This window comes from Acipenser ruthenus, unplaced genomic scaffold, assembly GCF_902713425.1.
Source record: "Acipenser ruthenus unplaced genomic scaffold, fAciRut3.2 maternal haplotype, whole genome shotgun sequence".
Taxonomy (NCBI): Eukaryota; Metazoa; Chordata; class Actinopteri; order Acipenseriformes; family Acipenseridae; genus Acipenser; species Acipenser ruthenus.
Genome location: NW_026708219.1, coordinates 30,304 through 93,476, shown reverse-complemented (window position 1 = coordinate 93,476; position 63,173 = coordinate 30,304). Strand labels below are relative to the sequence as shown.

General features: G+C 39.1%; 1 protein-coding gene across 1 annotated transcript; it reads left to right on the top strand.

Annotated features, from left to right (window-relative positions):
* Window positions 1–3,507: 3,507 nt before the first annotated feature.
* On the top strand, window positions 3,508–21,290 carry LOC131730055 (double-stranded RNA-specific editase 1-like; the record flags this gene model as incomplete). The annotated part of the gene is made up of 4 exons (XM_059020349.1): window positions 3,508–3,676; window positions 8,783–8,964; window positions 16,003–16,181; window positions 20,964–21,290. Coding segments are annotated over 4 exons (707 nt in total), but the record flags the coding sequence as incomplete, so codon positions are not given.
* Window positions 21,291–63,173: the final 41,883 nt, after the last annotated feature.

Below are 63,173 nucleotides of genomic sequence, written 5' to 3'. Positions count from 1 at the left end.
CTTTGTAAAGTACCCAGGAGTTGATGGCTGCTAGGTCCAATACATTGTAAAACACCTGAACAGACCACCGTCGGGAGTCAGCTTTCACGGAATACTTCCGTGCCATCTGATCCAAAACATCAACTCCATATTTTGTTGCGTTACAAAACTCCACGGTCTCTGGTATTTATTCTCACTCGTCCTGATTTTTACATTTTAAAACCAAAAACCGGCAAAATGACTGCCGCGGGGCTTCTAGTGTTAACAGGTGAATGCCAGTGCTTAATTTGAGCCGGAACAGGATCCGGCACCTCTCAGATTTGACTTTTTTCGTACCGGCACCTAATTTGCCCGTATCCGGTACCTCTCGCGGCATGATTTATTATTTTTTCCACTGTTTGCACTGTAAACATTCTAATAAAAGCGATCAGAGTTAAAGTTGCCTCTGCCTCCTCGTTATTTCTCCCGCCCCCCGTAAAAGCGCATCCTATCCAGCCACACCGATTCCAGACCTGCTCTCTTATTTGTACATAGAGGTTATGGGGCGGGCCGGCGAGGTAAGTAACTGATCATGAAACAGTGGTGGTCAGCTAGTGAGAGGTCCCTACGTAATCACGTCACGTAGCCTAGGCTAGTCATCGTTGCTGAATTTGAAACGTGTCGTGGGAATGGAAAGCCAAATCAAAAATGAGGGGGCTCCTGATGGCGATGCCATAGCTAGCAGCGCTGTCTGCGCTGCTAATCCCGCCAATTCAGCATCACCACCGACACGTCCTCCACTAGCTAGTAGGCCTACTAGTGAGTCAGACTCGGCGGGAGAGGGGGACGGGGTCAGGGAGGGCAGTGCATCCACCGACGAAGTGCCCGGAGCAGGTGCAGTTTGGACGGAGGCTCAGTTCAAGAAAAAGCAAATGTATAACCCCTGGCTTGTCATGCAAAATTCAAAGCTGGGCTATACAACATGCAAAAAGGTAGGGAGCTTGGGTCCGGAAAAGACTGGAGGGATGAAAGTAGCAAAAGAGTGGGTGGAATGTAGAGTAATGTCCTCTGCCTCCGACGTAAAAAAACAACAAAGAGCCCTCAGAAAAAAGGTTTTTGAACATGCCCGAACCAAGGCCCATTTAGCGGCAGCAAGCATTGTAGCCAAGGCTAAAGATGACACCTTAACACAGGTTATAGTTACATTGTCTGGCTACATTGTGTTTTGTCACTTTTTTTCTCATGTGTTCCGGGACCTCAGAGTCCCCTGGAACACCCCCCCTCTCGCACTCACTATGTGTTCTGGGACCTCCCGATTTACAAATTAAGCACTGGTGAATACATTGTTTTTAATAATATAAACAACAATGTCAGTCCAGAAGGACACATGTTGATGTGATGCACAGTAAACGTAATTTATTATTAATATTTACCCCATCAAATACTATAGTACAGTGCACTCCATTTATAAAAATCACTGATATAACAATCAACTGCATATAGTGATCAAAACCACTGGGACAAAATCATTCCTATACTAACCAATATAAAATACTCTGCTTATAAGAATCAAGCAATCCGCTTATAAGAATCATTTTGGGACAAACTGACTACGTGTAATACCGTACTTGATCAAGTGCAATGACGTGTACAGCCAATAAAGCTGTTTTTGAATTTGAATTTGATCACATCTCACGTGATTAGTCATGTACGCAGCGTGGACAGTGCAATGATGCAGGAAACACTGCATTGTTTGTAATCAAACGTGACTGCACCACTGCATTGTGCAGGTATATTTTTTGTGTTTTCTGTTAGTGAAAATGTATTTCAGTAAAGTGAATACACATTCATTGAATACATACTGAGTACAGCAGTGTTATTATGTGTATTATGTTATATATGCATGTAGAGGGAGTGGGATTGCGGTGCGCCGCGGTGAGAGGGGGGAGGGGGAGGGGGAGGGGGAGGGGGGGGGTTGCAGAGCTTTGCATCTCTGCTTAATGAAAAACTGTGAGATTTGCATTGCAACAGAAAATAAGTAAGCCGCAGATGCTTAAATGCAGTGGTAGTCTTGACAATAAAATACCGTACTGTAATGTCATTTTAAGTCAAAGGCCATTACACGTAACACCGCACGACAGTTAAACTAGGCATCCTCATGAGAAGATCACGTCTCAAGTATACTGTAGTGAAATAGGATTCTGCAGCCTTGAGTACAGGTATACATAATCGTGATCATATAACAAGCTACTTATCCACAAGGACTTTTTTTGATGTATTGTCCTCAGTGATTGAGTATCATTGACATCTGTATACTGTATTTAAACTGCTGATGGCATGCTTTTGCTAATTGTAATGCAACAGGGTGGCCGAGGACAGTGTAAATGATCAGGCTGGAGTCTTGATTTACAGTTTTAAGCCGGTGTTGGTTTTATTTTTCTTACACTGCAGTGGCGAAACAACAGCTAATAAAACAAACAAAATAAACCTAGCTCTCAGTTGGAGGACTAAGTAAACAATACTGTGTGTGGAACAAACACTAGATCTCGTACTCTTACCTTTTTATCGAGGTGCCATTACCTTTAACAAGCAGACATTTAACCAATTGACCATTATCCTTAATTTGTTAAGGGAAAGTAGCTGTGGATTTTTCATGGGCGTACATACATGCGGGAACTGGTGACATCTAGTGGTCAACCCATTACACTGCAGGGAACAAGCTCTTATTCTCATGCTAACATTTTTATAAACGGAGTGCACTGTATAGACCAGGGGTGCCCAATCCTGGTCCTGGAGGGCCGGTGTCCCTCCTGGTTTTTGTTCCAACTGTACACTAAATTGCTTAATTGGACCAATTAAGCTTCTAATAAGTGCTTGATTAGTCCAATTAAGTAATTTAGGGGGCAGTTGGAACAAAAGCCAGGAGGACACCGGCCCTCCAGGACCAGGATTGGGCACCACCGGTATAGACAATGTATTCTTTTTTAACCTCAGTGGTGTGAAGTAATGTGTCATTCTCAGGACTGGTTGGAATTTTCACAGGATTCACAATGTGTCTGCTAATTGATTTGAATTGAAAGGTAAATACTGTTTATTAGGTGTTATGTACAAACATTATCTTTCAAGACCTCAATGAGGGGAGTGGAGTCTCTTTAGTCTATTTCTCTCTGTTGGGTCCTATGTTGTCAATGACTGCTGTCATATTGAAATCAACCACAACAAGTGAATACACCCGAGTAACTGCAGATTTTCCTACCTTGTTAGAAATGCACAGTCTGTGCTAAGGTGCTGTTACCTGAAAATATTATTCAAAGCTATTCTTACTCTGCAAAGACAGCAGTATGAAAACCCAACACTGTACCCTGCTTAAAACGATAACCCCATGGACAGTATCTATGGCTTAGGAGTTAGGAATCATACATTACAATGTAATGGTAGTCAATTGAATATCTGCAGAAAGATGCACTACAACAGAGTGTGCTGTACATAAGGCATCAAAAAGATATCTAAGAATATATTTTTAAAAAAATGTTTTTAATGAAATTACAGACCAAGGAGACAGGCACCCGAACCGGAAAGCTCGAGGTCAACTTCGGACGAAGATTGAGTCTGGCGAGGGGACGATCCCAGTACGGTCCAGTAACACCATCCAGACATGGGACGGGGTACTGCAGGGAGAGAGACTGCTCACAATGTCCTGCAGTGACAAGATTGCCAGGTCAGTTGCCTCTGCTCTTTGCCACACTCACCGCTCCTCACTGTAGTCTTTGAGTTCCCTTACCGGTACGGGTTTCTGTTTCAACCCCAGTACTTAAAGAAACTATTTGAAGACATTGACAACGTTGAAAAAGACATTGACATGTGTGTCATTGAATTTATTACCTTTCTAGCAGTTGTGTTTTATAGTTATGGATGGCACATGCAACAACACTCACAGCTACTATATTTGTTGGTAATAATGAATGTACAGTGTGGTTTTTAAACTCACCTGGCAACAGCTATGGGGGGGAAAAAAGTATCTTTCCCTAATTGCCGGCCCAGATTTATCAAGGTCTTTACATAACAATGAAACCTTTTTTGTGAAAATAAAATAATGTTACATAACTAGTAACAAGCAACATAGATGCACCTTTGAATCCTTAAATTAACAGTGATCTGTCTCTATATATAAAGTTCTGCAGTTTATTTTATTTTATAATATATATATTTGAAACAATAGAAGACTTACTCCATATAAATAAGGATGACATAGACATTGGCGATATTACCCAATGTGACTTATGCCGGTAGTTCTAGAATCTTGTTGCAAACCCTGTCGAGTTTCATTGCACTGCAGTAAATGGTTTCCACAAAACAGCAGCACAGTTAAAAGAAAAAAAACAATAGAGGTGAGAACCACTGCCTTTTGCCATTGGCAGGTACTGTATAATAACTTTTGACAATCTTTTGATCCGACTTTTCAAAGTCTGCAAACAGCATCATCTTGATAGGGAGGCAAAATTAGAGGCAATGATACCAGACGTGTGACTGATTGTATTTCAGTTTAGGACAGTGAAATATGTTAATGACTTGATAAAGCAGAAGTTCTGTTGTAGCTTTTTGAACTGTCAAAGTTCCCGGAAAGCCTTAGTGCTTAGGCTAATTGTACTCTGCAATTTCTTCACGTTTAAAAGAATACAATAAAATTCTCTTTTCACTACTGGATTGTTGGCCATCTTTAGGATGAAGAACACACACTATGTGGTAGTGTCTTTGAAGTGGCTAGATCCCGCACCTATAACATATCATTGTATACTGAATTTGACAGCAACCATCAAAATGTCTTTCGAATTAGAACTTCACTCCAGTAGGTATGTGTGTACTGAATGTAACCCTTATAAACAAATACATATGTAATTGGCAGTGTTGTGTGATACACTGCCGTTATGAATTCTGCCCACTGTCGTTGAGACTGGATGATTAAAAGCTCATGCAGACGAGCCCGGCTCTTTTGCATAGTTGTTAAGACACTTGTATACAGTGTGCGAGGTCACCCAGTTCCATAATACTTCCTCCCTAATACCTACAAATATAATCCCATGTTTACGGCATTCTCCATAGTTTATTGTTTGATTGATTGTTATTTAACTTCATCCTTCAAGGATCTGTTGTTTCAGCCTTTTTTGTTTATCCTAATACGCTTTGGTTTTCTTTTTATCGGAAGCGATATGCTTTGTAGTTTTTAATGATATTCCTGTTTCACTTGTACCCGATAACCTGGAACCCTGAAGGTCTCTTATTTATTATTTACTGATGATTTACATTTCCCATCCCTGCCAGACATCTCTTCCACCACAGGCAAACTCCATACGGAGAGAATACTTTTCTTCTTTTTTTTTAAATGACTGATATGATGTATATTATGCATATTATTATTATTTATTATTATTATTATTATTATTATTATTATTTATTTATTTATTTATTTATTTATTTATTTATTTATTTCTTAGCTGAGGCCCTTATCCAGGGCGACTTACAATTGTTACAAGATATCACATTATTTTTACATACAATTACCTATTTATACAGTTGGGTTTTTACTGGAGCAATCTAGGTAAAACACCTTGCTCAAGGGTACAGCAGCAGTGTCCTCCACCTGGGATTGAACCCACGACCCTCCGGTCAAGAGTCCAGAGCCCTAACCACTACTCCACACTGCTGCCCGAGTTATTTTCTTCACGTTTAAAAAATGCCTAAAAAATCTTGTTCAAGATCAGCCTTTTTATACCCAGTGGGGTGTAAAAAGGGCAATTCAATTTGTGACTTCCTAAAGCTGAACATAAAATGTAGCTTTTAGCAGTTTAAGCCTTTACAAGAAAATACTGAGTCAACTGATTTGTCTTGACATCCTAAGGCGCTGCATTTAATTTAAAGTACAATCACTACAGTCTGTCCATTCTCCCCTGTGTCGAAGTGCTGCACTTTCTTAATTAGGACTGTTGATTGCCTGTTGTGGAAATCCAAAGCCTCCTCTGGCTGTGTTCAATATAAAAGGACATGTTGAAACAGGACAAGCTAATGGCGTAGTTAACAAACACAAATGTGGTTTCAAAATATGCACATAGTGTATATGAAACCAAAAAGACCAATGTTATCAAGGTGCGTAATTCCGTATTCTGTGGACAATATTTTCCCTCTTAATTGTTATTTATTTTATTATTTAAGCCAGTGCTGATGTTTGTGAATAAAATAACTATGCTGATGCCCTGGGAGTTCTAGAGACTGTAAAAGGGATGTTCTGTTAGTGTGGGTATCGGCTGAGACACGAGAGAGACAGAGGGTTGAAACACCACTCAGGTGTCCAGGTTTTAACACACACAGGCAGTTGCAGTGGTTGGTGGCCACCACTAGGGTACCAGCAATGGACATACATACAGGTATACATAATCACAAAAATACAAAACAAAACACAGTACAAAAACAACTAAAAAAGCAAAGCAAAGTTGAATTTACTTAAACTAAAGAGATGTTTTAAAAATAGAGGTGAAAAATGGATAACGTTACAGCCTTCTCATTTCCAGCCGGCGGCCGACTAAATTGCGGTCTACTTTGCCAGATGAGCCACCTAAAATAGTTATTTCAAAAAGAAAAGAAAAAAAAAATACTTATTTCAAATAGAAATGAAAAAAAAACTAGTTATTTCAAAAAGAAAAGAAAAAAAAACTAGTTTTTATAGTGTTCGTATGTTCCAGCGAATAGTATTCAAAATGTTTATTTGGTTACAGTAAAATAGCGGGTATTTCCACAATTCATTACGTATGTAAGTCGAGTAAAACATTCCTTCTCTGAGGGCATTTCGTTTCTGGGCTTATGTTTCCATGGACACCGTGAATGGACCAATCAGTTTCGAGCTTACAAGCGATGTTGGCGATGAAGGCTGAACTGTAGTACAATCATATACCTGAGTCAGTAACTGTAGAGCAGTGTTATGACATTGTATAACTTTTTTTTTTTTTTTAACAAACAACCTACGTTTTCTATGTAAGATCGTCTTTTTTACTCGGTGTACGAAATACAGTGAGTATATGTTATACCATTGTAAAATGTCTTATGCATTGACTTAGAAGATCGATCTGAAACCAAGAATATACAATTCATTCAGGAAATGATATTCACATTGCGCAATTATGACTGATTATTTTATTTTTAAGTGCTTTGTTTTGCTCATTCAGTCTTTATTAAAAGAAAAATATCACTTATGAGCCACAAGATGTACCGGTCAGATCTTTTGGTGCATAATCTCAGTTGCTGAAAAACTGTGGTCAAGTAATATTATTGACAGTTTAGACACAATGCAGATAAAAAGTACAAAAGTATTATTGATTTATTGATTTATTTATGCACTTGTGCATTCTCGGACTCGGTAGTTAATGAGAAACGGCCGTATGTATACTCTTGGAAGACTAAAATAAATGTAAGGACTGGTTGGTTCCATGAATATTTTTAGAAACTTAATGTGTCTTTTTTTGTAGCAAATGCAAAGGAAAAAATGGAATACATGAAAAGATAGAAAACAAAATACAGCTTATGGCTTACCTTTTCTGTATTAAAATGTACTACCAATTAATGCTGCTTCTTATCTTTAGTTTAGAAATTGCTTCACATTTTTTTCTTCCGTCTCACTTGGTATTATGGTATCTATATAATGTGACATTGTTTGTTTTTGTGCCTGAAATATAATTTCTCTGTTTCATTGGTGTCTGGTTCGGTCTTTCTTTCACCACATTTTTCTGTGTGTAATTATGCATAACCAAACAGTTTGCTTAAATATGTGGACTTTACTTACTTTGAAATTTACTGTGTGCTAAGACAAGTTTTTAAATTCTAATATAAATACATTATTTTGTAATTACTTTTAATAGACACAAGTAAATTTTACTTGCTCTTTAAGTCTCAATACCTAAAATAATAATAAAAATGAACAAAGTTATACACTTATTTAGAATTTCGGGTTTTAATTAAGGTACATATGTAGGCCCAGTATATACAGGATTTAGACCCCTATAAACCCTGCAATTCGTTTTCGGTGGGGGGCGTTGCCACTTGCACCCGCAGGATTTTTAGCCTCTAGAAAATGAAAAGACTGAGGTTAATGAAACAGTACAGCTTCAGTATGTCTGTGTTCATTAAACACGCATCATGTTTAAACATAGCATCAGTCTTGCTGCATTTTGACTGACCATGCAGTATTAACAGTAGATATCTCAGGTAACATTGTAGATGTAAAGTTCTGTGGTACCTAATCAATGTATTGATAAGCAGTTCAAACTCCAAGCCAAGTTACCAGGATACAGCAGTTTATCTGTAGTGTTCTATAACATCTAAAGAACATTCACATTGGAGTAAAGGGGGGACAGTAACAGTGTTAGTAGCGGAGTTCTAACCAGTTAAATACAATACATTATATTATGTATTAGTAGCTTTAACTCGAGAGCAACAACTGGCTGAATAAGTGAGGTCTGATGCTGGTCAGTGCCTGACTCTGAGTCAGCCATCCTTTTTATTCAGCTTTTCACTGCGACTGTTTTTGCATTGTTGAAAACTGCCAGTCTCAAAGGACCATAATGTGAAACTTTTATAATGGCATTTTTGTTGCATTGCCCCTGCTGTCCGTTAGGGATTGGACTGCAGAACCTTTTATTATGCCATTTAAACATTAACATTTTCATGTCTTGGGCTGGAGGGGAACTGGCTGACTCAGATGTAGAAGAGTCTGTATCTATTTGGCAAATCCTGGCGCAGTGCAACCGTTTGACTATTCATATCCTTGTGTATATTTCAGGTGGAATGTGGTTGGAATCCAGGGATCCTTAATGAACTACTTCACGGAGCCCATTTACTTCTCCAGTATCATCCTTGGTAGTTTATACCACGCGGACCACCTCTCCCGGGCCATGTACCAGAGAATAGCTGACATTGAGGACCTGCCCCAGTCATTCACACTCAATAAACCTCTACTGAGTGGTAAGCGGTCTAGTGGTAATTACATCTATGCATGATTCACCTACAGTCTGTGTTTTATATATTTATATATAAAGCAAGAGTTGATATATAAAGCAAGATAAATATATACAGTATATTGCTTAGGTATAGGTGTGCTCGTGCTTTATATTTAAGACTGATTTGCTGCCTTTGCTAATAATCACAGAACGCTCTGCTGTGGGGTCCTGAGCCGTACCTACAGTATGAAGTCAAACCACAGCTGCTTGATTTTTGCAATTCATGTCAGTCTGTGCAAATTGAGCTTTCTATTGGAAGCTTCTGGGCACATTTGTATTTGTTTTTTTACATGTTTTGTATCTTACCACCTCTTTATCCAGTCCAAGTGAGTTTAGTGGAGGTGCCCATACTGTTAGTTACACTTGTAGTATTTTAAGAACCCCTACGTCAGTTTTTATGAAACTTTGACTTTTTTTCATGAGTTTTGTACTCTTAATTGGTATGGTTAATGAAGGCTAGTATCATCTAGTATCTGGTAAAGGTCTATTTGGTATAGAAGTTTATAGAATATAAACAAAGTGTACAATTCATGTACAGAGAATGAATTAGATAAAAAAAATGCTTGGATTTCCAGTTGAATGTACAATATACATAAATATATACAGTACATTTCTGTATACTCAATGCGATTTGTCCTGCGATAAAATTGTACTTTTTCTGCGACACTAGCTTTCACACCAGTGGCATCAGGCACACGCAATGTGATAGACGACTCTCCTCCTCCATCATCAGCTGGAAAAAATCACACATATGATAGTCCTGTTGTACAGCTAATAAAAATGTAGAATACATAATAGCTTTTCAGAATACTTATTTCAGTAAAGGTAAATGAATCATACACACCAGCTGTACCCAGTTCCCTGGAAATGGACTCCCAGATGTTCTCCCTCATTGCCATGTCTTTTCTTCTGCCGAAGGTGCGCAAGGGAAGCCGTTCCTCATTGGTCAGTTCCCTAGCTGCCACGCTACAAAATTGCAAAAATAGACACCAAACAAATCAAAACACTCCAGTAACCACAATCCTCCTTGCACGAAACTGTGCTCTGGTGCAAGTGTGTGAATTGCAGGTGGTGCTTTGCTTTGCTGAGCTGTGCAGTGAGACGGTGAGTCAGGGTTAGTGCTGGCTCTGTGGCTGAAGCTCCATGCTCCATCCTATTCTTCTGCAACAACAAAAACAAACAAACAAATGCTGGCTCTGGCTGCGTAGTGAAAACTCAGCGTCCCCTTTGTACTATCCAACTCCGCCCTGCAAGCAGCCTGGTGCCAGGCTTTCTCCAGTCGCTGCCTGCCCCGTAGCCAATGGCAAGGGATTTGTTTCGTGTACGTTTCGCTATGCACTTCCGCCAAGATGGCCAACTTCCGGTTTCCACCCACCGTCGAGTCGACCAGTCTACGGGGAAGCATACCGTTCCCCTTACACAGCACCCTTTCTGGTCGGGAGGGAGATTTGCAGCTTAGACTCTTTCTTTGTCACAAGAATTAACAAATTTGGCTTCATAGAGTCAAATTAAACCTGCTGAATAATGTTACGTTAACATATTGAATTACATACCGCGTCACAAAAAACTGAAAAATTGAAAAATGTGATATTTAAAAATCTAATGTGAAGTACTGTACTACCATTATGGTTTCCGGTAGACTTTTGCAATACCATTTTGTAGTTTCTTTGATTACATGATGTTTAATAAAATATCTACATTTTGTTCATAAAGTTTTTATTTTATTTTATTATGTCTCAATCTTAAAATTCTAGGTGATGCAAAATGTTTAGCCATAGATCTAGGTCACCTCTAATTTTGTATGTACAGCATTGGCTGACGTGGTATGAGTTATCAGCCACAGTCCAGTTCTGCACCAGTGCACAACCCCTCTGTCCAGTCAACCCGGTAACTAAAGCCACTTCAGGATTTGCAGGAAGTAATTGGTCATAGTGGCAACTAAGTGGTTTCATTTAGTCTGCCTAGCACACAAGGTATCCACATCATTTTAAATGTCAGCTTGCATTGTCTCTTTGTCCTACAAAGCCTTCAGCAGTATCTCTTTTAAAAGGAAAATTGAACTAGCGAGATAATGGAGTGGCGATTAACCGTTTCCAGTTAAAGAATTTTAAAAAGGGATCACACAGTCCCTTAGAGTGAAATTGGAATTCAAAGTCATAATGATGGTTGTGTGGCTTGCAGCCTGCTGATGCCAGACTTTGATAAAGACTTCAACTGAGTGCAAGGGCTTTTACCTGAACCCACTGAGCCAGCGATTACCTGGCTGAATTTTGATGCAATCCTGAAGGAAGTTTTTAGCCATTGCTGTTTTTACTCCTCTTGCAAGGGAAACGTAAATAAGGCAGATTTACTGTGGAGCAAAGCAGCATGTGAAGATTAACATCAATCCCGAGCAGACACCTCATCTCACAGGCAGGACAAATAGAAGGAAATCTCCTGTACCTGATGGGAATTTGTAAGCAACTGTTTAACCACAGGGTTTGCAACACTGTTGAAAGACCATGTGAAATCTCTGGCAGTGCAATATGTTAAGGGGAATGCAAAGGTATGTCTTTAACATACACCCCCACCACTGCTTTATATTTAAAATGAGAGCCATCAGCAGGATGAAAAAGTTGATGACCATGGCATATAGCAATAGTATTACACAATAGTATTGAATAAGATGTTTAAAATGTTTAATCACAATTAGATAAGCGATTCTCCAGATTAATGCAAAAATGTAATTGTGTCATACAGACGGATGGATGAATGGACATAGACCCCCTGTGACAGGCTAGCTGCAGGGAGGACTTCAGGCCAGAAAGAAATACACAGACAGACGGTACTGGGCTTGAAACTGAGAAGCAATGGCTGCGCTCAGTGCGTTTAATAAACAAACAAAAGGTTTTAGACAGAAAACAGGACACGGCACTTGAGGCCAAAATAAATAGACAAACAAAACGGATTAACACAAAACAAACAGTGGACAAACAGACAAACAAACACGGTGAGTCTAAACATTTGTTGTTGTTGTTGTTGTTATTATTATCGTTTATTTTACCTCCTCTCCACACCCGTTCTCCACTCACCGAACACACAACCCCGAGTGAGTGAAACGTGCATCAATATATACTGTTGTGCCGGGATTCAATTGATAATTATTCACTTGAATCCCAGCACGTGAATTAATTATGTGCAACCCTGTGCTCACATATTAAATACTTTAAATGCACGTGAAGTGAAGTGCAATCCCCGTGCCTAAATACAATTATACATTTTAAATAACTCGTGCTGCACACACCCATTTATATCCCGTGCAGCCATCTCTATACACCAACATTAACACACCACACGCAACATAAAACACAAGAATACACACAGGGGCGGGACACATTGCCACATATACCCCCCCTAGTGTGCAGCACACATAGCCTCAATGGCCACCTCCCCCCTTAAAATCCCAAAAGTCCAGCACAAAGTCCCAAGCCAAGAACAGGGACTTTAAGGGGTTCATGGGTGGCAATGTTGCCAGTAGCCAGGCTGCTACTGGCAATGCTGTGAGCATAACTGCCGACAGCTCCCAGGCTGACCCCTTCAGCCGGGGCAGTCCTGGCTGCGGAAAAGCTGCGGGGGCAGGTGGTCCCCCGACCTCCACCCATCTTCAAAGCCAGCAGCTTCCCAGCTGACAGCGGAAGTGCAATCCCGTGCCTAAATACAATTATACATTTTAAATAACTCGTGCTGCACACACCCATTTATATCCCATGCAGCCATCTCTATACACCAACATTAACACACGCAACATACAACATATAACACACAAATGCACACAGGGGCGGGGCACATTGCCACACCCCCGTATCCCCAAAATCAGATATTCTCATTCATTTAAGATAATCATGTTACAACCAAGTTTCATGACAATTGAATAAGCGGTTTTCTAGATATATGCAACAATGTAAGACAATGTACCGACAGACAGACACTGTGTCTATCTCCAAAATCGGATATTCTCATAGGTACAACCTCTTCCACTTTATCCCCTTCGTAGGGAATAATAATACAGTGCTTTTCTTATGTTTTCCTTAGTTGGCTAATAGAGCTGAATGGTACTGTAGGTCTTAGTTGGTTTAAAATCAGAATCATAGCAGCCCCCCATACTACAGTATATTTGTTCTACAGAGTCTCTCTTACGAATATGTAAAATAATGCTATCCCTTACGTGGGATGCAAGCATGGGTGATGGAGATATAGTGGAGACGCCATTTAATCTGCCTGTCCAGATATACATACGGGTCCATTTCAATTGATTCAGACAGTAACGGATCTAAAACCAGCAACTAAGATAATTAGAATAAGTGAATCAAGGTTGTGAAAATCAAACATCTATTCAGTGCATTTCTTCTGGTAAAAATATATAGAACTCCAGAGAACACCCATTTCGTGATTTAAAGAATGGTGATATTTATGTTCAAATTTGTAAATCTATGTACAGAAATCCTGTTTAAATATCCTTGTTTCGCCTCTACATGTAATAACTAAGGCCCTGTGTAAATCGCGATTTCACAGACTGCGCGGCAATCATGAAATTAGCCCAATAACGCGATTTTATTCAATACTCCTCAGAAATTAAATAAATTTTTTCATAATTATTATTTGTATTTCATAGGATAAAAAAAAAAACACATTAATGAAATTGTACAGCTCTGCTGTGTGCCTGCGTGTACTGTTCACCATGCACATAGTGCTATGCAGTGATTATGTCATGTAGGGATGTCACGGTATCACATTTTGACGGTATGGTAACCATCATAAAATATACCACGGTTACGTCGTACCGCGGTATAATGTCATTTTTTTGTAATCCGTTTTTAAATGGCTATTTAAAGAAATACGCAAGTCAAGTCATTTTTTAACAAGAAAAATAACTTTCATTTAAAGTTTTAAAACAAATACAACACACTGGTACTACAGTTCTATCAGGCACTCCCTAACTGGAAGTAGTGTTCACTCCAGCCCACACAGGCTCAGCAAAATAATGCTGCTGTTTTATTTCAAATTACTGTGGAGAAACACCAAAATATTAACATTTTCTGGGCTCAGTCTGGAACAATAGGGGGTAAGGATGTGACCACTGCAACTGAATACCCTCTTCATCTTTATCAGTTTGGATGGCATCCTATTAGTTAAGACGTGTTTTCAACCAGGGGTATGCGTACCCCTGGGGGTACTTATAAGGGTCATAGGGGTAAGCAGGATGGCTCAGAAATGCACAAATGAAAGTGAAAGTAAGAGAAAATAATGATCTTGAATTTTTTTTTTTAACAGTATTATATATTCTCTAAACCACGATGTATACTTATTTAATCTTTGTTTAGCATCTCAAAGTGAATGGCTAATCAAAAAAACAAACAAAAAAAAAACCACAGAATCTATCATGTCCACATTTTCCAGCTGCACGCTGGAATTTTGATTGCGTGGATTTCCACTCTGATATATAGGTGAAGCAGGTGTCTGGTGATTATGCCTGGAGAGCTTTCTGTGCTGCTCATGATCTTTGCTGTTTTCAGCTTGTCGTATCAGTGAAGCACAGTTTTTCTGCATTTTTTAGAAGTATAAATGCTCTGGTAAACATAAATAGTCATCATACTTTGACGGTGTTTGTTTATTACCGCGGCTGCATTTTATTAACAGCAATAGCGGCTGGCTGAATATGTGTTCAGTGTTTGATACATTTCTTACTTGCAGTAGAAAAACAAAGGAAAACACAAAAGTCAGAAAGTGCAAAGCGACAAAGTTATACAGAGTCCCTTTGGTCCATTTTTAGTTAGTAATTAATTATAGTTTTATCTTGAGGTTAATGTTTTTGATATTGTAAACATTTTAAACAGCACACATGCTGAGGTGGGAAGTAACTAGTAATGTGATAAACATTTACAGTGCAGACTATTTTGTATTATTTATAATGACTTTTCCCAATAGAAAGCGAAAGATTCGTAAATACTGCCTTTTAATTCTTTGCATCCAAGTTAAGAATGAAGCCTACTGTCTGTCTCAGCAATTTGTCAGTCCCAGACTGTTGTGTAAAATGATGTATTAAATAAACAGGAGAAAAAATTTGTTTTTTTTTTGGATTGCATGTTAAAAGCAACAAACACATAGGAAAGAAGAAAAGCTAAAGTGGGTATGACACCGTTGCAAAGTTAAGCGGCATCTAGGGGACTTCTTTTTTTTTAAATGTGAATGAAATTGTATTCATTTTTGAATATATAAAACCAAAACCCTACAACATTATCAACTCAAGGAAACGGCAACATCTTTACAATACCGTTTAAAATAAAAAAAATAATACAAATGCTTGTAGCATATTAGACTTAGTTATATAGTAGTAAATAGACTTTTGATTATCTGCATTGGTGTGTGCTTACTGTGTTTCTCTTGACCGATACGAGAGATAATAGCTGCTGTTACTTCTTTGGTTTGGTAAATTAATAGCAAGGCAGTGATGAAAAGTTTCAGTGTCTTATTCCTGCTGATATTTTCGAGTATTTGTGTTTCATTTACTGACAATCACATTTGCTAGCGATCTTGTTTAGTAGGGCGGTTTATATTAAATATGATGTCACTTATTTAATAGCCTATTCAGATAATCTAATGCATGGCAGTTTTCAGAACTTGAGATGTCTGTGTTCATTAGTTAGTTCTAACTATGATGTCTAAAGCTATCTGTTTTACACAGTGATTTTACACTGAGCGCAGCCTAAACAGGGATAACATCCTGGAAGAGGAATAAAGAAGGGGGGAGGGTGAACAAAATGATCCTCTTTAATTTATAAAAATAGTTCTGTGCGAAATACGATATTTTACCTGTGACACTGCCGTGAATTAAAAAAAAATGCAATTTTCACAGGGCCTTAGTAATAACATTTCAATATAGTATAGGATCTAAATTGAGGGTTTTGTTTACATGAGTAGCATGTCTTTCTTTTTTACAGCTGTCATTTTCTTTATACCTTTTCAGGTATTAGCAACGCAGAAGCCCGACAACCAGGCAAGGCTCCCAATTTCAGTGTGAACTGGACAGTGGGAGACCAGGCCCTTGAGGTCATTAACGCCACTACAGGAAAGGATGACATGGGCCGTGCATCCCGTCTCTGCAAGCATGTTCTGTACAGCCGCTGGATACGCCTGCAGTCAAAGGTATGTGTGTGTGAGGAGTATGGTATACATGAGCCGTACAGAATGGATTTAAGTCTCAGCCATCTTTTGAAGAGTATGGTGTTGTCTGCATAATTACAGACGTCATTTGTTTTGGTAGGCAACAATTTTTTACTGAGGAAATCAGTGTATGTATGTATGTATGTATGTATGTATGTATGTATGTATTTATTTAATTATTTTCATATAGGTGATAAACCGTATTACTGTAGCTTTTTTTTTTTTCTTTTCAAGAACAAGTCGACACAGATACATAGGTTAAGCAAGTCTGAGTAACAAATACATAAATTAAAAAAAGAAGCTAAATTGAGGCAATGGTTTAAGTAACCTGTTCACCTGAGTTCCCAAGGTCCAGCATAGGATAGACTGGAGTGTCCTTTATAATTTTTTCTATTTGCTTCAAAATGTGGTGTTCTTCATTATATGCTTCAGATAAATTACAGGCCATTTTTTTCCAGCATTAGCATCTTCAAATATGAGCAAAGCCATTTGTCCCCACTTATGGGAGAAGGATATTGTAATTGGGGAGTGATCTGAATAAATCATATTCTGAATTTTAGATTCCCAGACATTTGATAAAATAGCTTGTGTAACCCAAAAAGCGTCAGTTCTAAAGTAACATTTATGAGGTCTGGAATACAATGTATAATCTCTTATTTTAGGGTTTATTAATCTCCAAACACCTGATATTCCTGCTCCTTTACACGTATCCGTTAAAGCATTTGAAATCCTTATGTCTGAGGGAGAAGGTTTATTTGTCTAAATTGAGGTTAGAAAAGTCCCCTCCCATCAGTACTGGAAGCTTTGTGTAACTGGCAAGTAGTTTGGTGATCTACAGTGGCTCTCAAAAGTATTCACCCCCCTTGGACTTTTCCACATTTTATTGTGGAATCAAAATGGATTTAATTAGGAGTTTTTGCCACTGATCAACACAAAAAAGTCCATAATGTCAAAGTGAAAAATAAAATCTACAAATTGTTCTAAATTAATTACAAATACAAAACAGAAGATAATTGATTGCATAAGTATTCACCCCCTTGAGTCAATATTTGGTAGATGCACCTTTGGCAGCAATTACAGCCATGAGTCTATTTGGATAAGTCTCTACCAGCTTTGCACATCTGGACACTGCAATTTTTGCCCATTCTTCTTTGCAAAATTGCTCAAGCTCTGTCAAGTTGGATGGGGACCTTTGGTGAACAGCAACTTTCAACTCTTTCCACATATTCTCAATTGGATTGAGGTCCGGCCTTTGACTGGGCCACTCCTGGACATTGACCTTTTTGTTTTTAAGCCACTCCAGTGTGGCTTTGGCTGTATGTTTGGGGTCATTGTCCTGCTGGAAGATGAATCTTCTCCCAAGCCCCAGGTCTCTTGCAGACTTCAGCAGGTTTTCCTCCAGGATTTCTCTGTACTGTGCTGCATCCATTTTGCCCACTATCTTCACAAGCTTTCCAGGCCCTGACGCAGAGAAGCATCCCCATAGCATGATGCTGCCACCACCATGCTTCACGGTGGGGATGGCGTTCTCAGGATAATGTTAGACTTGCGCCAAACATAGCGCTTAGCGTTGAGGCCAAAAAGCTCTATTTTTGTCTCATCAGACCACAGAATCTTCTTCCACTTGGTCCCAGAGTCTCCCACATGCCTTCTGGCAAACTCTAGCTGAGATTTGATGAGTTTTTTTCAACAATGGCTTTCTTTTTGCCACTCTCCCATAAAGGCCAGTTTTGTGAAGCACCCGGGCTATTGTTGCCGTATGCACAGTGTCTCCCAGCTCAGCCGTGGAAGACTGTAACTCCTTTAGAGGCCATAGGCCTCTTGGTGGCCTCCCTGACTAGTGCCCTTCTCGCCCGGATACTCCGTTTTTGAGGACGGCCTGTTCTAGACAGATTCACAGTTGTGCCATATTCTCTCCATTTCTTAATAATGGACTTTACTGTGCTCCAGGGGATATTCAATGCCTTGGAAATGTTCTTATATCCTACCCCTGATTGGTGCTTTTGAAGAACCTTATTCCGGACTTGCTTTGAATGTTCCTTCGTCTTCATGATGTAGTTTTTGTTAGGAAATGTACTAACCAACTGTGGGACCTCCCAGAGACAGGTGTATTTAACCTGAAATCATGTGAAACACCTTAATTGCACACAGGTGGACTCCATTCAACTAATTATGTGACTTCTAAAGACAATTGGTTACACCAGAGCTTATTTAGGTGTGTCATAGCAAAAGGGGTGAATACTTATGCAATCAATTATTTTCTGTTTTTATATTTGTAATTCATTTAGAACAATTTCTAGATTTTATTTTTCACTTTGACATTGTGGACTTTTTTTGTGTTGATCAGTGGCAAAAACTCCTAATTAAATTCATTTTGATTCCATGTTGTAACACAATAAAATGTGGAAAAGTCCAGGGAGGGATGAATACTTTTGAGAGCCACTGTAAGTGAAAGGGGCACTGGGTCATTATTTGGTGTGTATACATTCAACATTACGATCAGGTCATTATGTAGTATACCTTTTATCAATACATAGCAATCATCTTTGTCTTTGATAGTGTGCTGGACTGTAAAGGGAGTATTTTTATGTATAAGTATTGATACCCCTCTACTCCTTCTATTCTAACAGGAATAAAATATTTGTCCCACCCATTTTTGTTTTATTTCAAGGTTTCGCTTTCTGTTAGATGGGTCTTTTGTATCAATGGAATTTCTGATTTAAGCTGTGCCAAAATTCTTCTTTGTTTTATAGGACAATTAATCAATTTTACATTCCAGGAGGTAACAACCGTATTTTTCAATTGTATTGCTGTCATGCGTAAATATCTAGTAAAAGACAACATGAAAATAATTCAGTAACAGTACTGCATGCCTGCAATCCGCACCCATTGGTTTGGTACATACCAGTATGTGAGGTACGTTTCGTACAACATTGCCCCCTTGTGTTACAATACGGCTATTACATTTCTTTTATATTCACGAATATTTCAAACAAATAAACATTTCGCTGCTTCAGGAAAAGCTAAAACAGTTTTTAACTGCAAAATATTGACAAAAGTTAACAAAAATATACCCAACTGGGCATATTGGAACAATTCTGGTAACTCGACCCGTGAGTTAAGATCGGTATGCCCCAGCTATCAACATGAGCACCGGAACAGCAAATAGATTATATTTACCTCCTTAGATAAATTTGTGACACTCATTTAGAAAGGAATGTTTGATCATGTTAGAATCAGGGACAATACAGAAAACCTCTAGGCTAATGTCTCGTTGTGTGTTGTTTTTTTCCCCCCTTTCCCTCCTTCCTCAAAAGGCGGGAGCGTGGATATACAAACAACTTAAATGTAGTGCATGTAGCGGTTCACTGTACACATTGAAGTTGGAGATTGGGAAGCAGCTTCTGAAGATCCGTTTTAGCCTCTTGGGAGTTTTCAAAGATAAGCCTTTGCCCTTTAGCTTTGCTCGGTAAAGTAGAGCATAGGGGATCTTTTCTTACCTGAGATATGACTTGATGTTGTTAGATCTCATTCTCTTTCATTGCAATTCTGCAGAAAGATCAAGAAGAACTTTTTGTTGTAGGTGAGTTGCTCGTTTTTCCTCGCCGCATTTATGAGCTTCTGTTTGTCGCAATATCTCGGTAATTTCAGGATAATTCCTCAGGGTTGCTTGCCATCGGAAGTTTTTGGTCTTAAAGACCTATGCACGCGTTTGATTTCTTCTTTCGGCATGTTTAAAATATTTTTTTGCAATTCTAAGCACCATAATATTTCTACCTTCTGCGCCCTCAGGGATTCCAATTACACGGAAATTATTTCTTCTTGACCGATTTTCCAAATCATTGATTTTTTTCTTCTAGCCAGGTCACTCATTTCTCTGTTTAGTTTTGTGTTACTTCCAGTGGCGATAGCTCGTCTTCCACTGATCCAAGACCCTTTGTTCACATTCAGCTAATCTTGTGCCGACAGCGGCCATATCAGTTTGGATATTGGACATCGTTTCTTGGAGGGAGGGCAGGCTTTTGTCTAGAACTTTTTGGATTCTAGACACATCTTTTATCATTTTCTTACCCCCACCGGGGCATTGTTCACCTTAACTTTGCTCTCGTAGTACTTGACCGTTCCATGCTTTGTTGCGAGTTAGAACTATCCTCACTTAATGGTGCTGTGTCTTTCTTTGAGCCCTTTTCTTTGTCTCTTTTTGGTCCAGGAGCGGATTCTGCGGCTGTAGACATCGCAACAAATATCTTATGAGGTTTATATTAATATGTATTTATTTTTTTTCTGTTGATTGTTGGATGTTTTTATTAATTGTGACTCGTATTACTGTAGCTTTTATTAGGCAGGATTATAATACAATCCTAATAAAATCAGACGTTTAAATATAAATAAAAATGATGCTGCATAGTGAAGATAATAGCCTTAATACAAGTCATGAGGCTAAACCTGTGTATCTTCTGCTCTTTGCTGTTCTTTTTCTATTTTTTTTTTCTTGCTGTTTCTGGCAAGTTTTATTATGTTTATTTTTTAGCTGCGGTAATTCGTAAAATGACCTAGTGACTGGGGTACAGCATTACCCCAGGGTACCGTGTGAAGTCTCACATTATAGAGCTATATAGTGATTTGACATGCATGGCAGGGGGAATTTATGGAACTATTTTGTAAGCTATATTTACTTTTAAGATATTATAAATACAGGTATGCCTCTCTGCACAAAGGCTATGCAGTTACTAATTGTTCTGTTTGTTTTATTGTTTGTTTCAGCTTCTCTCAAGTCTACGGATCAAACTGGCCAAGCACAGCTCGTACTATGAAGTCAAGCAGGCTGCCACAGAATACCATTCAGCCAAGCAGGCAGTCATTAAGGCTTTTCATAAGGCTGGGCTGGGTGCCTGGGTGAAAAAGCCAATAGAACAGGACCAGTTCTCTCAGAGCCCATGAGGGGGTGTCGAGGATGGAGCCAAAACACAGTGAAACAAATTACCAGCTGCTGAGACTTCATGTGTTCAGCATATTTATTGTATTTCTCTAAGATTTTACCTGCATCTGAATTTTATTCCATTCCTCCTTTTTTATTTAATTTTATATATATATATATATATATATATTATGTATGTATATATATATGTGTGTGTATATATATATATATATATATATATATATATATATATATATATATATATATATATATATTATTACATGAAGTCTTGCTATTTTAAACTGGAAACATTTGTGTATGTGTGTTAATTTAAAAAAAAAAAAAATTGTAAAGAAACATTTTTTTATAAATGAGAAGTTTTAACAAATGTAATGAGCCAGCTATCTACAGGAGAAAGAAGACTTTGCCTACAGAGCATGTTTAAGCCGAATAGTCGTAGTGTGGGTTAATTTGAACTGTGTACGGAGCTAGGGTTTGTTTTTTGTTTTGTTTTTTTTAACTTTTTCTGGGAGAGTGTATGTCATTGAATCAAATTTAGCAAAGCTGTGTCAATTTATGCATTTTAGCAAGATGTTGTCTTTTTAGGGTTGTCAGGTCGTATCCACTTTTCTCATAGCGCCTCTGTAAGCTGGGTGTACGAAATAGTCTTTTTATAATTTTTTTATATTATGTTATGAACAAAAACTGGGGACTGTATTCTAGAGTACTGTGTGAATTTAGTTGACTCCCTCAATTTGAGTTCATTTGATCTGGACAGGGAATACATTACTTTAAATGAAAAGTAACAATCTTAATCTGGGCTGCTTCAGTTCATAAGAATGGCCTTAGCTTGCTTGAATGTAAATATTCTTAATCTGACAGGTAAACTGATAAATTGTGAGGCCATTTTTTCACTGTTGATTAGGGCTTTGTCTGGGAATCAAAGTTGTATTCTTTCTCATTTAAAACAAATCTGGACCACCACTGCTTTGCCACACTCCACATTTAATCAGCTTCAGTTTGATGATTTTTTGTATACTTTTAAAGAAGTGGAATGGCTTACTGGTTTTTATTTTATTACGATAGGTTTTACATTTTAGCATTTTTAAGAAATCTGTTTTTAGAAAACATTTATTTTAATTTTTTAACTCGATATCCGGTACCATACTAGGGTAAATAAATTCCTGTTTGCACACTTTGCATTCAGATAGTCTTGCACTTTCATGGGCATTTCACCTGAAGAGTGATGCAAACAGAAGTTATGCACAGAGGTTGCTCATTAGTTTTCAAGGATTACATTGAAAATACAATGTTTAGTCCTTGTTGCATTGAGACTGAAGGATTAGTGAGAACTGCAGCCCAGAATCAGAGCCAGCAAAATTAGCATTGCTGTCATCGTGTGTCCCTTCAGCTGTTCAATGTGTTTATTGTAGGGATCAACATACTAGTAGAGTTACTTTATCAGAATGACTCTTTCCATTAAAAAAAGAGAAAAATTGACTAGTGAGAGCTTTTTACCAAAATGTACTTTTTGTTCTTGTAGCTTGTGAAGAGAAATATGTTATTACCATGGCTGTGAATCTCTACCATGCTGCCCTGTGAGACCACATTGGCTTTGTTTTGTTTTGTTTCAAGATACGTGTTTGTAGCTATTGCTATGGTAACTGATTTTTTTTTTTTTTTAAACAAGTTTACACATTATCAAACAAGACAAATACCTGTTTTATTTCTAAGAACCCAATGTGCATCCAGTCCTTATGCTCTTGATGTTCTTATTTAATGTAATTTGAACATCCAACTTTGGCAATGCTAGTTTTCTTTTAATAACTATCAAATTACAGTAATTCATTAAGCAAATAAAGGAACAGTATCACAGATATCTAGTCTAAAAACTAAAAAATAGATGTACTGCACCGCCTGTCTTTTTCTTGTGGTATTATCTGTATACAGTTTAATCCTCACCACTCACCACCTCTCCCATTTTACACTGTATATCTATAGAGGTGCCCCTCAGTAGAACCTGTTTTGCTGGCACACAGTGATGGGACATTGACACAACCAGCTCTGTTGGTTTAGGCCACAGTATTGCTGTCTCTTAACACCTGTAAAACTAATAATACAAACACTTTCCAAAATAACAAGTTCTGCAATTTGTTGTGCTTGTTCTGGGGTAACCAAAGATACTGTAGATGTTTTTTATTCAAAAAAATATTTATTCTTCCAGCTTTGCATCCAGACATAGCCCTGTTAAGAGTACACAAGTATTTAAGTAACTGGTTTAATAATGTATATATTGCAAACCTATCTGATACTATTCTGTAAGAGACCAAAAAATCTACCTGTATTGCAATTGTTTGTAACAATGTCCAAAACACAATTTGAAGTCCACAGTGCAGAAAAACTGTTTTGTTTTTTCACTAAATGCGTGTATGTATTTCTGTTTAAGAAGTAACCCATTTTAATGTGTATTCCAATCTAAAGTTTCCATTATAACTTTCAGAGACAGCTACATTGGTATATGGCTTTTAATACACTTGTGTTGTTTGTTCACAAATATTCACCCTTTAAAAAGTCTGGAACCAAACTCTGAATAAGAAAGGGTTCATAGAAACCGTGGTAGAAAACCTCTCCTTGCTTAAGGAATTTGTAAACTTTTAAATCTGGAAATCATGTTTTGGTGATTGAGGTTGTGGCCCAGGTTGGTTCCCCTGGGCCATTGCACTGCTACATTCCATTCTGTCTTCTGTAGAATACAGCACATGAGCAACGTGCATGAGCTCCCACACTGAAGCTGTAGCCAGCCAAACCCAGCATGATAAACTGTTATGTGTAGAAAAAGGGAAATAGTTATTTAAAAAGAAGAAAAAGGGAAAATAAATCTGAAATTAGTTTATCTTTGTATGTGGATGTGTGTTTATTTTTTGCACTTTCATCAGTTAGTATGAATATGTGAAATATAGATAATATTAAACATTGTCAACTTGGTATATATTATCCTCCATAATTTCAACACACTGAAGTGTGAAGTACAACTATTAGAAATGTAAAACAACTGTTTTGGCTAGTGCCTTCTTCAGAGTACTCTACACAGAATGACAACTTTCCAAATATTCCCTTTAGTTTTATCACATAAATCCAGATTAAAATATTAATGATGAAACTGGCTCGCCTCCCTAGTGACCTGAGCTGGATTCAAGCTCTCTGAGATTAACTACTACAGTAGCCCCCAAACAATGTTTTTGATTTTTGCCACCTACAAAAAACTGAGGTCCTGGGGGCTCCCAAGTGGCTTATCTGGTAAAGGCACTCCGCATGGAGTGCAGGATGCGACCTAGAGCCAAGAGGTCGCCGGTTCGAGTCCAGGCTATTCCACTGCTGACTATGGACGGGAGCTCCCAAGGGGCAGCCAGGGTGTCCTCGGCTCACCGCGCACCAACGACCCCTGTAGACTGGCCGGGTACCTGCGGGCTTGCCTGTATGCTACGTTGACGCTGTAGCTCTGGGTTGGCTGCATGGTAGGCTTGCAGAGTGAAAAGAAGCTGACGGCACACGCGTCGGAGGACAGCATGTGATCATATTCTCCGCTCCTGAGTCAGCGCAGGGGTGGTAGCGATGAGCTGAGCCTAAAAATACAATTGGACATTTCAAATTGGGAGAAAAAACAGTGTAAAATCATTTGGCGACTACTATATTTTATACAAAAAAAACCAAAAAAAACTCAGGTCCCTCAAATTGCTGTAATGGTAATATCCGTAAAGGATTTGAATCTGTTTTCGACCCTTTGGAGTCACCTATTGGCTTTCTTTACTGCCCCAGACATCCAAGAAGAGGTGACCAGGAAACAAGACTCAAGGTAAGTTAAACTAGGCATATGTACTTACTCTGCCCTTCCTTTCATAAATTGCATAATACTACAACAACCAGAAACAGAACTACATGATAAAAAAACAGGTCATTTCGATTGTCAAATTAAAAACTTAGATTTACACAACAGACATGATTATGCCAACTTCACTTCCAGACAAACAAACACCCTGTGAAATCAGTCCAAGATAGAAGTGGAAAGAGTAACCATAGATAGCACCACCTACATTATTTTTACTCCTGCCTCCCCTTCTCTACTTCACAGACTAGTTCATTTATTTATGTATTTATTTATTTCCTATTCCACCCACTTTTGATCCAGAAAGCACCCACATGCCAATCTGTCACATAAACACTTTGGAGCAATGGGGCCTAGCTATCTGGGGAGTTGCTAAGGCACCATACAACAGTTTGTATTGAAAACACTAAAATTACGAAAGGACAAAATAATAAGATGCGGTAGACAACTGGTGTAAAGAATACCAGTTATGAGGCCAATAAGAAATGTGTTTTGTATCCTGATCGTTTTCTGATATTCCAATCCCATGATGTTTAAAGAGTACAACCAATGGTTCATATCTCACTTCATTCCACTGAGGAAAATCAATGTTCCATGTCCATAACATTTTAATAGAGCAAAAACATACCTGAAGGTGTGGGCCACTGCACTGCTACTGTACATGTCCTCTTTAGAAAACAGCACATCAGCAACCTGCATGAGCTCCCACACTGAAGCTGCACCTAGCCAAACCCAGCCTGATAAACTTACATGTACAGAAAGGGAAAACAACTAAAAAAAATTAAAAATCTAACATGAAATACTCTACTACTATTATGGCTTCTGGTAGACTTTTGCGGTATTATTTTGTAGTTTCTTTGGTTTACATGATGTTAAATAAAATATCTAAATTATGCTCATAGATTTTTTGGTTCATTACTTGTAGCGATCTATGGGAAATCCCACCGTGAACTGCCTTAAAGGGCTAAAGTCTTGAAAATCAATCATTTGGTTGCTGGGATCATGGGAAAGTTGTAATCCCATGGATTGCTTGCGTTTGCAAAAGTTGTGGAAAATTGAGTTCCTGAAACCAGTATAAAATATAACTACCATGAAGTGATGTTCTTTTATTACCAGGAATTAAACCAGCTTGACTATCCTGCATTCACTGTGAGATTAACTATGCTTAACATTTAGTACTTTAAAAACTGGTGGGAAAGAAAAGAAGTATGCAGTCCATCTTATGTATGACCTTTATGAAGAATCTACGAAAAAGTCAGTGTGATTATAATGTGCCGAGTTTGGTCAAACTCCAGGGTCATTCAGTTCCGATCAGATTATGTATCTTACATTTCAATTCTGTTTATAAAAGCTAAACAAGATAAGGTGTTGGTTGTTTTGTCTGGCAGGAGCCTGAGTTTAGTGCAATCCGTGCACAAGAAAATGCTTCCCGTTATTGGAAATTAGATTTCAGAAATAACGCATTGGTAATCTTGCAAAGGGCACGTCTTTGTGCACATTTTCCAGTTATATTTGTAGCTCTATTAGGTTTCCTCCTAATGGAAATTTACTTATCTCTCACATTGTCCATTGACATTTATTAAAGTACTAAATGGAAAAGGAAAATATTTTGGAAGGGGAGAAAATAAAGCAGTATAGGGGAGTATAGCAGTTGTGCTCTGTATTGTTCGGGGCTGGTCTCTTCTGCGCTATCTCAGCAGTCCACGTACAGATCTCCTCACAGTGTATTAAGAGGATATGACTTTGTGTCATATCAGCGCACAGCACCTGGACAGTGTGAAAAAGCAGCCATAATCTCTCAGAGGATTACCTGTCCTTCCTGCTATTGGAGAAAACCTGAAATAAGTTGTCAAGTAAGTGCTTCTGCCACAGACAATGTTCAGCTAACTTGTGCAGCTAACAGCTTTGACTGGAGACGGCAGGACCAGTAAAAGTAGGTTTTAGTTCTTTGCCAAATTGAGGCTTGAGGATGCTTTTGTCGAGCAGATTTAAGGTGAAGAGGGATTAGTGGAGGAAGTCTCTTCATGCTTACCTTTTTCAAGTTTTATCTGCAAATTGTGTTTACTGCGATTCTGTCCAGCACTAGAGAAGTAAAGTTTGAAATGCTGACCTGTAACTGCTAGGATTTGCAGAACACTTCGTCGTCAGATTGTAAAGATTTTGAAGCTGTAAAGTTCCTAAATTTCCCTGAAATTAGATTTATAATGCAGTAGGAGTTATTTATTTTTCTTTCCTCGTCAGTTTTGTAAACTTAGAGGTTATTTTCAAAACATGACAACTGGATTTTGAGTAAGGGGTCATCCAAAATGATCATCAAATATAGCAAGCATACACAGCATGCTTTTTTTCAAGACCAATCTGCACTAACTGGAGAGACATTAACCCTGTCTCTGCCACCACATAAAACAGCAAACATCTTCACTTTCTCTTCGTAAACTTTTAGGTTATAAGTGCTAAGCTTGCGAGAATAATACAAACTGCTTACATTACTCCATGGAGTGGTCAAAACCTGCTGCAGATCAAAAGTGACAACTTTTAATGATGGATTTTGTTGTGCATTTTCTTTATCTACTTTATGTTGTCTGTCTTGAGCTTAAAAGGACACCTGCATGTTGTTAACTTTGTTCTCCAGGGGCAGGTAGCTCACTGTCATCCAATGTTGAGCTCTTGTGTGTTAAGAGGCAATTGGCATGGTCGTGGGATTAGAGGATGCCCACTGACCATCAGTTCTCCTGGGCTGTTGCAACACAACTGGATATTCTAAATTGGGGAGAAAATCAGGGGTTGATTTGATTAACCCATACCCTGACGGGATAAACCACAGCTCAATTTTCAACACTGGGGAATCCATCGGAATTGAATCAACCACTTGCTGTAAAATGCTTTACAGAAAGACTACCCCAGGACAACTAATTAATTAGTTCCAGTGTCTTATACTGAAAAGAAGATACAAATGGACTAATATTAGTTTAGTTAAATGGTCTGTTGTTTTGAGTTATTTTTTCTAAACCTGTATACAGGTCTGCAGTGTTGTAAAAGTTAAACGAGGAAGAACATAGGATTTATACATGTAAATGTCATCACTTGCTTTTTGCTCATGCACCTTGACAATAAAGTGGGTGTGTCTAGAATACTGCTATAGACACCATCGAAAAATGAATTATTCTACAGAAAAAGATTTTAAAACTTTGGTGTTTTAATGTACCTACAGTCTCCTAGCGTGTGACAAAATGACTGACAAGTACTTATTTATTTAAATCAGGCCTCTGTTTTTTTCAGGAATTGTCTTATGAATTCTAACACATGCTTTGTGTTGGGGCTGGAAAAGAAAAACTGAGAGACTGTTACAGAAAAAAAAAAAACATTAATGAAGATTAGAACATTATTTTTCATGTGTAAATGTCAAGGACTTTAAAGAAGCAGAATTATTCAAAATGTTGCAGTAAGTTATACATAATTCGTAAGACTTCGGCCGCCTGTTGGGTACAACCTGAGCTCTGATCATTTCTTCATAGAAGAACAACAAAACTAGAGCTGGGATATGCAGCTAACAAACATGAGCAGCTGCTCTAGCACATTACTGGCAGCAGAGCTGTTCTTTCAGCAGCACAAACAAATGTATAGGACATCACACATTCTCCTGATAAAATCTCAAACTCACGTTATAAACCACTTTTTTTTTTTTTTTTAAGTAACATTTTCTCATGAAAATCCAATTGGCATTGTTAAAGCAAAAATGGCAACATTTGTTTTATATCAAAAGTGTTTATACGCACATCCATTAATCAAAAAGGTGCAGGGCACGAATTAGTCCAAAGATAGACTGCCCGCACACAAAACTACCGTTTATAGTAAAGCAGGGGTAGCGCTGAATAGTTGACTAGTCCAATAGAAAAGTGGCAGTCGAAACTGGTAGCTGACTAATCAAATATCACGTACTTGTGAAAAGGGTAGTTTCAGGTGGAGCATAGCATGAGCCATCATCAAATATACAGTTGTAGTCAAAAGTTTACATACCCCAATGCAAATTTATAATTTCTAGAAATTTCTTGAAAACAAAGAATTTTAGGGAAAATCTTTTGTAGCAAAATTTTTGCTTTTGTGGATGAGGAAAACAAGTTACAAGAAATAGATGTCTAATTCAAAAGTATTATGAATTAGACATTAGACATTAGAATTAGACATAAAAAGTAATATAACAGAAATTATATTTTATATAATTGTGTGTGTGTTGGAAAGGTAACCAGACAAACAAGTAGCTAATGCGCGGCGTAATTCAGAATGTGCGCGGCAAAACATTAATTCATTTCTCTTGTTAAATGTTTTTATCTTCATGGCAACACATGAAGCTCTCCTCACGATATTCAGAGTTGTTCTTTTCCTACTTAGTAAGCAGATATGGACATTTAAATGTCGCCTCCCCTAAATTACTATGAATTGAGTAATCTGCATTGGTATGGCCGATTTTTTTCCTAAATCAGAACTGCATAGCAACGCATTTCCTGAAAAGTATGGCAAACAGGTCATGAGGAAAACTGTCATGACTTGTGCATGTAAACGTGAAATTTGTTCACGCACAAGTTGGGGGAATAAGAGCAGTAAAAGACAAAAACTTGTCTGTTTTTTCAGGGAACACAAAAAACATACAATGTCAAAATACTAGCTGAAAGGACTGTTTTAAAATAAGTAGGTTCCAGGTACATGTAGTGTAGTTGGTTTTGTTGGTACAGTACTATATTTTCAACAGAAGAAGTATTTTAATTCAGAACAATATGATTCCACTTGCCAAAAGAGACGACACGTGGACTGTAATACAGTACACATTTTTAAATCTGGTATGTATTGTAGCAGTATGTAAAATTCCCCATTAATGACCGGACAGCAAAATGAAATCAAAATGTTACAATGTTACTGTAACGGGAGATCTGGACTGACTATTTGGCACATCCGTATTACTGCAGGTGGAGGGCAGCAATCTCGTGGGATCCGCCTGTCGGTCATGGCGATGACACGGAGAGGTGGGGAAGAGGGTGTGTGTGCTTTCCCTCTCTCCGAGTGGCTGAGGGGCGGGCCTTGGGAGACTGCTCGGCCCATAAGATCTGGCTTGGTTGTGCAATCGGGTGGCCGTGTTTGGGAACACACAGTGACACTGACAAAAAGACGTCAGTTTTAAAACAAAACGAGGCAAACCTGGCTGGGGAAAACAGCCAGCCTTACAATAATTTAAAGAGGAAATAAATAACAGAAATCATCACGTACCTGAGGGGATGTGCTTAGTTGTATGGGGAACTCCGGCCATCCCAGTGTATGAGGGTAACTGAGCGTAGGACAGAGGCTCGTTCTGACCGGCTTAGCGGCAGTGGGGGCACTGCGTAAGCAGCATTTTTGTTTGTAGTTTTATTACTGTGTTTTATTTTCCCTCTGCTGGATGGTAGGTGAACATTCTTAGAGAGTATAAAGGGGTTAGGCATAGGATGATTGCTGTCATTACCAGTAAGTCAATATGGGAAAAAGTAAACAGCTATCTGAAGACCTTAGGCAGAAAATTATTTATTGTCATAAAGATAGAGAAGGATACAAGAAGATTTCCAAGCATTTGTGAATCCCAATTTCAGCTATTGTTTCTATTAACAAGAAGTACAAGACTCATGGTACTGTCACAATGCTCCCTCGGTCTGGAAGAAAGAAGGTTCTTTCACCAAAAACAAGTAGAAGAATTGTGAGGAAGGTTAATAACAATCCGAGACTGACTGCGATATTCAGAGATATTCAAAGTGAATTGGCTGCAAGTGGGACTGGGGTTTCCATTTCAACCATAGGTCGAGTATTGTATGGTGAAGGAATCAATGGTTACAGTCCAAGGAAAAAGCCACTCTTAGGAAAACGTCACAAGGACAATCGCTTAAAGTTTGCAAAACGACTTTAGAATGATTGATATGAGTTCTGGTCAAAGGTTTTGTGGAGTGATGAAACAAAAATCGAGCTATTTGGTCACGCGGATAGTCGTTATGTATCTGGACCAAAAATTGTTACAGTATGAATCAAAATGGATCGTTTATTTACGCACAGTACAACCGGAGGGATTGAAAGAAGAACTTGCATTATTGTGTTTTCTATAGACTACTGTGCTGTTATATTTGTCTGAATTCCTGTAGACCCTAATAAGCTATTTTCTTTTCTTTTCCTTTTAACTTTGATATGGCCAAAACTGTGTAATTGATCTAATTTAAGCATGAGCTATGAATATTGATTATATATTGAAGATGACAACAATGCGCTGGAATGATGTAATTAACTAACTTTTTGAATATGACTTTATTGCGATGTAATTGTCCTGCTAGCTGTGAACATGCGGCCTATCCTTGTACTGCTTACTATTGTATTATTCCTGTTTATGCACATAATGCATCATATACAGTGCCATGCGAAAGTATTCGGCCCCCTTGAACTTTGCGACCTTTTGCCACATTTCAGGCTTCAAACATAAAGATATGAAACTGTAATTTTTTGTGAAGAATCAACAACAAGTGGGACACAATCATGAAGTGGAACGAAATTTATTGGATATTTCAAACTTTTTTAACAAATAAAAAACAGAAAAATTGGGCGTGCAAAATTATTCAGCCCCCTTAAGTTAATACTTTGTAGCGCCACCTTTTGCTGCGATTACAGCTGTAAGTCGCTTGGGGTATGTCTCTATCAGTTTTGCACATCGAGAGACTGAAATTTTTGCCCATTCCTCCTTGCAAAACAGCTCGAGCTCAGTGAGGTTGGATGGAGAGCATTTGTGAACAGCAGTTTTCAGTTCTTTCCACAGATTCTCGATTGGATTCAGGTCTGGACTTTGACTTGGCCATTCTAACACCTGGATATGTTTATTTGTGAACCATTCCATTGTAGATTTTGCTTTATGTTTTGGATCATTGTCTTGTTGGAAGACAAATCTCCGTCCCAGTCTCAGGTCTTTTGCAGACTCCATCAGGTTTTCTTCCAGAATGGTCCTGTATTTGGCTCCATCCATCTTCCCATCAATTTTAACCATCTTCCCTGTCCCTGCTGAAGAAAAGCAGGCCCAAACCATGATGCTGCCACCACCATGTTTGACAGTGGGGATGGTGTGTTCAGGGTGATGAGCTGTGCTGCTTTTACGCCAAACATAACGTTTTGCATTGTTGCCAAAAAGTTCGATTTTGGTTTCATCTGACCAGAGCACCTTCTTCCACATGTTTGGTGTGTCTCCCAGGTGGCTTGTGGCAAACTGTAAACAACACTTTTTATGGATATCTTTAAGAAATGGCTTTCTTCTTGCCACTCTTCCATAAAGGCCAGATTTGTGCAGTATACGACTGATTGTTGTCCTATGGACAGAGTCTCCCACCTCAGCTGTAGATCTCTGCAGTTCATCCAGAGTGATCATGGGCCTCTTGGCTGCATCTCTGATCAGTCTTCTCCTTGTATGAGCTGAAAGTTTAGAGGGACGGCCAGGTCTTGGTAGATTTGCAGTGGTCTGATACTCCTTCCATTTCAATATTATCGCTTGCACAGTGCTCCTTGGGATGTTTAAAGCTTGGGAAATCTTTTTGTATCCAAATCCGGCTTTAAACTTCTCCACAACAGTATCTCGGACCTGCCTGGTGTGTTCCTTGTTCTTCATGATGCTCTCTGCGCTTTAAACGGACCTCCGAGACTATCACAGTGCAGGTGCATTTATACGGAGACTTGATTACACACAGGTGAATTCTGTTTATCATCATTAGTCATTTAGGTCAACATTGGATCATTCAGAGATCCTCACTGAACTTCTGGAGAGAGTTTGCTGCACTGAAAGTAAAGGGGCTGAATAATTTTGCACGCCCAATTTTTCTGTTTTTTATTTGTTAAAAAAGTTTGAAATATCCAATAAATTTCGTTCCACTTCATGATTGTGTCCCACTTGTTGTTGATTCTTCACAAAAAATTACAGTTTCATATCTTTATGTTTGAAGCCTGAAATGTGGCAAAAGGTCGCAAAGTTCAAGGGGGCCGAATACTTTCGCATGGCACTGTATATGGTCCGTATATGTTGACATACTGTTTTTAATTGTTTGCAATTGCCTGTTTTGCACATGATTAGTATCACATCAATTTAGCTAATTGAAACAACTATTTATAAACGTGTTTGTTCTTTGTTTCTGGTAGCACTGATGATGGTCAATGTTTGACCGAAACGTTTGCACTTTGCACTTCTTGCACAGTATGCCCATTGTGTTCTAACCTGTCATTAATAAATACAGCTTGTTGTTTTGCATTGAATTTTGCGTTGGTACGCTTTTTTTTCCTCGGTGTGCGGATCTGTTCTGTGGTGTGTTACCAGTGCAGGTTTCAGACACAGTAAAGTACATTTCAGAAGCAAAGTCAAGTTATTCTTTATACAACATACAGAATTCTTTAGAGCTATAAAGCCTTCCCAGTTCTTGCTGCCACTTGGGAGAAGAACTCGACACATCATTTGAAATCTGCAGGAACCTTTAAAGCTCTAGCGAGACTGATTGAAGAATACTGTATCGTGGCAGCAGCATTGCTCTCATTAATGAATAAAGGTCTGGACAGTGGAACACTGGGAAGCTAGGTGAGAGCATTTGAGGCAGCCATCCTATTGAGGCTGTGTTACTGCCATGATCTATGGTGACCTTCCATCAAAGGTTTCACAAGGCCTGTGTATACATATTTTAAAATGCAGCCTCCTCAGTAGATCTGTCAATCTTCTCGCTTGCGTCTGTTCCCCATGTGGGTTCCTGGTTTAGCAATTCACTGCTACTTACGTTCAGCAGCCAACACAAAAAAATCATAATGGGTAAGGACATTAATTTGGTTTCAATTCCCAGTTCAACGCGGGAACCCCAGCTTTGTCCTTGTTCTAGTTTTATTCCATTACCGTCTCATGTCAGTGTCCTCTCCGATTCTTCTGGGCATTCCAGCAATCTGCCTGACGCTCCGTGGCATATCTAAGAGCTCCCCTCCTACTTCCCCCTCTTGACTTCCTATATCTTCAGATATTTTACAATTGCTCATATCACTCTTGCGAAAGGCTGTTTCAACCCCTTCGATCCCCTCATGGAAGTCATGTGCTTAACTGCTTTCTTTGGATTCTTCAGATGCTGTGAATATACAGTCCCATCTCTTTCCAGCTTCCCTTCTCGGCATCCGTTCCAACGACATCTCCTTAGTTCCAGATTCTCATTTCCTAATTATGCTCCACATCTCTAAGACAGATCAACTTCGTCAGGGTCAATTTATACAACTGTCGAATATTAATTCCCCCATTATGTCCCTACACTTCCATGTCCAGATACATCTACAGCAAGAAGCCTTTCCTCATGACAGATCCGCTGTTCATCAGCTCCTCCCTTTCATCAGCAGTAGTTACAAGACATTGGTTCTCAACTTATCTTGCCTCTCTCATCTCCAAAGCAGGCCTTTCTCCTCGGTTCTACACTCCTCACTCCTTTAGAATCAGAGCAGCCACTTAGGCAGCAAAATCCAACATCAATCAGCATCCAATTAAGAGCCTAGGGCGCTGGTCCTCCTCAGCAATAGAATCCTACATATGCACATCTTTTTCCGATATTGCCAGAGCTCACCAAAACATTATTAGCATGCCCGAAGTGGGGTCCACCAGAGGTCCCCCCCCCCCCCCCTAATGGGGGGGTGGGGGGGGGGTCCTCTTCACTGTGCGGCAGGTAAACACATAATTTCACTCTACCCATTTTGTTTGAAAATAAAAAAAAAAAATCGAATCCATCTTGATTTTCTTGTATGTCTTTTTGTGTGCCTATAGAAAGTCTACACCCCCTTGAACTTTTTTCACCTTTTGTTGTGTCAGTGCCTCAGAGTTTCATGCATTTAAATGAGGATGTTTTTCCACTTATCTACACACCATACTCCACACTGTTAAGGGGAAAAAGTTTTTATTGAGAAAAAAATTATATATTAAAAATACAAAACAGAATGATCATAATTGGATAAGTCTCCACCCCCCTGAGTTAATACTTGGTGGAAGCACCTTTGGCAGCAACTACAGCTGTGAGTCTGTTGGGATAGGTCTCTACCAACTTTGCACATCTAGATTTGGCAATATTTGACCATTCTTCTTTACAAAACTGTTCAAGCTCTGTCAAGTTCCTTGGGGAGCGTTGATGGACAGCAATCTTCAAGTCATGCCACAAATTTTCGATTGGATTTAGGTCGGGGCTCTGACTGGGCCACTCAAGGACATTTACCTTTTTGTTCCTTAGCCACTCCAGGGTAGCTTTGGCTGTGTGCTTTGGGTCGTTGTCAAAAAGGTGAACTTCTGTCCCAGTTTCAGCTTTCTTGCAGAGGGCAGCCGGTTTTCCTCAAGGACTTCTCTGTACTTTGCTCCATTCATTTTCCCTTCTATCCTGACAAGTGCCCGAGTCCCTGCCGATGAGAAACATCCCCATAACATGATGCTGCCACCACCATGCTTCACAGTAGGGATGGTGTTCTTTGGGTGATGCGCTGTGTTGGGTTTGCACCAAACATAACGCTTTGCATTTAGGCCAGAAAGTTCCATTTTAGTTTTGTCAGACCACAAAACTTTTTTGCCACATGGCTACAGAATCTCCTGAGTGTTGTTTTGCATACTTCAAACAGGATTCAAGGTAATGGCTTCCTTCTTGCCACCCTACCATCCAGGCCAGATTTGTGGAGTGCTTGGGATATTGTTGTCACATGCACACTTTGACCAGTCTTGGCCATAAAAGCCTGTAGCTCTTGCAAAGTTGCCATTGGCCTCTTGGCAGCCTCTCTTATCAGTCTCCTTCTTGCTCGGTCATCCAGTTTGGAGGGACGGCCTGATCTAGGCAGGGTCTTGGTGGTGCCATACACCTTCCACTTCTTAATAATCGTCTTGACCATGCTCCATGGGATATTCAAGGCCTTTGATATTTTTTTATACCCATCCACTGATCTGTGCCTTTCAACAACTTTGTCCCGGAGTTCTTTTGAAAGCGCCTTGGTGCTCATGGTTGAGTCTTTGCTTTGAAATGCACTACCCAGCAGAGGGAACCTACAGGAACTGCTGAATTTATCGTGAAATCATGTGAATCACTACAATTTAGCACAGGTGGAGGCCACTTAACTTGGTGTGTGATTTTGAAGGTGATTGGTTACACCTGAGCTAATTTAGGATTGCTATTACAAGGAGGGTGGACACTTATCCAACCAAGCTATTTCAGTTTTTATTTTTAATTAATTTTCTACAAATTTCTAGAATTTTTTTCACTTGGAAGTTGTGGGGTAGGATGTGTAGATAAATGAAAAAAATATATATTTTAATGCATTTTAATTCCAGGCTGTAAGGCAACAAAAGGTGACAATTTTGAAAGGGGGTGTAGACTTTCTATAGGCACTGTATGTTAGGCATGTGAACTATTGTTTGCCCCACGGATGTGCGATTCTGTGGAGAGCCGGAGGTCCAACCTTTGGGTAGAAAGTGAGGCTCACTTCCCCGACCTTTATGGCCACTGCCATCCACGCCTCCTCCGAGGAGGGGGGGGTTCACCGCGTGATTCAGAGGGGACCCCAGCCACACACTATCCTTTAGCAGCTCGTGCTCTTTATCTTCCTCAAATTGAGACTGGGCTCTATTTCCCTCCCTCTTGTCATTCCTTTTCCAGGTTCTTCAGCGCAAGAGCCTATTTCTCCTATACGACTGCCGCTCCACAGAGCTTGTCGTGGGCTCCGCCGAGCCATTCTGTTTTCTGGTTCCCCGAGGCTGTTGAATAGCCTGCCTTCGAGGTCGCTCCCTCTCCTCTGGCCAAGAAGGCTCGCGCCAGTTAGGAACCTCTTTCCTTTCCTATCCTATCCCCTGAGGGCACTCCTCAAACTACCTCTCCAAGAAACAACCTTTCACTCCAGCCCTGGCTCTCACCCCATGAATTGAAAAAAAAATCATGTGACACTGAGGTATTTCAACTAGATATCCACCTTCCTTGAATATAGTATTTGAGTTAAATGACCCATTGCATTCTCTCCAAGAGAAACTGACCATCACAGCTTGCTTATTGTTGGAAAAGTTCCAGTAGCCTTTGGTTGTGTTCGGTTTCTTTAATTTGTCACAGATTGTTTCTCACTCTAATCAGCCTTCATTAAGCAGGTAATGGGGCAAAGGAGGGAATAGATTTAATAATGTTCTTTAACAGATGGTGCTTAGACATAATATATTCAATCACCAAAACACAAGAGTAAAATGTTCACAGTAGGCATTCTGTTAGAAAATATACTATTAAGCCCTTTTATCCTGGATACACATGTAAGCTGGCAAGTTTGACTTTTTTTCTGCATATATAAACTTTCATATGAAGTAAACTGGGCTTAATTATTTAATTACAGTGTTATAACTGCACTGGACAATTATACATTTTATCAGTCAGAAGTGATGGCTTAAAAATGTTAACCCAAATATTCTTGGAATGCAAACAAAGGAAATAATCATATTACACTTTTGGGAAAAGTGGTAGAGATGCACATTTTTATTATTATTATTATTATTATTGCTGATAATGATGATAATAATAATATAGGTACTTTGGTACGCTTCAGTCGTTGGCTTGACAACAGGAACAAAGTTTGCCCGTTGCTCGAGTCGTCCTGATCAGTAAGTTGCAGCAGCTACCTGTGGCTACAGAATTTTAACTTAATCCTATATATATATATATATATAGGATTTATATATATATATATATATATATACACACACACACACACACACACACACACACACATGGAAAAGGTAACTTTTTAATGAATGATTATCATTCGGACAGGAGTATTAAAACCTACTGCTAGCCAATTCCCCTGACTTTAGTCACTTGGCAAAGATGTTAGATGATGTAAGCGGGAGAGATTATTTTGGTTCCAGTTTGGTTTTAGAACAGAAAACCAATTATATTCAAGGTTGTTGCTGATCAACTGAAATTACTGTTCAAGTAAAGGAGCCAGATTGCAGTATTGCATTCTTCAGTACGCTCCTTAACAACATTTGGTAAGACTGTTCTTTTTTTATTCTGAAAGTGCTGGATCATCATGGGAAGATGTACACTGACAGTGCAAGACTCTCAGAATTATATGATATTATATTATATATATAAAACTCTTGTTTAAATTAGTTAGTTTAATTATCTGGACCTCAAGTTTTTGTTAGACTGAATAAATGCTTTGAGTAATAACTCACAAACACAATAAATAACCAACTCACTTTAATCTTCACATCAGCTCAGCAACAGCCCCATCTCAACTCTAAACCAAAAAAAACAACAGGTCAGTAAGACAGCTATTTATTAAAGTGAATGTTTCACTAAAAAAGTAGTCAACTGCTCCCCACTGCTGGATGGATGTATAATTTGATTCTTACTATTCACAGGAGTTTGAAATGACTAGGTGAATGGCATGACCTTGGTACTGCTGGTGGCTTTCGCTGTACCTGCTGCTGTGCATCTCTGTGTCGTTGTCTGAGGGACAGGCTTCATTCACTGAGGGTGTGATGGTCCATTGAACAATGTCTGGACTGGGTTTGCCTGCTGCATACCCAGTTGATTAAATATCAAAACACTGAATTAAAAAAATGCATGAAAATAAAATAACATCGCTACATTTGTTTCTAATTGAGCTTTACTGTGGCTGTAATTAGTTGAATGGTGTTTTATCTTTCTGTTTTCTTATATTTACTGCTACTTTAATGCTGAGTTATTAATGTGCCCATATAATCTCAATAAATCCAAGTATCTTCAAAGGTCATTATAATTTCTTTTTTTTTTTAAACATTTCCCTTGCTTTTTTACTGTGTTTCAACACAGTGACATTTGTTATTTTTTCATGTGCAATAATGGAAAATGTACTATAATAAATGTATTTTTTACAAAAAAAAACACAAACAAAAACACACCATACAGCTGATTTCCCATAGAGGAAGTAGCATTTTAAGCAGTCTTTACAGCAATTACTCTTTTTTTTATATCTAGCCTGTATTACATATGTCAGACAACAACGTCAGTTCTTGAATTCATAGTCAAAGCACCTTCACACACAAAACACAATATTTGAGTAATTGCACTAACCAACAAACAAATGGTCACAAACATCTTACAAAGGTTAAGGGGACAGTTTAAAAAAAAAAGAAAAGAAAATAGGATTTTAAGCTACCTAAACGCTGTCCTTCAATGTCTATCTATAAAATATTAACACCAACATTTGGAAAACACTGCAAGGATTACATCAACTGTAACAAAAAAACCAAACCCTTTTTGAGCCTGTAACCTGACAACACTCACTAAGTTATGCGTGAAGCGATGCAACACATAATTACTTTTTTCTGTCTTTTTAAATATATTTCCTATGGTGGGTCCAATCAGCTGGAACTGCACTGTACATTTACAAAGAAAAGTAGCTGCTAATATGACATGTAACAGCTGCTGTGAACCTGCTGGTAACAGCATGCCGTTGGAACGTGACTGTGTAAACATTATTCAGCTCCACGTCAGCTGTTTCCTGTTTTCTCTCACGACAGGCTTTCACATCATTTTTGTTAAATAGGGTGCTTTTAAAGGTGACCTTAGAGTAACAGCAATTCTTCTGTACAGATCCACATTTAGACACACCCCCCCTCACCCTACTTTGCTCAGCTGTTTTATTATTACAAGTCTCATTGCCTTCACCTCTCCTCGAGGCAGCATTGTACTGGAAGTGCCCTTGGTGTTGGTACAAGGGAATACTCAATGCTCCAGCCTCATTCATCATCTTCAAATTTACTCTTGATAAACAGGCTAGCGGGAACCAAAGTCTTGGTAACTGAAATCTGCTAAATACAGCTGGGATCTGGGGGCCAAATATTTATCTTTTTGGTAGACTTTTGAAAAATGAGCAGCATGTTGGCAAAAAATACCGCAGGCATCCCAGGCTGCATTGATTTTTAACTCGATATTATCTATGTCAACTCGGCACATTAGCCCAATGGCAATGGCAAATAGCCATTCAATCAAAATATGACCATTTGTTTAATTGCATCTATTTATTCATATAGAGGTTATGTACTGAATTGTCTCACATTGGAATGTTCTGATGAAACTCATGAAAGTAGTTATGTTTTGTTTTGTTATGTCACATTTTTTTCATGCGATAGCGAGAATTATGCAGTTTTTTTGTTTTTTTTAACAGTGGAATTTCTCAATTCAGCAAGGAGAATCCACTATGAATGAATGACGAGGCACGCGGCGAGGTGGTGGCTGGGGAGGATGGAGGCTGAAACAGAGAGAAGTGACATGAAAGAATAACACACAGAGCTTTTATGCACTTGCTGATGACGTATTGGTTAGGGGCAGATTCTCCTTTGCAGAAAAGTAACCAAGTTTACAATTCAGCACGGAGAATCCTCTATGAATGAATGGCAATGAATGAATGATGATGATTGCAATTGCAGATGATTAATGAACTGTGGAGGGCGCTCAGGGCCTGAGTGGAAGATAAATTTGGCCGGAGGCCTCGTCTGTGGGTGCCCAACGGCTACCTGCGCGAGGCCGGCTGGAAAAACATGACCAGTTACATGCATCCCAGTGCCGCAGATAGGAAGTGGCTATGACCAGCTCCCCCCAAAAAGATGAGGCCACCAAACCATGAAAGGAGAATAATAATAAATAATGCACCCCACAATGGCGAGATAAATTTGGCCGGACACCTCGTCCGTGGGTGCCCGATGGCTACCTGCACGAGGCCGGCTGGAAAAACATGAACAGTTACATGCATCCCAGTGCCGCAGATAGAAAGTGGCTGTGACCAGCTCCCCCGAAAAGACGAGGCCGCCAAACCATGAATGAATAATGAAATTAATGAAAATCCGAGACACGATCCGTCCCCCAGAGCATGACTGCGCTGGGGGAGAGAGTCCATCCTCTCCAAACCGATCACTCACACTGCAGAACTAAATACGAACCGCTCAGCACTCAGGTAAGGAAAAAGCCCCTACACACATAATTTAAGATTTTTAGGGGGAAACCTCAGGAAATCCGTGGCTGAGGGTAACCCTTCCTCCAATCTCTAAGTAGCGACACGAAAGAATAACACATGGAGCTTTTATGCACTTGCTGATGACGTATTGGTTAGGGGCGGATTCTCCTTTGCAGAAAAGCAACAGAGTTTACAATTTTGGTATATAGTAATTTGTTTGTCATGTCCAAAACAAATTGAAGATTGTGAGTTACTGCAGACACACAGTGGCTAAAGAGGTAAGTGTATAGAAAAGGCTTGAATAATTTACCATGGCTTCTTAAAAATGACAACATGACAATTGTCACGTTAACATACTTTTCTGAGGTAAGGCCAACCCAAATTATCTCTAGCCACACTCTGAATTTAAAATGCAGTATATAATTATACAGTACCTTGTTTCCACTGCAAATCCGAACTGTGCCAGGGGCTCGTCCGGCAACAGAAGAGACTTGTATAGTTCCCACTGTAGGACCATGGCAGGGGCGGTGAGAGCAGTCAAAAACGTGACATCACTAGTGTCTCAACTGGTAAAAGCGCAGGTTCGTGTCCTGGCTGTGAACAAGTCCCAGGTCTTTGCTGAGGATTCCGGAGGAAGTGGTTAGGGAGACAAAACCGGCAGGGACTGTTTCTCCTCATTGCACTACAGTGAACCCTACCGGCCAGGAACCTAGCAATCTCAGTCAGACACCTGCAGGGTTGGCTTTTGTCCTCTGGAAACTGTTAGCTCGCTGACACCCACTCTCGAGGAGTGAAACTGGCTTGGTCATGGGATCACAGGATGCCCACTGAACCTTCAGTTCTCCTGAGCTGTGTGGGGAATTGTTACGGTGAGGGGAAAACATAAATTGAACATTCTAAATTGAGTAGAAAATTGGTGTTAAAATAATTGGACACACTAAATTTAAGAAAAAAAATACTGACGTCACACATATAGTAAATTGCAAACGCAATGCACAAGGAAGTGAAGCATGTTCTTATTGCATATAAATCTGTACTGTCCTAACAGACCTGTGAAGTAACATTGTTGTCTTTTCATCGTATTTTATGCAGCATAGTTGCAACTAATCAGATTTATGTTTGCACACTGTGAAACCCAAATACAACAGCACCATTCAGAAAGTAGGGGTTAACTCTCAGAGGAGTGTACAGTAAAATGCAGCTGTTGTTGGTATATATTTTTTATAAATGACTTGGTGCTGAAAATTACGTGTAGCTACACCATTCCATTTTTCATTTTGATTTCTAAAATACATTTCTCATGTGTTCTCGTGTGCTCCACCAGTCATTTTGCTTATCGGCAAATCTTCATTGTCATTCCCAGATTTGGAGGGTCAATACCTGCATGGTTACAGGGCTATTAAAAACTAAATCCTGTGGCACTTTCTGCGTAGGGCTAATTACTCCTCAAAATACAACATCAAAGCAGCCGCTCTGTCCTGCTATCTTTGAAATGATGGTTACCATGGAAGCAATTTAACTTTAAATATCTTTAATTAGGTTTGTTTTAATTAGTATTGCGTTTAAGTCAACCTTATTCTTCCTTGAAAACTGCTGCAGGGGAAGTAGTCACCCCTCAGAAATATTAATATTTCACAAAATATAATTATTCAAAATACTTACAATGTGTTTGTTACTAACTGCATAATATTAAAGACTAAATGATTGTGTGTTGCATTGTGTTGCAGGGCAACATTTTTTAAAAGAAGAAAATAACATCATTATAACACTAGCTAGAAATAACTTGGTTATAGATTATCTTTGGAATTGCTTTAAGTTCTTTTTATCAATGATTATGACTTTGCCTGGCATTACATTTAACTTCAGGGAAGCTGTTACATTTTGCATCAGCATAACATTTAGCACGATTCATATAAGTTCTGACATTGTATAGGGTACACTACATTTACAGTAAATGACTGCATATATTTACTTTGGAGTCTAGAAGGTGCAGCTAATTAATTCAATATCACTTGTTGAGACGTTTGAATCCAGCATGATCACAAATGAAATGATGGCTTAACCTCCAACTCGGCACAACTGGCAGTCTGCTTAAGAAAGAGCTGTCAGACAGAGCTGTGATGGGAAGCTGCCCTGGTTCCTGCTGGCACTGGGCCTGACTGTAGCCTTTGCCCTCACACTTCATCATTAGCACGAAATTTATGGGCAGCAATTTATTTTTTTAATTCTCTTTTATTACTGGCTTGTTTTATCTGGTCGACATCAAACAAGTTCTTTTTTTACGTTTCAATTAGTGCTACATTAACGGGATGATTTATATCACTACATTTTTCACAGTACAGTAGAGAGTAAATTATCCAAACTAATTGGGACCGATACTAGTTCACATAATCAATTTGTATGGATAATCAAACTGGTATTAATAACAATTACTGTACCTTTAATAATGTATAGTATAAAGTTAACACACAAGTACTTGGTACACAAGTACCTATTGATGATACATAGCTAGTAACCTATTCTATCACATTAAGCATACAAAATTACAAAGCTTTACAAAGCATGAAATTAATGCAATTCAGTAAAACTTTAACACCTACAGTTAAGGTAATGAAATACTGTAATTAAACGTACCATATACCAAACTTTGAAAATCATCAAAGAATACAATTAAGTACAACTTTGTCATATTACAGAATTTTAAGAATCATTAAACTCAAAATTCAGTAAAATGTTTCTATACTTTGATACTTGCTGTTAAGGCATTGTAATAACGTGCAATTGAAATGAATAAAATAAAAGTTCTAGCTGCTCAATAACATAGACAGGACCGCCAGTCCTTACTGATGAAATAGAAGAAAAAATCAAGAAGGAGATGACTGTTTTAATTTGCTTAACTGTAAAAGTTTAAAGCACACAATGGTCTCAATAATTCTGTAACTTTCATTGGCCTCAGTCTGCTGGTACTTTTTTTGGCAGCTAAATCTCGTAGCTATTTCATCAGCAGAAGCTGTGTGCGTAATACACCACACGTAATTCATCACGTGATTACAGATGCGTTCGGTTGATTAGACAGTACGGTTGATCAAAGACTGGATAATTAACTCTCTACTGTATTTAATTACTGACCTGGTCATATTTAATTATGTACTTATATTCTGTTTGGATCATTATTTACCAATGGCTACTTACTAACTATTCCAGCAATCATTTTCTTTTTCAGTACGAGCACTTAGGATTCTACAGACAAGCTCAGAAATCTCACAACTAGGTAAAAAGCAGATTTAGAGAAAAATGGTAGTGCCTCAATATTGGAACACAGAAATTGGTTGAAATGAGGAACCATAGGAGAAAATACCATGTTTCAGAAGCAGAAGCAGATGCAGGTGTGATCTTTACATGACAGGATCATGCATAAGCCCAATAGTATTGTAAAAAAAGATGAGCTTTACTGACAACAAACTCTGTTCAGGCTAAGCGCTAGTATTTGCACACAGAGTAAACCAACAATCGCAGCAGATGTTTAGTTATGTGTGTATTATATTATATTTTATTTTTTTGTGTTGGGGAAGTTCATTTTTAAAAGTAATCTGTTCCAGTTTCAAGTTAACTGAACACAATTGTAACACTTTGAAGAAATATAACTAAATTCCATTTTTCAACCTGCTAAATTAAGCCTGTTCTAAATTTGGGATGTGGCTAACCAAAAGGGTGGGGCTTGTTTGAGCTGGGCCGGTATAATCACCCGAGAAACCAGGGCAACTGCCCGGGCCCCGACACCAGAGGGGGGCCCACATACAGATAGAAATTGCAAATGAGTAAATGTACTATTTTTGTGTTAGCTAGCCTACTCAAGCAGCCTTTAGTGCTAGAAACGTTTGGTTTTTACTAAACTAAACTGTATGCATGCAGTGCAGTGAAACTTTTCAGATCTCCCCTTTTTTCCTGCTTGCGTCCTGTTCCCTTAATCCGCCTCTTCTCACTCCCTTTGGCTTCTGTCATGTCCAGTTCTTCATAAAGCCGAAAGCTGGTGGCTGATCTTGACATAAAATTATATAAATGTGCCAATTAAAGACATTCTGTAATTGCCACATTTACTTTCCAACAATCAAGACTTTCATATGACAAGCGTTTTGTCGAGCCTCATTATAATAACATCAATTTTTATCATACCACCTAAATGTCTATTATAATTACAGGATTTTAAATCATTAACAATGAAACCTGCCGAACCTCTGGAACTTCCAAATAAAAAGAAACAGAAATCCGGATGTCAAAAAACAGACGGAGAAGACTACAACAAAAGAAAATAAAAAAAAACTGCAATGAGCACACGGTCAAATTAGTTTGTGTTCTGTTAATTGTATACAAAGTGGGCTACAGTAAAAAAAATGCTCTAAAATCATTTAGTTTTAATTAATAACTGATATTGTGTCGGCTTTTCTCCAAGCAGGTCCACCAGGACTGTATTTAGGTCGCGCAGTGAGCATGGTTAGCAGTGTGGAGTAGTTGTTAGGGCTCTGGACTCTTGACCGGAGGGTTGTGGGTTCAATCCTAGGTGGGGAACACTGCTGCTGTACCCTTGAGCAAGGTACTTTACCTAGATTGCTCCAGTAAAAACCCAACTGTCTAAATGGGTAATTATATGTAAGAATAATGTGAAATAATGTATAATGTGATATCTTGTAACAATTGTAAGTTGCCCTGGATAAGGGCGTCTGCTAAGAAATAAATAATAATATTATTATTATCTTCTTGTCTTTCTGATTGCTAAAATTTTAAAAAAAACTTCACAGCCCTGGGGGTGAGAATTGGCCTTGCAGGGTGACGATTAGCCTAGGACAGAACTCACCCGGGGTCAGAATTAGCCTGTAACACTGGCCCTGTGGTTGAGTCTTAATCTTCAGCTCTTTTGGTCACATTTGCTAAAATTATTATTATTATTATTATTCAAATGTACTATTCCATTTAATACTGTACTATTTAATTAATAGTCTTAAAAAATGGCCAAAAGTGGTTAATGAGGACTGGTTGTAGTTTTGTTAAAAGCCTGTTTGTGTCAATTTGCATGTATGTAACTCTAAGCCACATCTAAACTTAAACGCGTGGTCAGTACCCTTTATGAATACAGCCTATACTTCGTGCAAGATATTGATAGTATCATATTGGGGGCTGATATATGTATTTGTTCTCAAACATTTCATCTTTTCAGTGTCACAATAATAAATACAATTCCAAACTACCCATTACAACATAATATAGCATTTAAATCTTTGTTTAAGCATTTTACATCCAAGTAATCCAAATTGGTATAGTGCGACAGTGCTTGGGCATGGCTGGGAACAAATGTGTAGAATGCTCTGTGTATGAAAGCAGAAAATGATTTTGTGGGTGTTACTGGATATTGCAGATTTATCACCCTCGTATTAAAATCTGGATGCTCTGTGGTGGAAGTTTCTTATGATATTTCTGGGGGCTGTTGTAGCTGTTTAATATGTGCATTAATTACATGGCTGAAGGCTAGAGATCATTTTACCCATGCCGTGTTGGTTGATGTGATTAATCTTGGGGCTCAGATTTATGCTTCTGTGGACCCAACTGATTTGATTCTGTGGAAACTGATAGTATTGTCATCATTTTCCATGAGTTCTGCTACATATCATATATACACTCCTAGTCTTCAGACAAAAGGATGTTACTATCAATAATGTACTTGTTTCAGTCTTGCTTTAATTTCAAAATTGTTTTTTGTTCACTTCCACTGAGTTGCAGTGATTGAAAATGAGACGTGACACTGTGAAAGAGTGATAGCCAATAGCTTATTTCTACTCCTTGGAGCTCCTGGCTACAGTTACCCACGGCAACAAAACAGGGTGTTTCCACTGAATCCACTACTGATCGGCATGGTTTTTATTTTGCAAGAGTCAATAAAACATGAATTGTTCGGTTAATCACACTGGTGCCCTATTTGGAGCCTCTCATTTCAGTGTTATTATATTTGTTGCTCATGCATGCTTTCAATTGTGTTTTGAAGGCTTTCGTGAAGAGCCTACATGTTTTGCTTATTTTGTCATTTTCTAATGTACACATGCTTGGTTTCACTTGTAATTGAAGGCTTTTGTGAATGTATTTGGCTTCTTGCTTTTGAATAATAAAGTTCTCAGTGCATTGATTGTTCTTGATTATTACTTGCCCGATATTAGATTAGGAAATCGTTTGCTGATTGCACCTCTATACAGTACCTATTAAAAATACCTATATGTTTTATATGCCAGGTGTATTTTTCTTTCCAATAATTAGAACTTTAAATACTGTCTTGTATGACTGGTAGGCAGGGTAATGCCCATCAATGCCCATCAAAATACATGCCTAAACCAGGACATTGCAGGACTTTACAAAAAGAGATACTGGTAGACACAAATTCACAATACTGAATACTAAATACAGAAGTAGCCTGTTCATATTATAGGTTTATATATTACTGCTGTTTTCTCACAAATTTATTTGATTTATACCCTTGTTGCTTTATTTTATTTTCAGTCAAAACTTCACAAAATCTTACACACTGGCCTTGACTTTATTACAGTGGCCATTGTTATTATTATTATTATTTATTTCTTAGCAGACGCCCTTATCCAGGGCGACTTACAATCGTAAGCAAATACATTTCAAGTATCACAGTACAAGTAATAATACAATTAAGAGCAAGATAAATACATACCAAAAGCAAACCAAAAGCCTTGTCCTTTTATGTCAATTTAGTGCACTTTGTAAGCATGGAAACTGAACTGCTCCATTGTTCCCTAAGAGATTGGTGCCTTCAGGGGCAGTATGTGGAAGTTCTCAATATAATAACTTGTGTCCCTGCTCCGTGGGTAGACTTGACTTTAGTCTCCAGTAATGCCATGACTTATGAGCAGTAATGCCATGACTTTCATGAGCAGTAATGCCATGACTTTCATGTAACGCTGTGACCTAAAGCTAGCTGCTTTTGAAGCTCTTCAAGTATAAAATGTGGAATCCCCAGCCCTTCAAGGCCAACATTGCATTTCCATTAAATGTTATGCTCTAGGGAGATGATATATGTAGCAATTTACAGCATATTGTGTAGTATGTTTATTGTGACCTTGTATTCCTGTCCATATAATCTCAGTCTACCCACTAGACAACCGTGACTACTAGTTGCATTTCTCAAGGGCCACATTTAGGAGTCACATACAGGATGTGGTAAATCTAATGTAAAGTTCACCCTGTTCTGTATGGTATCTTCTTTTGAGCATTTTCACCAAGCACTGGCTGCTGCTTAAGTCCTGTATCCTCGCTGACTGGTAGCAACACCACCGAGAGGTAGGTTTATCTGCAGTGATGCTTTATGGCTTGCGTTGTTCCCCTGTTCTATGGTAACAATCGCGATTGCAGAAATACCATTTTTGGGGTAAAATGAAGACCAGATATTCCACCAGTTGCTCTGCATTAGTAGCGTGAATGGATAACTTTGGGGTAGCACTGCACTTAGGGGAAATCTTGCATATTAAGGAATGGATTCCAAGATACTTCGTGAACCAGGTTGATTTGTGGTTAAGGAAAATAAATCCCTCAACATCCTTGTCATTCATTAAAAATGGATCCATTTTGGGTTACCACTGCACTTGAGACAATTTGTGCATTAACATGATTTCCATATATTTGAAGAGTGGACAATCTATTCCAAAATAGCAAGCTGTGGGGTTGTTGGTGTTCATACATAATGTATGAACGCAAGTCACTCTCCTTGTGCAAACGCACACAAAATGAATTACAACTTACTTGAAAAAAGACATTTGTGATCACACATGGGCGACTAGACATACCAACCAATTTAATGTATTTAATATTCAGAAAGAAGGTCACCATTTTTATGTCCTTGAGCAAATTGATCCATTTTATGCATAGATTGTTAGACATGTTGTCAGGCTTAAAAAATTGAGATCAAGTGGAAAACATTATCTTGGAGCTCAGGTTTGTTAACTTGGGTGAAGTCTGCAGATTTCTTTGAAGCTGACAGAATAATTAAGAACACTGACTCTCTCTCTCTATTCATAAGTAGAAAAAAAACGTAATTTACATTTTGACCTTCTTGTGTCAATAGTGTGCCTGCCCTTCCCCCCCCCCCGACAATCGAAAAAAAAAGAAATAATAATAATAATAATCAAATACCACTGTGAAGTTGGAGTATGAGAAGAATAGATTTTAAAAAAAATTCTATCATAAATGGTTTCATTTAGAAAGAGAATGTTTAGATTTTTGTGAGGGTGAGAGATGACAGGTAATGACTTTATGTCCTATGTTTCACAGTTATGTACTCCAAGCACTAGGAGCCTATTTGAATATATGTTCAAAGTCCAAGAATACATATATGTATTTATTGCATAAAAAACAATGGGCACATGAATCTTCAATGCATTACATTTGTGTAGAAAGTGAAAAAGAAGGGCAGTTTGAAACAGTATATATATATATATTTTTTTTACTTTTGGAATTCTGCAACCCTCAACTTGCCTTCTGTCACGGCAAATTTTGTAGAATTGTACATTTATTTTGTGGCTAATTGCCCTGTTTTTTCCCCATAATTATAATGCCCAATTATGCTCCCTCACCACAGCAATCCCCCACAACAGCTCAGGAGCAGTGAAAGGCATTTCATATTCCCCAACCAAACTCTACAGTGGATCTCAGTGAGCTAACGGCTCCTTGGAGACAAAGGCCACCTTGCAAGTGTCCGCTTTGAGCTCATCGGGTGCCTGGCTAGTAGGGTTCTCTATATAGCGTGGTATGGAGAAACAGTCCCTGATGATTTTACCACCAAAGCCATGGGAGTGCCAGAGCTGATGCAATGCGCCTTGTGGAATCCTTGGGCTTTGCCCTGACTTACCTGGCTGTGCCTTACCAGGTGAGCTACTTGGGGACTCCCTAATTTATCATGTTTTTATTATGGTTACAAATGTATTTTACTTTATGTGTATATGGATTAATGATGTATTATGTAAAACGACACAACGTGGTTTGATTAAGGTATGAATGTAGGCTTAAAATATAATTGATAGGGACAATTTGGCCTATCTATAATCGGATGGACTTGTTTTCATATTTTTTGTGGGTAAAGTCAGTTTTTGGCAACATAAGCAAGACAGTTATGAACACCACAGAATTAGCTTTACCTTTGCATGCTTACATTTAAAATATCTGCGGGCAGACGCTGTAGAAGCGAACAAGCTTTCTGCAGTGCACATAGCATCATACACATGATGACCGGAGATGTAACCAATCAAACTGCAGTATGAATAGAAATGCAAGCAACAAGAGAATGTACAAGTGAGCGGGAGTGAAGAGTCGTGATAAGAAGACTGGACTGGACTGGACCGGACCACAGGTGATAAAAATCGGTACGTTTTTCTTCTTAGATACCTGCTTGTATTGAGAGGAACAGTAGTTCCTCGTACAAGTTAGAAAAACTTGTTTGAAACTACCGAGTCTCTATACAGCTCAAAGAGTTTAGCTGTTTTTACCATGTTGCAGCGGCAAAACTAAATCACTTAGAATTACCATCTGTACCAGTATCAAAAGTCTGAAACTTTCTTACCTCAAATGTGAAAAAAACGTACATACCTCTTATACAAAATGAGATATACGTCGTCAAACTAAGGTGAAATTGTTATTCTCCTCCTCCTTCTTCTTCTTCCTCTTCAGTCTACTTTTTAAGGGTGTGTAGCGACTATTCAAACAGAAAAGCTAAATAACTGGACATCTACCAATCACGTGATTCCAATCATGTTGGTCAACGTCAAAACATACCAGGGCGTGCAAGCAGTTTCATATCCACAGCATTTATATTAAACACGTTATTTATGTTTTAAAACAGCACATGTCGCAGGAAAAAAAATATAAAAAATAAATACCGTGGTTTGAACTTACAACATGACGGTTTTGAAGAGCACACGACCTTAACCCACTGCGCCGTTGTTGAAATGCATTCATTTTTTAACCTTAAATCCAAGCCTGACCAGCTTCGATTTCCTGTCTGAAAATTTCTAGTTTCCTGTCTGTGAGGGTAGATACCATAGAATGGAATTGCACACAAGCTTCCTTGTCTAATCTCTGATCTCTGATAAATTGTAGTTCCTCGTTTAATTAAAAATAAATAAAGGAATTATTTATTTGGTAGAAATAAATACATGATTTAAATAAATGCATAGAGGAATAAATACATTTAGAAATAAATATTTTTAAATAAATAAATGTAGAAATGAATACATGTTTATATTATAAATGTTTAAATAAATTAATAAATAGCAAGCTAGAAAACTACATGTCATATTAATTGATTTGGCTGATGCGTTTATCCACAGCAATTGACATTTATATACCTATATAAAAAGTATATATTGCAAGTTGCCTAAAATTAATAGCGCATCAAAGAAAGTCACCGAGGTTGAAACATTTAATGGTAGCTGAGTCAGCATTTACATTGTAACGTTTGAATCAATCTTTTAAAATGTAACAAACAAGGGTCATTTAAATGTATTGGCTGAAAAAAGTAACAAGCAGACAAAACTGATTAAAACTAAACAAGTTTGAATGACAAATTCGGCAACATTGTCGAGTTTTGTAAACATATAAAACTTGTATACAGTAATTAAACGGACTGTGTTGTATAGCGTTATGCTGACTTTGAAAAACAAAATATTAAAAACAGGATTTAATGCAAGTGACAAAACCGTTTTTCTTTACACAAACTAAATTATATATGACACACACGCGCGTACACAGACAGACAGACAGACAGACAGACAGGACACACACACACAGACAGACAGACAGACGCGCAGCCACACGCGCGCGTACACAGACTGACAGACGCGCGGACACACTCACAAACACGCACAAATCTGGCCCGTGAGCAGAAAAATAGTTATTTGTTAAACGCTAGCATGGGCAGCAGTATGAAGTAGTGGTTAGGGCTCTGGCCTCTTAACCGGAGGGTCGTGGGTTCAATCCAAGGTGGGGGACACTGCTGCTGTACTACAATAAATAACAATAATAATAATAGTGCATCTTGTTGCAGTTTGAACACTCGTGCTTTGTCTTTGTTGTGTAAAAACCTGTCCATATGCAGAAACTGCTCGTGCTGCATCCAGAGTTTGGTGGAATTGACAAAAAACAGCATGCAATTTTTGCCATGTTTCGGAATCTGATTTCATACCTCAGCCAGAAATCACCAATATTTACATTTTTCATGGTAGGCAGTCAAATACGTGAAATCTTGAATTTTCCGTGGCCTTACACAACGAGACACTAGCGATCCGTCGCTTGCAGCATCTGTGGAGTAGCGGTTAGAGCACTTTGATCTTGACTGGGTTCAATCACATGTGGGGGACACATTGCTGCTTTATCTAGATTGGTCCAGTAAAAAACCCGACTGTATAAATGGGTAATTGTATGTCACAATTGTAAGTTGGCCTGGATAAGTGTGTCTGCTAAAGTAATAATGATCATAATAATAATATGCGTGTTTGGTTGGTACTTGGATGGGAGACTGCCTGGCAATACCAGATACTTCAAACTTTTTTTTGAAGTTTTACTTGTATTATTAACAAATAGTAGATTAAACAGCAAAAATGAGCTGATTTACTTTTAATTTATTGAAATGGACCGCAAAGGGTATTAATCGCTATTGAAATAATTGCATAAGAGAAGTTATAAATATATTTATTTCACTCCTCCACCCGCTGTTTTAATTGCATTTGGATCATTCCAGACACCACCTGATAAGTGAGCGCAACAAACTCAGCAATGCATTGATCATTAATACATTTTAAAAACAAAACATCTAAGTCACAGCATGCATTATATTCGGGCGGGGACATTTCAATTTGATGAGAATAAGCAGAGTGTGACATTAACAGAAGTGACATTAAATTTATTGTATTATGGCTACGGCTGTCTTCTTTTCATACATTTACACTGTAAAACACGAGACTGAAGTTGGCTTATTCGCCAGCTTCTTATTCACAAGCTTTTAAGTGCATAAATGTATTTGTCTACGCTGAATAAGTAGCCTTGCATTTAATGGGTTAAATCACGTTGGGCCGCTGATTGCTCTGCAGGTACCCAGCTAGGGGCACCCCCTCTGGAAGCTACACCTGTATGTACCCCGGCCCAACATGGTTTACTGGGGTAGAACAGTGGGTACACTTGCTACATATGCCAATCGCTCAGCTTCTTATTCGCTCTTTATGTATCTATGTTGAATAAGTAGCCTTGAATTTAACGGGTTAAATCAGGTTGGGCCTCTGATTTTTCTGTAGGTACCTGACGAGGGGCACCCCCTCTGTAAACTACACCTGTATTTAGCCCGGCCCAATGTGATTTACTGGGGTAGAACAGCAGGCAATCATGCCATATATGCCAATCGCTCAGCTTCCTATTCGCTCTATGTATCTACGTTGAATAAGTACAGAAATCGGTGGCACAAGGTGATTTAACCTTTTAAATGCAAGGCTTTTTCCAGTGAAGAAGCTGTGCAATTGGCATATGCGGCATGTTTGCCCTCTGTTCTATTGGTAGAGCCGCGTCATTGAACATACTTGAACTTGAACATACGAATTACACACAGGCTGCTATGGCCTGGAACTTGGCATTTAGAAATTATGATCTGTAGCCTAATGTACACGATAGACACTGTAAAGCACGCTTTTTACAGGCTCTGTCAGTGTCATTTGTGACTTACAGAATGAAGTTGCATTTTATAATTTCTCTGCTATCTGTTTATATATCAACCACACATGATTACCCAACAAAAAAGCCAGTCACGCATACGCATTATCATACTTGAAATTTAAAATTGTTGTACAATCGAAAACACGATAATGTTGCTTTAGAAAGGGAGGCATATCTGACCTCAGGAAATGTACTCGGCTGGGAAATTAGTGTTGAAACAAGTGAGATATTTGATATTTCTTTTGTTAGTGAGTTTCCCGGCGGCGCAACAAGTTAGTAAGTCATGTAATTAGAAATGCTTGTCAAGCGCAGGATCGAATCCCTGCTCCTCCGAGGAAGTGTGCGTGTAGAGAACTTGTTTTAGATTTTAAAAAATAATAAAAGACTGGTTTTGAATCAAGAAGGCTATCATGGTAAAACTATGGAATTTCCATAATTATCATTGGGGTTGACAAACTTTTTCTCGGCACTGTATAGTGCTCTGAAATATTAGTGTATTTAATGTTTAAACAGGTCTGCGAAATGTCTGTGAAATCCTAATTATAACTCTAGTCCTAATTGGATGACTTGACCATGGGCATATGATTGAATCAATTTTCGTTCGGTATTTATTCTTTGTTGCTTTTTAGTGACAGGCTCGTCAACAACACCAGCCATCATGACACTTCGCCAGTAAAACCGGACGCCCAGGCGCACATACCAAGAAAAACACATGATGCATACCGCATCACATGACTGCAGGTTAACATGATTGGATAGCCGCATAGATGCAAATAACATTCCCTAAACTAGTAGAGTATGCTGTTGCACCGCGAGACAGTACAGCAGCCACTGGTACTCACCGTTCATCTGGGACTCACCGTTGCTTTCCAAAAATACAGTGGAATGGTGCTGCCCATCCCTTTTTTGGCTGAAATCGGTTTCGAAAAGCACTTAATTTTCTTGAGTCAGATGCCATTTTAAGTTAATCTGCACTCACAAGGCCAATATGTTGGACATCTTCAGTCTCAGATATTGTAGTACTTACATTAAATGACGGTCCCGCTAGCGTCTTTTCAGCACTGAGAACCTCACTTCCGTAAGTCCCTGAAACAGACCGTTCGGTTCTTATACTTGTATTATTATTTTGATCAGATTCATCCTTCCTCTGATCATCAGAAGAAAGCCGTGTTTTCTTTTTTTTTTTTTTTTTTTTTTAATTTAGTCGTTGCCAATTAGTTTTTTTTTTATTATTATTTTCTCCCTAATTTGAAATGCCCAATTATTTTTATTATGCTCAGCTCACCGCTACCACCCCTGCGCTGATTCGGGAGGGGGCGAAGACGAACACACACTGTCCTCCGAAGCGTGTGCCGTCAGCCGCCCGCTTCTTTACACACTGCGAACTCACCGTGCAGTCGCCTCAGAGCTACAGCGTCGGAGGACAACGCAGCTCTGGGCAGCTTACAGGCAAGCCCGCAGGCGCCCGGCCAGACTACAGGGGTTGCTGGTGCGCGGTGAGCCGAGTACACCCGGGCCGACCTAACCCTCCCTCCCCCCGGGCGACGCTTGGCAAATTGAGCGCCGCCACCTGGAAGATCCCGTCCACGGTCGGCTGTGGAATAGCCTGAGAAAGCCGTGTTTTGTTCTTTTTGAAGGCTTCAAATAAACTTATTTGCTTCTGTTTGCTCATAACTGTTATACAATTCAAAAAGCTTAAAATATTGTAACATGCGCATACACACAGCAAAAGAAAAGGACCAGTGTTAGCTGCGGACCATGCCAAAATAAATAACAATATTAAATAACTCTGTCTCTATAGATTCTAATGTTCATGCTTCGCTATCGATCATCTCTTTTTCTGTCTCCACACGGCAATACTGTCAAAGTAGGCACTCCCCTTCTCTCCCCTATATATCCTCTCAACTTCGTCCCCGTCAGCGTTCAATAATCCCAGACAGGCATTAGCTGAACTCCGCTCCCTTAGTAAAATCAGGTGGCTGCGTGCCTGTCTATGATTGGTGGATCCAGCCCCGGGATCCAGCCCCAGGAAACATTTAGAACATAAACAAACAGACAACGCACAGACAAGTCCTGCTGCAGAGCAAAACACCGGGTCCCTTCATATACAGTATACAATATCCGTTTGAGGATCGCACTGATCGCAAGATTACTGAAATATTAAGAACCAATGGTACGCACAGTGCGTAACGTGCGTACGGCTACGGGCACCCATGTCAGCATCCAATTGACCCGAGAAGTATTTGTAGAAATTGAGTCATCTGAGGCGGAATTCTTGCATATAAACATGTTTACGATGTTTTCTTCTTAAAAGTAAAGCAGAAGTAAAAACTGAAGCACTTCAACTTCCATTTCTGTGTTGTCATGAATACCATGGAGGATAATTTGTACCAAAATGAAAAAATTAATATATAAATATGTAAAATATATAAATATATATAATAAATATATATATATATATATATATATATATATATATATATATATATATATATATATATATGAGAGAGAGAGAGAGAGAGAGAGAGAGAGAGAGAGAGAGAGAGAGAGAGAGAGAGAGAATTTGTGATGGGGTGCCCACCCCTTATTCATTTATATATTATTTTTGTGCTGTTATGATCTATTACCATTTTTATGTATATATGTATTTGTTCCTTTTTATTATTATGATTTTGCGTTTGTGTGTTTTGGATCGGCAGGGCGGGGGTTAAATTCTTCCCTGCCAAAATACATGTGAGAATGTGACTGGAGCCTTAATTGAGTAATTGTTAATTACTGATTAATTGGGCTCCAGCCACAAACTATAAAAGTCAGGAGAGATCCTGAGTTTGTAGAGAGAAATAAACAATTGATACGTATGCTGGTTTCGCAACCAGCATACTACTTGTTACTGTTTGCTTGTTTGGCCCTTGTGCCCTTTTTGTTTGGTGTTTTGTTTTGTTTAAATCTTTTGTTTTATTATTTTATTATTATTTAATAAACGAGCTGCGCGCCGTTGCACTTCAGTTTTGCTCCACCATTCCTTGTTTTGACTCTGTGTTACTGGTCCGTGATGTCACCACACCTGCGCACTGCAACCACTCTGCCACAATATATATATATAGTAATAGAGTAGGTGTTCCCGATCTTAATTTGGAGGCTTTAGGACCCCGGGGGTTTAGGGAACATCTGCTCCATCTTGGTGAGGGTATCTGCAAAAGGCAGCCATGTTAATGAAAATGGTGTAATTGTAATTGTATGATTTGTTAATTGTTTTGGCAGTTGGCATGACCATTGTAAATTAGAGCCAGCTTCCCACACTTGTTACTATGGGGCATATAAGCCTCACAGTTTGTTAATTCAGGGTTGCTGAGTTGCAGGAAGCAGAAAGCTGTGTGCTCTGCTTCCAAACAGTCATGTAAAGTAAGTACTGTGTTTCTCTGTAACAACTGTGTGTTGTAGTTTCGTATCGGTAAGCAGCTTAGCTGCCCGATGGTCAGTCAGGGACTGTACTCTGTTTAGTTAGTACTCCTTTGAGGAGTTAGGCTTTTGTTTGTTTTGTTTGTTTTTTATGAATAAATATACAGGCCCTATCCTGTTTAAATTACATCTGTGATCAGTAAATATTTATTTTACACACAAGAATACAGTGAAAAGGTCTGGAGTTGTGGCAAGGCATCCCCACTTTGTCACATATGGTGCAGAATGCGGGCACAAATTTTAAAAGAAAAAAAAAAACGGTAATATGGTCAACTGGCTCTGTTGTGAGTATTGTGGAGATCCAGTGCACCACTGGAAAGACTGCCGTGATCTCCCACCACAGATGGTGTGGCCTCTGTGAGAGGAATGGCCACACATGGGAGGAGTGCCCAGATACAGAGGAGCCTGAGTTGCTGGAGCCGGTCCAGTGCCTAACGCCTCTGCCCAGCTGCCCAGAGGTGAAACCTGCGGAGGTCGACAAACGGGAGCTGATGAAGCGATGGCTAGAGGAGCAGACCAGACTGGCCCTGAATGGAGCTGCATTCTGCCCTGCCTGTATGTAATATGTGCAGGATGAGGAAAACCATCTCCAGAGCCAAAGGCTGGCGGAGCCAGTGTTACTGGTGCCGAGATTCAAGGTGGAAGACCACCTGCAAACGAAGCAGAACCCACAAACCCCGAAATTTTCGGGGGGGGGGGGGGGCAAGGGCAGGCGCTGCCTGCCAAAGAGACAGAGAGGGAGGAGCTACCAACCCACGTGCCTGAGAGGGAGGAGCGGCCATCCCACGTGCCCGAGAGGGAGTAGCCGCAGCCCTTCATGCCAGAGAAGGAGGAGCCGCCGCTACCTCCACAGCTACAGAGGGAGGAGCCGCCGCTGCCTCCACAGCCACAGAGCCTTAACATTCCCTCCCACCCACCAAGAATGAACACATTTCAGGGGAGGAGGTGGCCTTGGAATGGCCAAGTGTGCTGTGCACATGGGGGGAGGATGTGTAATAGAGTAGGTGTTCCTGATCTTAACCCTTTGTGGTCCTATGTCGGACCAGGTCCGACATTACAATTTTCAGGTCCCCGACATTACAATTTTCGCTTTCCCGTCCGATGTCGGACCCTGTCCGACATCATCAAAAACACAGGTCTAGCTGTTTTTTCTCCAGAAAAAGCTGAGAAAACCATTCAATGGCTGAGTGAGACCAATAGGAGCCGAGAGAAGCCGAAAAAAGGGGCGGATCTGAGCAATACACATAGCCCCGGCACCACAGAGATAACACGGCCATAAACAAACAAGATAGCTGCTTCTGCATCCAGTGCTCAAAGAATATCACAGACATTTGCAGAGGTTTTTGAGATGTTATAATAATAAAATAATGACTTGGATCGCATTATTGAGGAGTTTGGTGATAAAACGAGTGATCAGGGGATGATTTATCAGTATGCACGACTATGAAGAGGTATGTGAAAAATACAGCGAACAAGGGGTGGGGTGGGGCTGGAGTACTGAGTGTCCTGTTGATATGCAGTGCCTTTTAAACCTATTTTACTGTGACAATAAATACTTTTAAACAGCATGTCTAAAATAAACTGCTCGTGTGAAAATAAGTTGGATCTGACGCTCCTGAGACGCGCTGAATAAATGGACCGCAAAGGGTTAATTTGGAGGCTTTAGGGAACATCTACTCCATCTTGGTGAGGGTATCTGCAATGTTAATGAAAATGGTGTAATTGATTAATTGTAATTGTATGATTTGTTAATTGTTTTGGCAGCTGGCATGACCATTGTAAATTAGAGCCAGCTGCCCACACTATGGGGCATATAAGCCTCACAGTTTGTTAATTCAGGGCTGCCGAGTGGCAGGAAGCAGAAGCTGTGTGCTCTGCTTTCAAACAGTCATGTAAAGTAAGTGCTGTGTTTCTCTGTAACAACTGTGTGTTGTAGTTTCGTATCAGTAAGCAGCTTAGCTGCCCGATGGTCAGTCAGGGACTGTACTCTGTTTAGTTAGTACTCCTTTGAGGAGCTTTTGTTTGGTTTTTATGAATAAATATACAGGCCCTGTATAAATTACATCTGTGGTCCAGTAAATGTTTCTTTTACACACAAGAAGACAGTGAAAAGCTTCCGAATTGTGGCAAGGCACCCCTACTTTGGTGCATATATACATACAGTGCCTTGCATAAGTATTCACCCCCCTTGGACTTTTCCACATTTTGTAGTGTTACAATCTGGAATTAAAATGGATTTAATTAGGATTTTTTGTCACTGATCGACACAAAATAGTCCATAATGTTGAAGTGGGGAAAAAAAATCTATATATTTTTCAAAATTATTTACAAATAAAAAACTGAAAAGTCTTGATTGCATAAGTATTCAGCCTCTTTGCTGTGACACCCCTAAATAAGCTCTGGTGCAACCAATTGCCTTCAGAAGTCACATAATTAGTTGAATGGAGTCCACATGTGTGCAATTAAAGTGTCACATGATCTCAGATTAAATACACCTGTTTCTGGAAGTCCCCAGAGTTTGTTAGAGAGCATATCTAAACAAACAGCATCATGAAGACCAAGGAGCTATCAAAACAAGTCCGGGATAAAGTTCTGGAGAAGCACCAATCAGGGTTGGGTTATAAAAAAATATCCCAAACTTTGAACATCCCCCGGAGCACCGTTAAATCCATTATTAAAAAATGGAAAGAATATGGCACAACCGTGACTCTGCCTAGAGAAGGCTGTCCTCCAAAACTCAGTGACCAGGTAAATAGGGCATTAGTCAGAGAAGCAACCAAGAGGCCAATGGTAACTCTGAAGGAGCTGGAGAGATCCACAGCTGAGATGGGAGAAACCGTCCATGGGACAACTATAACCCTGACGCTCCACAAAGCTGGGCTTTATGGAAGAGTGGCGAGAAGAAAGCCATTGCTGGAAAAAATCCATATCAAATCCTGTTTGGATTTTGCCAAAAGGCATGTGGGAGACACAGCAAACATGTGGAAAAAGGTTCTCTGGTCTGATGAGACCAAAATTGAACTTTGTGGCCTTAGCGCAAAACGCTATGTGTGGCGCAAAGCCAACACTGCTCATCACCCTGAGAACACCATCCCCACGGTGAAGCATGGTGGTGGCAGCATCATGTTATGGGGATGCTTTTCATCGGCAGGGACTGGGAAACTGGTCAGGATTGAGGGCAATATGGATGGAACCAAATACAGGGAAATTCTAGAGGAAAACCTGTTTCATTCTGCCAGAGACCCGGGACTGGGGCTGAGGTTCACCTTCCAGCAGAACAATGACCCTAAACACACAGCCAAAGCTACACTGGAGTGGTTTAAAAACAAGAACCTGAATGTCTTAGAATGGCCCAGTCAAAGCCTAGACCTCAATCCGATTGAGAATCTGTGGCAAGACTTGAAAATTCACCAACGGTCCCCATCCAACTTGACAGAGCTTGAGCAATTTTGCCAAGAAGAATGGGCAAAAATTGCAGGATCCAGATGTGCAAAGCTGGTAGAGACTTACCCAAAAAGACTCACAGCTGTAATTGCTGCCAAAGGTGCTTCTACCAAGTATTGACTCAGGGGGGTGAATACTTATACAACCAACAAATGTCTTTTTTTTTTGTTTAATTAACTTTTGTGTCACAATAAATTTTTTTGTGCACCTTCAAAGTGTTAAGTACGTTGTGTAAATCAAATGATAAAAATCCCAATTAAATCCATTTTAATTCCAGGTTGTAACACTACAAAATGTGGAAAAGTCCAAGGGGGGTGAATACTTAAGGCACTGTATATGCTGTATATCCTGTCAAAACCCCAGCCCCTCACAGACAATTTCCGCCTGGGGGGCTGTGCCCTTAAATAAATCACAATATCTTCCAAAGTATAGACAGCACAGGCATGGTTCAGGGCTTGAATTCAAGGTAACCCCTTGGGCATCAAGACTAAAACCTCAGGTGTGATAAAAGTCTTACTCAGTACCACACTGGAAGGCGATATCCAGAAGAAATACATAAAAAAAACAACAAACGCTTTTCATTTTTTTATGTTCTATAGTCATTTTTTCGACTTGTAGCATATTTTTTCCAGTGCTTCACCAACATGTCTACTATACTGGGTAAAAATTTGGAACTGTTTGAACAAAGAGATCAAATTCTACAGGAGTTTTTACAAAGCTAAGCCCAAGGGTCCCCAAACCTCTCCAAAAATAAATATTGTGTAAATCTTTATGTCAATTGATACACTAAGTTCTAAAACGGATGTTATCTTCTGGCACCTCACATGCTAGCCATTGCCACATGCATTTGCCTTTGAAAGGCTCTTTTTTTTCCCCCCTTATCTCATTCAAGAGGTGGGCGTGTTTGTTTGCACATCGATTACTCTGTGATGGATTGGGCTACAAACAAAGTAAAGGTATGAATGGAAAGCTTGTGACCTCCTGTCACAAAGACGGCCGGAGTGGGTGGCGTCAGACCAGAAACAGGAACACAAACGACAGAGAGATGGGATTTTGGTGAGGCTGAACGCGTGATCGCGTTCAGCATTTAATAAACAGAACAGAAAATAAAAGGTTGGAACACAAAAACACAGGACACGGCACTTGTAGCCAAAATAAACAGACGAACAAAACGGACTAGACAGTGCACAGACAGACGAACAAAACACGGTGAGCAGATAACACTAATATTTACGTTCTTATTTTACTCCTTCTCTCTCTCCCGTTCTCCACTCACCGAACACCTAACCCCGACTGCATGCTACGTGTCTCTATATATACTGTTGTGCTGGGATTCAATTACTAATTAATTATTCACTTGAATCCCAGCACGTGAATTAATTCTGTGCAACCCCGTGCTCACATATTACATTTAACCAGCACGTGAAGTGATTTGTGCTCTCCTCGTGCCTAAATACAAATCTACACTTTTTAAATATACGTGAAACACAGACCCGTTTATATCCCGTGTACCAATGACTATACACCAACATTAACACACGCACACAACATACAAATGCACACAGGGACGGGGCACATTGCCACACCTCCCCTACAACGTGATCAGGGAGACTTCACCGTCATCAAGGTTGTAAGACCAGAGCAGCAAAACGCAAGCTAGTCGATTGCTTTTGTTTTGAATGCATGGGGGTACTAGACACATTGCGAATGGGATATCTCAGCGGTGAAATGACGGATTCGAAAAATTCCTTCGCTGTTTGACGGTAGGAAAACAGCGATTTTGATATCGAGTCAGCTTTTTTTCTCTTTTGCTTTTGTAATAATATTAAAAATGAGTTATGAAATATAATATTTATGTGCAGTTCCGTGTTCCGCCCGCGGGACTAGAGGGCGTAAGAGGATATATCACTTTTTTAATATTAAAAGCTGATCTAATTTTTCTAACATAGCTTTTTGTGTTTTGGTCAGATGACAATATAAAAAATATGTCCCTGTTTTTTACTCAGGATGTGGCATTCTTACCTCATTTTAATAAATACAAGTCCAGTTGCTTCTAAATAAATTTTCCATCGTTTTTATATTATTCGATATTAACAATGGGCCCCTAAAGTAAGACTTGCCCCCCCGGCATGAAAAGCGAGCTCCGCCCCTGTACAAAAACCAATAGAGTGGAACATATTGCTTTTCTGAAGAACCTAGAGGTGTTCACTAGCAGTGCAACAAGAGCAGACCTTCTCTAAAAATAATTGTGATAAAGGTACTAGCTAGCATGCATATATTTACAAAAGTAATTTCTTCTCCGTACTGACTTAACAGTTTGTAAGATTTCTTCACAGAGTCTTCAGCTGTCTTACTGTTGATTGCACTTTTCTCACTCATCAGTATCTTGTCTCTACCTTGAGGAAAACTTAGTATAAAAACTGAATAGTTACTTTGTGTAGTTACTGTCTCATAAGATATAGTCAAATGAATGCAACCGTAACACAAGCAATTCTGGCACCACACAAAGGTGTAA